Genomic DNA, 72,089 nt, shown 5'->3' with positions numbered 1-72,089 from the left:
GCTCTCCTCTTCTCCCAACAGAGGCTACAAAATGGGGAACATTTCAAAGAGACAGAAACTATTTTTGCAAGAAAAAATGGTCCTGGACAGTAAAACTGGGAAGAGGCTTTGAGATTTACATCTCAAAGGGACAGAGAAAGAACCAACAGCTACAGATTTTCAAAGAAAATCTCTAAGGAAAAAAAGGAGAGCTGTCTCTTTCTCTTTGCATTAAAGATTTTTTTTTTCTTGATTTGTGTTTGTTTTTATATTCAGGCCTTCCCTAGTGGCTCACATGGTGAAGAATCTGCCTGCAATGCAGAAGACTCAGGTTTGATCCCTGGGCTAGGAAGATCCTCTGGAGAAGGGAATGGCTACCCAAGCCAGTAATTCTTGCCTGGAGAATCCCATGGACAAAGGAGTCTGGCGGGTCACAACTGAGCGACTAAACCATACTAGCTGGTTTTCGGTATGTTTCAGGATATAAGTTTTTTCTCTCAGATGATATTAAGGAGGACCTGAAAAATATAGACTCTAACTAGTCATCTTTTCTAGTTAAATTTTCCCTGCACATTTTCTCTTCACATGACTACTCACCTTATGCCATCTCAAGCAAATCAAACTGAAAAATGGCAAGTGGCAATTTAATAGATTCTTTAAAGTCTATGGTCCTGTGAAGGGTCAGAAACAATTTCTTTAGTGTATTTTTAGTTAAAAAAATTCTGCTTAGTATTTCCCATTTTAACTACCTGTACATCTCAGAAAAGTACCAAAAAGGGCCAAATTCAGAAACTACTTACCTAAATATTTAGCATCAAACATGAAGTAGATAAATCCTTAATTCACTCTAGAACAGGAAGAAAAAAAAAAAACAAAAACCTCCAGATTCGAATTCCTTGAGAGTGAATGCCACCATATATAGACATAAGTAAGGTGGTCTCTCTGATACAAAAAATCACAAATTAAACAGTAATCTGGAAAAACTTTGGGTAGAACTCAATACACATGTGAGACTAGAATAAATTCAAGCTTTAACATTTTCTCAAATTCTGCTTTGAATTAATTCTTCTAACACATTTTCAGGTTTGTGCTACTGTCAAGAAAAGTAAACATACTTGCTGAATAATTCTCCATCATGCATATTAATTATGATGACTAATACTACTTAGGAGAAGGCAATGGCACCCCACTCCAGTACTCTTGCCTGGAAAACCCCATGGACGGCGGAGCCTGGTAGGCTGCAGTCCATGGGGTTGCTGAGAGTCGGACACGACTGATCGACTTCACTTTCACTTTTCACTTTCATGCATTGGAGAAGGAAATGGCAACCCACTCCAGTGTTCTTGCCTGGAGAATCCCAGGGACGGGGGAGCTGGGTGGGCTGCCATCTATGGGGTCGCACAGAGTTGGACACGACTGAAGCAACTTAGCAATACTATTTATTAAGTACTTCATAGTTATGAACTTTTATAAGAACGCCATGCTGTTTCAGCTTCACAATCACCATGCAAAGTGGGTACTGATTTTTACCAACCAGCAAAGAGAAAGACAAGAATGTAAACACTGCCCAGTGGTATAAGTATGATTACAAATGTATGGAGAAAAGATACACACACACACACACACACACACACACACACAGTGTGTGTATACAGAGAGAGAGTGTGCTATTCACTGCACCACCATTTGCAGTAGAAGAAAATTGTAAACCAAAATGTTTATCAATAGAGGCCAATCATACCAAGAGATTTTATGCTCTTCTAGAGAGAATGAGAGCAGTTCATGTGAAAAAAGGACGTTCTCCAAGAATAACGCATTGAGGGACCTCGCTGGCGCTCCACTGGCTAACGCTCTGTGCTCCCGTGCAGGGGGCTTGGGTCTCAGCACTGGTCAGCGAGCTAGACCCTATACGCCACAAGTAAGAATTTGCATGCCATAGCTAAGAGTACACAGCTAAAGATCCCGTGAGCCTCAATTAGGACCTGCCACAACCAAATAAATAAATATTTTAAAAAAGAATAACTAATTGAAACACTATGATTCAAAAGAGTATGATATTATTTTTTCCAATTTTAAATAGGTAATAATTATATATACATGTATATATTTTACTATATATGAGAATGTATTTCTATATAAACATATTAATTATATGAGAACACACTAAATTTTCATTAATGCTAGTAGCCTTTAGGAAAAGAATTTGGTGGATAGCAGTTGCTAGTGAGATGAATGGTTTTCATTCAATATTCAACCATACCTTTGAGGTTTGCAACCATGTGAATATATTACTAATTCAGAAAGTAAACAAAATTTTAAAATAAATGAGGCATGCAATATGTATAATGAAAATAAAAATCAAATTTTCATGTTTTTCATTCATGAGTCACCCTATGCTCTTCACCTGGCATCTTCTACATATAATATTTCAGAAATAAGTTCAAGGACATTATGAATAATCATGCAATCTAAATTTCAGGCCTTCTTTCAAGTTCCCTCCATCCCCATCAATCTCGAGTGCGTGCTCAGTTGCTTCAGTTGTGTCTGACTCTGCGACCCCATGGACTGTGGCCCGCCAGGCTCCTCTGTCCTGAGCACTAAACACACTCATGGGCTGATATACCAGGATTACCTGGAACACCTTCTGTTTTTCAGGTAGCTGATTGCAGTGACTTAGGCAATCGATCAATCTTTAGTAAATGCCTAATTAGTATTAATTCTCCAGAGAAAAACCTCTCTTTGGGTAGCACAGTTTCTTTCTAAAAACAAAAAAAGTTGTCTCTTCTGTGAGCTAACATCTGTTAGCATGGATGTTCTTATCTGATGACAATTCACAATCATATCAGGAAGATGACATCTTTAAATGCACGTCATTCCCAAAAGATATGTGTTCGTTGCTTTTCTTAATGAAATCACAGTCAAGTTTTTCTTAGCTGAGAGCATTCTGTTTCCCCTGGAGTCAATTCAGATGACAGCTAAACTGGCTGATAACAAAAACTGTGTATGTGTGTATAAGAGAAACTCCTGGCACTTAATGTTAATCGATAGAAATCCATGATATTGCATATTCAGTGGAAACAACCAGCTCATGATTCTGCATCAGAATCAGAAAAGCTCCCTCTATCCCATAATCCAGGGTTATCTGGATGCAGAAGTCAGATGGATTCTACAGGTGTTAACAATTAATTATAGCTATACTTAGGGATGGTTTTAGAAAATGCAGAGGAACCAGAGATCAAATTGCCGACATCCTCTGGATCATTGAAAAAGCAAGAGAATTCCAGAAAAACATCTATTTCTGCTTTCTTGACTATGCCAAAGCCTTTGACTGTGTGGATCACAATAAACTGTGGAACATTCTTCAAGAGATGGGAATACCAGACCACCTGACCTGCCTCTTGAGAAACCTACATGCAGGTCAGGAAGCAACAGTTAGAACTGGACATGGAACAACAGACTAGTTCCAAATTGGAAAAGGAGTACGTCAAGGCTGTATATTGTCACCCTGCTTATTTAACTTATATGCAGAGTACTTCATAAGAAACTCTGGGCTGGAAGAAGCACAAGCTGGAATCAAGATTGCCGGGAGAAATATCAATAACCTCAGATATGCAGATGACACCACCCTTATGGCAGAAAGTGAAGAGGACCTAAAAAGCCTCTTGATGAAAGTGAAAGAGTGAAAAAGTTGGCTTAAAGCTCAACATTCAGAAAACGAAGATCATGGCATCTGGTCCCATTACTTCATGGGAAACAGATGGGGAAACAGTGTCAGACTTTATTTTTGGGGGGCTCCAAAATCACTGCAAATGGTGATTGCAGCCATGAAATTAAAAGATGCTTACTTCTTGGAAGAAAAGTTATGACCAACCTACATAGCATATTGAAAAGCAGAGACATTACTTTGCCTACAAAGGTCTGTCTAGTCAAGGCTAGGTTTTTCCAGTGGTCATGTACGGATGTGAGAGTTGGACTGTGAAGAAAGCTGAGCACCAAAGAATTGATGCTTTTGAACTGTGGTGTTGGAGAAGACTCTTGAAAGTTCCTTAGACTGCAAGGAGATACAACCAGTCCATTCTGAAGGAGATCAGCCCTGGGATTTCTTTGGAAGGAATGATGCTAAAGCTGAAACTCCAGTACTTTGGCCACCTCATGCGAAGAGTTGACTCATTGGAAGACTCTGACGCTGGGAGGGATTGGGGGCAGGGAGAGAAGGGAACGACAGAGGATGAGATGGCTGGATGGCATCACTGACTCTATGGATGTGAGTTTGAGTGAACTCCAGGAGAGGGTGATGGACAGGGAGGCCTGGTGTGCTGCGATTCATGGGGTTGCAGAGTCGGACATGACTGAGCGACTGAACTGAACTGAACTGAACTGATACTTAGGGAATGGGCTTCCCTGATGGCTCAGATTAGTAAAGAATCTGCCTGAAATGTGGGAGACCTGGGTTTGATCCCTGGGTTGGGAAGATTTCCTGGAGGAGGGCATAGCAACCCACTTCAGTATTCTTGCCTGGAGTTTCCCCATGGACAGAGGAGCCTGGTGGGCTACAGTCCATTGGGTCACAAAGAGTCAGACACAATTGAGTGACTAAGCACAGCATAGCAAATACTTGTGGACTATTGAAAGACAGATTATAAAAATAGAGTTCTTATCTACATCAGATGGATGTAACATGCAATGATTAAAACATTTACCTGCTCTTAAAAAAAAAATAAAAATTTCTTACCATTTTGAGAGAGATGTGTTTAACCACCCCACTCCCACTGTTACCATGTGTGTGTTCATGCTCTAGAAAGCAAGAATTTGTAACCATCTATGATGCTTTTTATAAGGCACATAATGTAGAAAAAGAAACAACATATGTAACGCAAGAGGAAATATCAGAAATTTTGCTTGTGAGGGCAATATTTCTGTGGTTTTGCCATTTGCTAGTTAAGTGTCCTCTGAAAAGCTAACATAGTATGATCATTTGATGTTATTAAGCTAATTTTTTTTGGATTCCATTTAAAATCAGGAATACCATGGTTTCCCACCAAGTTAGTTAATACCATACACTGACTCTGTGGTTCAATTTGGAAATACTCCTAAGTTTAACTTTCAGTCACCTTAAAGAGAAATCTAAAGTCAGAGTTTGTTAAGAGGGAAAATGATCTTCTAGGTTCCAGATAACTAAGCTTAACTTTTAGTCACCTTAAAGAGAAATCTAAAGTCAGGGTTTGTTAAGAGGGAAAACGATCTTCTAGGTTCCAGATAATTTTCTCTGTATCATGTGAAAATCTCAGACATCTGAGAGTGGCTTTCAAATAAACAGTAACACAGGGGGACAAAGGGAAGCTGACTGGTGCGTAGGCAGAGATGGAAGTCCAGAGCCCTCCCGGGCAGAGGCAGAGGAGGAGAAGGGAAGTGAAGCCATGGGAACAGCAACCAAACGCAGGTGTCTTGTGAGCGAATCCAAGAAAGTTCAGGCCCAAAGTAAATTTCTCCAACACACCCAATATGGGACATGAGAGGAGTAGAGGCACTGGCCTTGCAAGGCATGACCCAGCAGCCCTGCCCACCACTCCTAGAAGCTCACGATTTACCCTCATCCCACGTGACCCTTGCCTGCACTCACATATCTGTTTAGGCAGATGAAAGAGTGAGCATTTGTCAAAAGAAACTGAGTTAACATGACAGGTGGCTTCTCAGGGTGGCTCAGTGGTAAAGAACCTGCCTGCCAATGCAGGAGACAGGTTCAATCCCTGGGCCAGGAAAATTGCCTGGAGAAAGAACTGGCTACCCACTCCAGCAGTCCATGAGGTCACAAGAGTCAGACATAACTTAGCAATGGAAAAATAACAACAACAACAACAAAAACACTTAAAACAACACAAAAATATAGTCAGATAATATTAGTTTTAAAAAGCAGAGACAAACCAATACAATATTGTAAAGTAATTAGCCTCTAATTAAAATAAATAAATTTAAATTAAAAAAAATAAAAATTAAAAAAAAAAAAAAGCAAAGATATTACTTTGTCAACAAAGGTCCGTCTAGTCAAGGCTATGGTTTTTCCAGTGGTCATGTATGGATGTGAGAGTTGGACTATAAGAAAGCTGAGTGCTGAAGAATTGATGCTTTTGAACTGTGGTGTTGGAGGAGACTCTTGCCAGTCTCTTGGACTGCAAGGAGATACAATCAGTGCATCCTAGAGGAGGTCGGTCCTGGGTGTTCATTGGAAGGACTGATGTTGAAGCTGAAACTCCAATACTTTAGCCACCTGATGCGAAGAGCTGATTCATTTGAAAAGACCCTGATGCTGGGAAAGATTGAAGGCAGGAGGAGAAGAGGACGACAGAGGATGAGATGGCTGGATGGCATCACCGACTCAATGGACATGGTTTGGGTGAACTCTGGGAGTTGGTGATGAACAGGGAGGCCTGGCATGCTGCGGTTCATGGGGTTGCAAAGAGTCAGACACAACTGAGCGACTGAACTGACTGACTGATAAAAGCAAAGTGTTAGTCACTCTCTTGTCTGATTCTTTGCAAACCCATGGACTATAGTGCACCAAGCTCCTCCATCCATGGAATTCTCCCAGCAAGGATACTGGAGTGGGTTGCCATTTCCTTCTCCAGACAAGATGAAAAGAGTCACATTCACTTTTTGCACAGTTGAGCTGTAACTACAAACCGTGTCACGCATGTTGCTGCACTGCACTGAACCTTATTTTCAGGCACAATTAGAATATTAAATATTTGCCCTGTTGTCCTTCGAAGAAGGGCTTGACTAGAGGATAAGATGCTATTGTTGAAATGCAGTACTTTGCAAATTGATGTGTTCTACTAATGGAAGTGCTTATTATCACAGGAACCCAGATACAGAAAACAAATTTCAATTGTCTGAATCCAATATTATTTTTATAAATCTCAATAAAGCAAATGAAAAGAGGGATGGAATGGGGAGGGAGGAGGGAGGAGGGTTCAGGATGGGGAACACATGTATACCTGTGGCGGATTCATTTTGATATTTGGCAAAACTAATACAGTTATGTAAAGTTTAAAAATAAAATAAAATTTAAAATTAAAAAAAAAAAGAAAGAAAATGTGACTTTATTTCCAGCTCAGATTTTTTAAAACAATATGTTAACTCTCTAAATCTCCAAGATTTAGAGAGCTTTTTGTTGTTTTTGTTTTTGTTTTTGTTTTTAATTTGAAAAGCAGTTTGCTCGCTTTGTCTAGAGTCTGGACACATAAAAAGAAAGGGAAACTTTCAGGACCTACAGACACACTTGATCCTCAGGCACACTTGGTAGGCATTTTAATTCTAATGGGAAAGTCTGAAAAATACCAGGCACCTCATTTAGTCTGAATGTGTCCTTTCTTGGTAGGCGCCCTGAGCACCCAGAACACTTCTCAGAAGAAAACTTTGTCACTTCAAGCCTCAGAAAATTTAGTACAAAACACAAATAAATAAATGGATATCAATAATCTCATGGTAGGTTCCCAGGTGGCTCAGAGGTAAAGAGTTCACCTGCCAATGCAGGAGACACTGGAGACTCGGGTTCAGTCCCTGGGTAGGGAAGATCCAAAGAAGGAGGAAATGGCAGCCATTCGAATATTCTTGTCTACAGAATCCCATGGACAGAGGAGCTTGATGGGCTACAGTCCATGGAGTCAGACATGACTGAATGACTGAGCATGCACACAAGCATAATAATCTCACAATATGCAAGATAACCCTAATAGTTTAATATATAATAAATAATTATATGCACTATTAAATTCCCTCAGAGCAGGGCATGGCAATCCACTCCAGTATTCTTGCCTGGAGAATCCCATGGATGGAGGAGCCTGGTGGGCTACAGTCCATAGACTCGCACAGAGTCAGACACGAATGAAGTGACTTTGCATGCAGGCATGCATGCTATTAAATTAAAAGTATGAAAAATAAGACTTCATTTGAAATTTATATTACTCTATATTATTGGCTTTTCTTTACATACATGTTATTATTTAAATAACAATAGCAGTAATTAATAGGAGGACTAATTTAATAATAATAAGATCCAACCAGTCCATCCTAAAGGAGATCAGTCCTGGGTGTTCACTGGAAGGACTGATGCTGAAGCTGAAACTCCAATACTTTGGCCACCTCATGCGAAGAGCTGAATCATTTGAAAAGACTCTGATGCTGGGAGGGATTGGAGGCAGGAGGCGAAGGGGATGACAGAGGATGAGATGGCTGGATAGCATCACTGACTCGATGGACATGAGTTTGGGTGAACTCCAGGAGTTGGTGATGGACAAGGGAGGCCTAACGTGCTGTGATTCATGGGGTCACAAAGAGTCAGACACGACTGAGCAACTGAACTGAACTGAATTTAATATGTGAGAAAGCACAGTAACATTCTATAATATTTCTGTCTTCTGAGGCAGAAATTTAACTCTTTAAACTCCTTAAGAAGAACAGAGGCATTGGAAAACACCCTGATGCTGGGAACGTGGGCAACTGGGTGGTGGTTTAGCTGTGTCAGACTCTTGCGACCCCAAGGGCTGTAGCCTCCTAGGTTCCTCTGTCCCTGGGATTTCCCAGGCAAGAATACTGGCACTGGAAAGAGTGAAGGCAGAAGGAGAAGGGGGCAGTAGAGGATGAGATGGTTAGATAGCATCACCAACTCAATGGACATGAATTTGAGCAAACTCCAGGAGAGAGTGGAGGACAGAGGAGCCTGGTGGGCTACAGTCCACGGGGTCACAAAAGTCAGATGGGACATAGTGACTAAACGACAACAAGTTCTATTACTGTATATTCTTGCACAAAAAAGTATATCTTTTAAAAAGGAGAATGTAAATATGATAGGACATTTATGTGTTTAATTACAAAGTACTTACTAGACTTATTTCCTTATGTCCCATCATACAAATGAAAGTTTATTTTCCCTAATATGCACACTGAGGCTCTTTCCCAAAATAAATGCCAGGGAATTGGAACAGATGTTTTGGTATAACAGATCAGAGATACCTCAGTTAGCTTTGAGAAAAGGAAGTCAAAACAAAACACGTGTATTTGTAATGTTTCACCCCGGAAACATGTTGTATGCGATTCAATTATCACATTACAATGGCCATGTCACTGAACTCTTTCATGTGACAGAAGTTTAAAGAGACACTGGCAAAGGCTTTCTAATAACAATCAATAGCCTAGAAACTTGAACACTGGCAGAAGAAACACACTGGGTGTGGCTTGTTAATTACTAAACTACTGAGTTTTTTTAAATTTTATTTTATTTTTAAACTTTACATAATTGTATTAGTTTTACCAAATATCAAAATGAATCCGCCACAGGTATACATGTGTTCCCCATCCTGAACCCTCCTCCCTCCTCCCTCCCCATACCATCCCTCTGGGTCGTCCCAGTGCACCAGCCCCAAGCATCCAGTATCGTGCATCGAACCTGGACTGGCAACTCGTTTCATACATGATATTTTACATGTTTCAATGCCATTCTCCCAAATCTTCCCACCCTCTCCCTCTCCCACAGAGTCCATAAGACTGTTCTATACATCAGTGTCTCTTTTGCTGAGTTTTTAATTTAATTTATATCTAACCCTTTAGGGTCTTCATGTATTAACCATTTACCCCGCCCATACTCCATATTAGGCGCTAAAGAACCCACTGTGCTTAAACAAACAATATAGTGCAGAACACACGATGCTAGACAATGCACAGGGTTCAAAGGGAGCAAAGAGAATTCGAACAGTAAGTTGATAATATGTTTGAAAAGAAATATTGATAATGTTTTCCACTGTTAATTTGTTTGCACTTATTACTGACCCATCCCCTGGATTAGGAAATGGCAACCCACTGCAGTATTCTTGCCTGGAAAATTCCTCAGACAGAGGAGCCTGGTGGGCTACAGTCCATGGAATTGCAGAGAGTTGGAAATTGGACTGAGTACACACACACACACACACACACACACACACCCCCACCCCTCTGACTCATACAAATATGTCACACCATCAAAGTATTTAGTATTCTTTGAATTCCCTAAGAACAAAGTATTCTGTCATTTTTCTTCAAATTTTAATTTACTGTGTATCTAATTTTCAACTGATACATGTTTTACAACACCAAGCTGTAAAATAAAAACAACATTGAGTGGTATTGAGGCAACATGTTTCTTGATCTGGGTTTTGTGGTGAAACATGATACCTGTTCACTTATACATGGATATATGGACTTATACACAGATAATTATCATGTGCATATGTGACAAAGCCAAGGGTGGGTACAGTCAGATCTGCACAACACATCAAGAGGGTTGTAGGATGACTGTCTCTGTCTCCAGGGTTTCTGTATGGATACAGAAAAAAAAAAAAAAGCTGCCAAAAATTTACATTGAGCCAATGTTAAAGTGTTTCAGTTTGAAAATCAAGAATATAGAGAACTAAAATAGAATAAAATGGTGCCATTTGCAGCAACAAGGATGGATTTAGAGATTTGCATACTGAATGAAGCAAGTCAGACAGAGAAGGAGAAATATCATATGACATTTATCATATGCATAATCTAGAAAGAAATTATATTAATAAATGAACATATTTACAAAACAAAAACGGACTCAAAGACTTAGAGAATGAACTTATAGTTGCCAAGGTGCCAGGGGCAGGGGAAGAATGTGGGGAAGGGACACTTAGGAAGTTTGGGATTTACATATACACTCTGCTATATTTAAAATGGATAACCAACAAGGATCTACTGTACAGCAGGAATTACTGTACAGGGAACTCTGCTCAATGTTACGTGGCAGCCTGGATGCGAGGAGAGTTTGAGGGAGAATGGATCCAGGCATATTAATGGCCAAGTCCCTTTGCTGTCCACCTGAAACTATCTCAATACTGTTAATTGGCTAAACTTAAATACAAATTTGTTTAAAAAATTAAAAAGTACAGTTTAAAGGGTAATTATTTTCCTAAACGTGAAATTGTCACACCATATGTGAGAGCAAGATGAGCATTACACCACACTTGCCCGCTCCTGTTCCCACACTTGGCCTGGACACTGGCCTTCCTGGCTCCCGTCATGATGCAAACCTTCCAGCAGCTTCGGCCCTGCTCTGTGGGACTCGCCCACCTCAGAGGGTCAGGGCACCATGCCCTTTACTGCTGAGGGGGCTCCTTATCAAAAAAATTTCCTTTTAAAGATGTCGTCTCTGCTGGATGCATCTGCATAGCCGCTTGGATAATTTTAATGTGATTTTTGATGCATGGGACATTTATGTTGTCAGAACAAGAGTTTTGCATGATTTGTGTGAGAGCTTTTATGGCTTTTAAAAATGATTCTGAAAGCCAAAAGAATTTTTGTAGGAGTGATGGTAAATGGGCCCAGTGTGAGAAATTGAACATCAGGGGAAAGCGTTTTCATTTGTGAATGTAATTATTTTAACTCTGGTAAGGCCTAACCTACTAGTTTTTAAGCAGAAATCTAGAACTGGACAGAGGATTATAGCTCATATGTAAGTAATATATTCCAAATGTAAAAATATACACTGGGGCCTAGTAATACATTTGTACCTGACTGATGGATTTCAAAGTACTTTTATCTGCATTACTTAATTGGATCCCCACAATTACCTTAAGATTTATTCAGAAAAGACATCTTTATTCCCATACTATCCATGAGAGGCTGAGGCTCAGGTAAGAGAGAGATTTGAGCAGAATCCTTCCACGCTTTCCTTGAGATGTTTAGGGTCACTTTTGCATGGAAGAAACTTCAATCAAACACCTACAATTCTGCGGTTGGAAGAAGTGGGAGCTTAGTCCATCCAGCAAGATGATTCTTAGAAAAAAATCACTCAGCACTCCATAATTAATAGAGACTTATATGGAGGACACAGGGGCACCAGCAATCATCAGATGAGATGAGCAAACCCAGGGTGTAGAAGCATCCTATTCTGATAGAAATCAAGAGGAAGTTCATAAACTGTAAGAGTGGGCAAGTGACACAGTGTTTGCTATGGTCTAAATGCTTGGGTCCTGCCAAAATCCATAGGCTGAAATACTAACCCCAAGGTGACAGTGTTGGAGGTGGGGCCTTTGGAAGATAATGGGTCATGAAGGCAGAGACCTCATGCATGGGGTTAGTGCCCTGATAAGAGGTCTGAGAGAGCTGCTTCATACATAATACGAACATCATGATACCATGATGGTGTTATAATAATGACTCTATGTCTCATTTATAATACACTGTTCTACGAAATTGACGTGGTTCTGTCACTATATACACAGGACAAGTACAAGCTGGAGTGTATTTCTGGAACCTTGGTTTTGCTCCACTGAATTAGCTACTGTTCCACTCTGTTTAATTTCAGTAGATTCTCATGCTCATGCTTTGATGTTTAAAGCAAATTCCCCTTCCTGACTCCTTTATATCTGTCTCAGATTATTTTGGTCATAATTTTTTTTTCTTATAGACATTGGAAGTTCTTTTCTAGTCGTTTTCCAAAATATCTCTTGTAACCCTTTTTCTTGAAACTGCATTGAAGTTAAATATTTGGTGGGGATAAAGTTCTTCATGACAAAGTCTGCGGTATAATCGTGTATTAGATCATGCCCTTAATCACCTTACATCAGTTTTTCTCCATACGGATTTATATAACTTTCTTAGAATTAATGCTATGACTACTATATTTTTTATCAATACATTACACTGGAAGTATTAATTTCTTTTTAAAAATAAATTTGGTCATTTATGGTTTATAGAAAAGTTACCAAATTTCTCTTTCTTGATATTTGTCTAAATGCCAAATAAATGTATATGCTTTAAGTTTCAAACTTTAAAATACAGAAAATCCAATTAAGAATAAAGAGGTTTTCTTTTTTTAATCTGTCATCCCAAACATCCCCAAAAAGCGTGTGTATGTGTATGATTGCTTTGGCTAGGTTCTCTTGTACAGTCTTGAGTGGGTTTTCATAGTGGTATCAAGCACCCTTGTCTTATTTTTGTCTTTAATGGAAACATTTTTAAAAATTCACTACTGTTTTCTCTATTTTTGGTGGATAAATAAATTAATTAATTAAAGTAACCATTTTATCTATATACATATAGATAAATTCCTGACTGAGGTGAAGTGAAGTGAAAGTCACTCAGTCATGTCCAACTCTTTGCAACCCCATGGACTGTAGCCCACCAGGCTCCTCTGTCCGTGGAATTCTCCAGCCCAGAGCACTGGAGTGGGTAGCCATGCCCTTCTCCAGGGAATCTTCCCAACCCAGGGATCAAACCAGGATCTCCTGCATTTTACCAAATACATTTTCTACATCTATTTCAAGAAATAATATGGTAACTGTTTAACTTCAAAATGTTAACTTTTGGATTACATTATTTAATTATAAATTATTTTAAAAACCCACTTTCCATGGTACCTTATTTCATGACACATCATTATACTCTGTTTCTATAAAGCTTACTAGTTTGGGAATCACCTGATAACTTATAATACACAAAGATTGTTTTCGAAAGCTTTAGTGAAATTTTTATATAAAACCATCTGAACCTGATGACTTTTGCTATATCTGAAAGTGGAGGAGTAAAAAGTTAATTTTAATACCATTTATATTTTATTAACTATTTAGTTTAATCAAATTATATTTGAGTCTTTCATAATTTCATTAAAAATTATCCACCTTTATTAAATTTATACTGAATGAGTTGTTGAAATCAAGTTTTATATATACATTTTTTATGTCTCTACTCTCTGGGCTCGTGTCAACCTTGCAGTCATATATATTTTTCTCTCTTTTTAAAGTTTTCCTTGATAGCAATGTTTACATACTTAATTATTTTTTGAACAAAGGAACTTGTGGTATTATTTATCTTCACTATTGTTTCTTTGTTTCCTATTTAATCACTTTATCTTGTTTATTTCCTTCCTTCGACTTTTCTTCACTCAGGTGTTCTTTTTCTAACTTTTTAACTCTTTGGTTATTAACAATCATATATTCTTTCATTTTTTTATTTAAATTTTTTAATTAACTCTTTTGTACAATATTTTAAATCCTACTTGGTTTGATACATTTTGGTAGAAATTCTGGCTTTTTAAAATTGTGGCTATTGTGAGTGAAGTTGTTACAAACACCCCAGCACACACTACTTTTCAATGGCAGTCATGCCCTTAAGTGTGTGGTAGTATTTCATTGGGTTTTCAATACTTCCTGATGCTTCATGATGGTGAGCATCTTACATGCATGCAACCATGATGGAAGTATCTCTTTGTGAATTATTTCTTCCATCAAACATTTACCTGGGTCCTTCTGATTCCTCCAGAAGACTGCCAGTTCATTTCCCAGGTCACACTGTGACTGCGGGTATGCTCAGAGGAAATGTCACCAACAATGGAAAACTCACCCCAGGCTGATTGCTCCAAGTTTGGACTAGCCCTCCCTTCATCCTGTCAAAAGAAAAGAAAAGCACCTGTTCTTCGACCCACCTTCTTGTTTGTGTTGAGTTGCTCATGGATTTTATAGATGAGCTGCTGTACTAGGGGCCACTGCTCCACACCACAAGTGGAACTCAGGCTACCACTTAATTCACTCTCTGTCTTGAGGTGTCTATAGGGGCTGAGACTATTATACATTTTTAGATCACATACACTATTCTCATTGGTCTGTGAATACTTTCCCTATAGATGAGTGAATGGGTTAACTACTACCCGTATTGCAATTCCTTATTCCTATCTTTGCCCACAGAGAGTCAAACGTGTGACATACGTATGTGATACAAATGAAATACATGGTGTTGGTAAGTGTATTGGTGTTTATGCATTGTAAATGAATGCAAATAGCATGACTTTGTAGCTCTCATTGTATTTAAAAAATTCAGCTTTATGTTTTAGCATTTAATTATACTGCAGTGTGTACCCATAATCTGTATCCTCTAAGCACTACATAGCATTTTATACATCCATCCATCACTTTCAATGTATCCACTTGCTCAGTGATGGACAAAATGATCAACTCCCCATGACATGAACAACATGTTGATAACTATCCTTGTACGTCTTGCCTTCTGAATGCATTTGAAACTATTTGCTGAGCTCTACACTCAAGAGTGGCATTTGTATGTCACAGAACATGCACATACTTGATTTGATTAAATCCGGTCAGATTGCCTTCTACAATATGTGTGGCTAGGGTTTCAAGTTACTACATGATCTTGGAATATTTATCTCTCAACTGAACTTTCCTTTTTCCCCAATCTTTCTATGATACAGTCAATTATGTCACATGTAAATAATACACAGCCAGATTTAAAATCCAAACTAAGAATAACAAGTTGTCTAAGACAGCGAACTGTTGTATCTTGTAATAATTTATAATGGAAAAGAATCTATCTATACACACATATATACAATTGAACCATACACAAAAATCCAATCTGATAATTTTTGTCATTAGACAAATTTAAATCATTTAGTTATTCTTATTATTGGTTCTTATATACCATTTAAAACTTAGATTTATCAAAAAAGCTATGTCTGTATGACATGCTTTTTCCCTTCACACTCCACCTTTTGAGTTCAATTTTTTTATGTGTGTGAATCTCTTTATCTGAATTTATAATGTCCACTGGGCTACACACCTTTCATTTCTGTTGAAGTCTATGAATCCCTTCTCAGAACAGTGTTTGGAATGCACAAAACATACATATATCATATTTACTATTTGTTAATTTTTTTTTTTACTATTTCCTTGATTGTCTTGGATTTCTGCATATTTTGGATAATTATAAAGGTCTAGTTCATCTTTTCATTGAGAATCTGTAATTGCTTGCCAAGCCTGCTTTTTGCTATCATTCAGCAAGGGTGTAACAGTTTCTGTAAACCATGTGTCAACAACTTGTCTTCTAGGTGTGGGGACCCCTATTTCCAAGGCTGGGGTCACCCATGGTGCTTTTCCATTTTTTTCCTCCCGATGACCACACTCACTGCTTTGAAAAGTGAAAGTGCAAGTTACTCAGTCATGTCTGACTCTTTGCGATACCATGGACTGTACAGTCCATGGAATTGTCCAAGCCAGAATACTGAAGTGGGTAGCCCTTCCCTTCTCCAGCAGATCTCCCCAACCCAGGAATTGAATCCAGATCTTACTCACTGCTTTATCCTTCCTCAAATATTCACTCCAAACCACACAGCCACAAAATAAAAGCAAAAAAGGAATCCTACCAGCTGATTTGACTTCAGAAACCCAACTAATTTCTTCCCCACTTTATAAGAATTAAGAAGCCCTCAAGCTATAAAAAAATGCATAGTCAGATTCTTAGAATGACCACTCTTGGATCAGCAGTTCTAAATGATTATTTTTTTCTCTGTTCAGTTATTCAACCCATAGTTTTAGTTTTGTGCTGATACTGTGGGAAAAACTATATCACTGAGGACCCAATATTGAAAATATAAACAAATAAACACATTTTTAAAACTCCTTGCTAAGAAAAGTAAAACTATTATGGAAAATTTATTTGAAAAAAAATTACCTCTCAGTTCTTAGACTGATTTTTAGAAAGATTATGAGGGTCAAGTGGGTATCTGATCTAAATCTCAAAAACATACTTAAGATCTTAATAAAGATAAATGATGGTTGAGCTTATTAATATCTAAGGGACCAACAGACTAACACTGATATTAGTCTTTCCACACAGAGACTTTAAAATAGTCTTATGCATTAGTCTAGTGCACATGCTCTCTTGTGCAAATATTTCTCTTTTTTGCAAATACTTCTAATAATAACTCATTTAGTACTACAGCTTTCAAAAGTTGGATTAATTAACATATTAATTCTCAATGTAGTATTCCAGGAATGGACATTCATTCAACAGTTTAGGTAAATTTACAGAACTAAATGGTAAGAGATTAATAGCTATTGACAACTGAGCTGTTTCTAGATCTCTGTTCAGATAACTACATTTGGATTAGACAAGACAAAGAAAAACCACTGCAGAATGAGACACCACTGGCCGCGAAGAAAAAGGTGACAGCAGCAAAAACTGTGAAGCTCTATAACCTTAGGCCACAAGTTTCAACTTGTAGCTTCCTCGACTGGTCTGAAATGTGACCTGGGCCTCTCACAGATCTGTCGCAATGTCTCCCAGAGCCAACTCTATTCGTTTCTCAGGGCTGACTCACATGGTTGATCCTGGGCATCTAGGCTCTGACAATGTTATATGTTTTCTCTGCCACACTAGTCCACGTTACCTCCTAATTAGAGTTCCTAGATTTACATTGTTCCAACAGTTACAGAAGTAGTGTACTGGACATCTGGTTTTTAAATGAACATAAAGAGATTGAAAGGAATGACATTTTGGTTTTGTCATGTTCATTAGAAGATCCAACATGAATCTTAGTGCTCTGGGCTGTAATAATACTTTACAACATTATTCATTCTTGTTTAATGCCCAGAATGAGAACCAACCTTTACAATTTCTCTTAATCTAACTGACAAAGGTCAGAAATTCGCCCTCGGAAATTTAGCTTTAAAAGTTTTCAGCTCACATCAATCTCCAGGGCAACTACTCAATAGTGTTTTTGTTTATAGTGCCTTTAAGCAATAACAAAATTTCACTTATACATAAAATACCATCATCCTATCTCCTGCAGGTCAAGTACACACACCCACAAACAAGAGATTCCAGAGTCTCATGAGACTACAATACAGTGTTAGCCGGGGCTGGAGTCTTAGCAAGGGCTCACCTGGGGAAGCCTCTGCTCACTCATGTGGTTTCTAGAGGAATTCATCTCCTTTTGGGTTTTGGACTGAGCACCTGAGCTTCCAGCGGGTGTTGGCTGGAGGCCACCTGAATTCATTGCCATGTGGTTCATGCCTCCCTGTCTCTCCAGGAAGCAACTTGCTTTATCAAAGCCGGCAAGGGAGAGGGTCAGCTAGCAAGATGGAGGTTACAGCCTATGTAACGCAAACATGAAACCATTATCTCAGATACAGGCTACTTGTTACAGACAAGCACAGATCCATTTCCTTCTCAAGGACAGGGGGTGTAAACCAGGCATAAATACAAGGAAATAAGGAACATGGTGGGTAGGGTCACTGAGCAGTCTGTTCACCACAAAAAGAAAAGCTCCATGAAAAAAAAAAAAAAACCACTTAGAAGAATGAAGACAATACATCATAAAATAATTATACATTTCAGATACAGTTTTAGATTAAATGTAAAGTTTAAAACAAGTTGGTAATAAAAATATTCCACTTAAAAAAAATAACCTTCAAGCTTCCTTGGAGGCTGAGGACATCTGCCAGTGCAGGGGACACAGGTTTGAACCCTGATCCAGGAGAGTCCGATGTACCCCAAAGCAGCTAGACCTGTGCACCACAACTATCAAGTCTTCAGGGCTCTGGAGCCCAGGAAACGAAACTAACGAGCCCACGAGGAGTCCATGAGCTTCCGCTACTGCAGCCCGGGGCCCCTAGAGCCCACGCTCTGCAATACGAGAGGCTACCACAGTGAGGAGCCCAGGCACCAGGACTAGAGAGGGGCCCCCTCGCTGTAACTGGAGAAAAACCAAGACAGCAGTGCAGACCCAGAACAGCAAAAAAAAAAAAACACATACAAAAAGTTATTTTTTAAACTTTCATAATATACAGTTAAGTTTTATCTTAAGTACTATACATACACTTCAGTTCAGTTCAGTCACTCAGTCGTGTCTCTTTGCGACCCCATGAATCACAGAACTCCAGGCCTCCCTGTCCATCACCAACTCCCAGAGTTCACTCAAACTCACATCCATCAAGTCAGTGGTGCCATTCAGCCATCTCATCCTCTGTTGTCCCCTTCTCCTCCTGCCCCCAATCCCTCCTAGCATCAGAGTCTTTTTCCAATGAGTCAAATCTTCGCATGAGGTGGCCAAAGTACTGGAGTTTCAGTGTTAGCATCATTCCTTCCAAAGAACTCCCAGGGCTGATCTCCTTCAGAATGGACTTGTTGAATCTCCTTGCAGTCCAAGGGACACTCAAGAGTCTTCTCCAACACCACAGTTCAAAGGCATCAATTCTTCGGCACTCAGCTTTCTTCACAGTCCAACTCTCACATCCATACATGACCACTGGAAACACCATAGCCTTGACTAGACAGACCTTTGTTGGCAAAGTAATGTCTCTGCTTTTCAACATGCTATCCAGGTTGGTCATAACTTTCCTTCCAAGGAGTAAGTGTCTTTTAATTTCATGGCTGCACTCACCATCTGCAGTGATTTTGGAGCCCCCCAAAATAAAGTCTGACACTGTTTCCACTGTTTCCCCATCTATTTCCCATGAGGTGATGGGACCAGATACTATGATCTTCGTTTTCTGAATGTTGAGCTTTAAGCCAACCTTTTCACTCTCCTCTTTCACTTTCATCAAGAGGCTTTTTAGGTCCTCTTCACTTTCTGCCATAAGGGTGGTGTCATCTGCATATCTGAGGTTATTGATATTTCTCCCAGCAATCTTGATTCCAGCTTGTGCTTCTTCCAGCTCAGCATTTCTCATGATGTACTCTGCAAATAAGTTAAATAAGCAGGGTGACAGTATACAGCCTTGATGTATTCCTTTTCCTATTTGGACCAGTCTGTTGCTCCATGTCCAGTTCTAACTGTTGCTTCCTGACCTGCATACAGGTTTCTCAAGAGGCAGTTCAGGTGGTCTGGTATTCCCATCTCTTTCAGAATTTTCCACAGTTTATTGTGATCCTCACAGTCAAAGGCTTTGGCATAGTGAATAAAGCAGAAATAGATGTTTTTCTGGAACTCTATTCCTTTTCTCATGATCCAGAGGATGTTGGCAGTTTGATCTCTGGTTCCTCTGCCTTTTCTAAAACCAGCTTGAACATCTGGAAGTTCACGGTTCATGTACTGCTGAAGTCTGGCTTGGAGAATTTTGAGCATTACTTTGGTAGCATGTGAGAGGTATGCAATTGTGCAGTAGTTTGAGCATTCTTTGGCATTGCCTTTCTTTGGGATTGGAATGAAAATGGACCTTTTCCAGTCCTGTGGCCACTGCTGAGTTTTCCAAATTTGCTGGCATGTTGAGTGCAGCACTTTCACAGCATCATCTTTCACAATTTGAAATAGCTCAACTGGAATTCCATCACCTCCACTAGCTTTGTTTGTAGTGATGCTTTCTAAGGCCCACTTGGCTTCACATTCCAGGATGTCTGGCTCTAGGTGAGTGATCATACCATCATGATTATCTGGGTTGTGAAGCTCTTTTTTTGTACAGTCCTTCTGTGTATTCTTGCCACCTCTTCTTAATATCTTCTGCTTCTGTTAGGTCCATACCATTTCTGTCCTTTATTGAGCCCATCTTTGCATGAATTGTTCCCTTGGTATCTCTGATTTTCTTGAAGAGATTTCTAGTCTTTCCCATTCTGTTGTTTTCCTCTATTTCTTTGCATTGATCACTGAGGAAGGCTTTCTTATCTCTTCTTGCTATTCTTTGGAACTCTGCATTCAGATGCTTATATCTTTCCTTTTCTCCTTTGCTTTTTGCTTCTCTTCTTTCTCAGCTATTTGTAAGGCCTCCCCAGACAGCCATTTTGCTTTTTTGCATTTCTTTTCCATGGGGATGGTCTTGATCCCTGTTTCCTGTACAATGTCACGAACCTCAGACCATAGTTCATCGGGAACTCTATCTATCAGATCTAGGCCCTTAAATCTATTTCTCACTTCCACTGTATAATCATAAGGGATTTGATTTAGGTCCTACTTGAATGGTCTAGTGGTTTTCCATACCTTTTTTCAATTTAAGTCTGAATTTGGCAATAAGGAGCTCATGATCTGAGCCACAGTCAGCTCCTGGTCTTGTTTTTGCTGACTGTATAGAGCTTATCCATTTTGGCTGCAAAGAATATAATCAATCTGATTTCGGTGTTGACCATCTGGTGATGTCCATGTGTAGAGTCTTCTCTTGTGTTGTTGGTAGAGGGTGTTTGCTATGATCAGTGCATTCTCCTGGCAAAAGTCTATTAGTCTTTGCCCTGCTTCATTCCGTATTCCAAGGCCATATTTGCCTGTTACTCCAGGTGTTTCTTGACTTCCTACTTTTGCATTCCAGTCCCATATAATGAAAAGGACATCTTTTTTGAGTGTTTGTTCTAAACGTTCTTGTAGGTCTTCATAGAACCATTCGACTTCAGCTTCTTCAGTGTTACTGGTTGGGGCATAGACTTGGATTACTGAGATATTGAAAGGTTTGCCTTGGAAACGAACAGAGATCATTCTGTTGTTTTTGAGATTGCTTCCAAGTACTGCATTTCGGACTCTTTTGTTGACCATGATGGCTACTCTATTCACACACTTACATTTCTGTAAACAATATTCACCATTAACTTGAACTAACACATATATACTGCATTGATAATAATTGGTTACAACTTTATCTCAAGTTCCAAAGTGATTCTTGAACTATTTAGAGAAAAATATTGATCAGTACAGTTTTAGAACTGACTCTATTTATTATTGAACAGTTATTTGAAGTTGTTCATCCATGTACAATAGCCAAAAAAGAATTAAATTGTTAAACACACAGTGGGAGTTTTTCAGTATAAGCCTTGCAGTTTACTGTAGAAAGAAAAAAAAAAAATATATATATATATATATATATATATATATATATACCATAAAAAAGAAAAGTTTGAAGTAAGGGGAAAAACTTTTATTTTTCTAATTCCTCTTTCCCAGACAACCAGCATATTTTAGCACAAAACCATGGGATAAAGAGTTGTTCACTACAATAAGAGTCCAAAATGAATGACCTTGCTTTTGTGTGTTTGTGTGTATTCTGATAGCATTTCAAAAAACAAAGCTCATTTGATCATCTTAATTGATTCAGAAGAGGCTTTTGACAAAATTCAATGCCAATTCTTGATTAAAAACTTTCAAGAAACTCAGAGCTTCTTCAACCTGAAAAAGAGTATCTACAAATAAATTATCAAATAATAGGATGATACTATAACTGATTGAGAAAAGACTGAATGCATGAGTCCTAGGATCAGGAAATAACATGACCCTAACCAAGTTATGGGAAAAATAAGGTAATAAAATAGATAAAAGACATGGAAATTAGAGCAAGAAAAATGATTTGAAGCTGACAGGACTGCAAACATAGGAAAAAATATATAAAAGCTGCAAAACAGAACTATAGCTAAGATGTGAGCTAAGAAAGGGCATGAGATTCAAGGTCAATATATACAAATTCAACTATATTGCTTGATAATAGTAACAGATAGTTGGAAATGGAAATCTAAACAAGAGAGCACCATCATTTGTATCAAATATATGAAATATTTAGGGGTCAATTTAACAAAATATGTGCAAGATATATATACTGAAAATTATATAAACTTAATGATGTAAATATAAAAAATAAGTATAAAACAAATACTAAATTTAGGAATTGGAAGACTCGATGTAAGGATATCTCTTCTCCCAAAATTTATTTACAGATTAAATGCAATAATGATCAAAGTTTCTTGTAATTTTTCAGTAGATTTCAGTAAGCTGATTCTAAAACACACATTGAAAAATACAAGGACCTAGACTGGCCAAGATAATTCTGAACAAGAAGAACCACATTGGAAGATTTACACAATCTGATGTTCAAGTTGCCACAACACTACAATAATCCAGACAATGTGATATTAGGCACATGATTTATGTACCAATGAAACAGAATCTAAATGGAAATATATAAACATATGGTTAAATGTTTGGATAAAGGTGGTTAGACATTCAGTAGAGGAAGGATAGTTTTAAAACAAATGTGTCATCTTTGTTTTTTTTATTTTTTGATAAAAAAGGAAGGAGGAGTCATTAACTTTGGTCCATAACTCAAAGTAAATTCATAAACTACATTGAAATAGATCATAGATCTAATGTAAATTTATAAAACTTCTAGGCAAAATCAGAGGAGAATGTGTGATTTATGTATGATAAATTGGTATAACTATCAAAATTAAAACTTTTAGCTTTTCAAAAGATAGTATTAAGAAAATGAAAAGACAAACTACAGACAGGGATGAAATATTTGTAAACATATAGGTAATAAAGGGCTTGATTTGATTGTATAAAGTTCTTCAACAACTCAGATTGAGAAAGCCAGTGTTTCATTTAAAAATTGGCAAAAAATTTCCATAGACACTTCATTGAAGAAGAGATACTAATAGGAAATAAACATATGAAATGATACTTGCCCCCAACATGGAAAGGCAACTTAAAATCAAGATGACCAACTGTCACACACCAATTAAAATAGAGGGGAAGTCCTAAGGATATAGCTCACTGGAAAGGTATGGAGTGATGAAAACTCTCAAATATTAATGGTAGGAGTTAAAATGGTTACAAAATAGAAAAATAACTTGGTAATTTTTTATAAAGTTAAAAATACATTTACCATAAGACCCAACAGCCCTACTCTTGGGTATCACCTAAGATAAATGAATAAACATGTCCACGAGAGACAAATGAGTGGCTACCGCAGCTTTCTCTGTAATTGCCAAAGACTGGATACTACCTACTGGCCATTCTGCGGTGAGTGGTTAAACAGATATGGTACTTTAGACAGTTCAGGGATAATAAGAAATCAGTAACTGACATGTAACAACATGGATGAATCCCCAAAGCTTTATGCTAAGTGAAAGAAGCCACATTCATAAGGACACATACTATATAAATTCAATTATATGACATTCTGGACTCTGCCAACTCACAGGGACAGAGCTCAGATCAATGGTTGTCAGGAGCTGCTGGTGGCAGGAGGTGATTTATTTCAGAGAAGGAGAATCATTTTTGGTGTGATTGAAACATTCTAAATCTTAACCAGCATGATGGCTACAGAACTGTCTACACTGGCCAAAATTCATAGCACTATGCACCTAAAAATGGAAAATGTTATTGAATTCAAATTTTACTGCAATAAAATTGACCTTAAAAAGTTCTCAGATAGCCTTATCTACTTTTCTCCCACTCCCACCACTTCCTTAACTCCTAATAAGGCTATCATGAGGCAACGTAAGGAATATAAAAAAAAAAAAAGGTCTCAGATAAATCAGATCTTGATGTGCCTTTGAATCATCACAGAAGCAAACTTAATATGTACTACTAAGTTTCATCAAATTTATGTAACTTCATTAGAAGACTTTTAATACTTTACGTGTGTTTGTTGCTCAGTCATGTCCAACTCTTTGCAACCCCATGGACTGTAGCCCGACAGGTCTCTGTCCATGGAATTCTCCAGGCAAGAATACTGGAGTGGGTGGCTATTCCCTTCTCCAGGGGATCTTCCTGACCCAGGGACTGAACCCGCGTCTCCTGCATTGCAGGCAGATTCTTTACCACCTGGGCCACCCAGGAAGTCCCAATATTTCAAAAACTTAAGCAGAAATTTCCCGTCCTCATTAACTAGAAAATACTATGCCACAACCAAGTTGGTGTTACAAGGTAAATTGAGGCATATTAAAATGCACAACAGTTCATCTCAGCAAACATCCATTCAAATCTGGCAGCATCAAGCCACATGAGGTTAGGAGCATTCCTGGAACAAGCTACAGATAAGGTTTTTACAGAAAAGACACAGAAGCAAAAACGAAGCAGAGCAACCGTTTGATGGGATGGAGCTTTGGCTGCATTTGGGAAGCACAGCTGGATATTTGTTCTTAAGCTTCACGTTCTCCTTTGGTCCGGTCTGGTTCGGTTCAGTAGCTCAGTCGTGTCCGACTCTTTGCGACCCCATGAATCACAGCATGCCAGGCTTCCCTGTCCATCACCAACTCCCGGAGTTCACTCAGATTCATGTCTATCAAGTCAGTGATGCCATCCAGCCATCTCATCCTCTGTCGTCCCCTTCTCCTCCTGCCCCCAATCCCTCCCAGCATCAGAGTCTTTTCCAATGAGTCAACTCTTCGCATGAGGTGGCCAAAGTACTGGGGTTTCAGCTTTAGCATCATTCCTTCCAAAGAATCCCAGGGCTTATCTCCTTCAGAATGGACTGATTGGATCTCCTTGCTTAGGCCAACCCTGATTCTGGCTTCAAGTCGGAAGAGACCCCAGAGCTGCTCCAGTTTGACAGCCTCATAACACTGTTGCCAGAGAAAGACCTCGTTTCCTAGCCTGGCAACTGGGCATTCGATTAGAAATCTGAATTCCTTCCATGGAGGTGGAATTTTCACTAAGTGAAAAATGTAGCCACACTGTGGCTTCTGTGTACAAACGAATGATTTATAACAAGTGTCTGCTTTCCTTCTGGGGGTCTGGAGTTTTGGCACCTGCTGGGGGGTGCCCATATGTGTCCCCAGAAGAAACCGTGAAATGCACTGGACATGCGATGTTGCAGGCAACGTAAGGAGACTTGGAAACACGCTCATAGGAGACTTGAACATACTATTTTTAGCTCAAGATTTCAACCTGACAAAAAATAACTAAGGATATAAAAGATTTACACAACCCTATCATCAGAGTAGTTCTTATAAATACATATTGAATTCTACATTCAGAGAGTACAGCAAGCACATTTAAAATTGGATCTGTAACAGAGAAAAGATAGGTAATGTTCATTAATTAGAAATATTACAAACAGCTCTCTCTGGTCACAAATGCTGTAATAGAGAGGTACTAACAAAAATAACACAAAGCTGCTCTATTTATTTTTATTACATTATTAAATATCTTCTGGATGCAGGAGGAATAACAGTAAAATTTATAGAACTTTTAAAATTTTGTCCAGGATACGGTATTTATCAGAATCTACAAGATGAATTTTAAAAAATAATCAATGGAAAATGTACTGCCTACATACTTCGTCAATAAAATGAAAGGCTAAAAGTAAAATTAAATTCTCAAGTCAAAATAATGTAAAAAAATGACAAGCTAAAGAGAGCATAAGGAAAGATAATAAAAATAAATATACAAATTAATGGGGAAGATAATATAAAACAGTGTCTTTTATTAATTAATTACTAAAACAGCAAAATATACAAAGCATTAGCTAACTTAATTAAGGGGAAAAAGTAGAAAGCACAAATATAATAAATAAGAAATGACAAGGTAGAAGTAACTATTGAAAATGAAAATATTTTAAAAATTCATGGACTATTTTGATTATTTCTGTGTAAATTAATTTGATGTGTTCCAGAGGGAATGGAGAGTTTCCTGAGAAATTACAATATTTGGAGGGTTAAACAGACTGATTTTCACAAAAGAGATAAAGAAAACTATGAAGGAACATCTCTACAATAAACACCAGTTTACAGAGTTTATCAGAGGACTTCTACCAAAACCGAGAGCAAATTTGTTCCCAGTATCCTAGAAATTATTCTAGAATATTAAAGTGGAAGAAGATGTTTGTGGTTCTTTTTACAAGGCAAATATGATGGGGATACATAACCCAGATAAAGCCGGTACAGAGAAACAAAGCTACAGACCAGTATCTTCATGAATGCCAATGCAAAAATCCTAAGCAAAATCCTAGAAAATCCCTTGTCACTGAAAAAATAATGTTCCATGATCAACTTGCATTCCAGGATTAATGTTTAGGTCAATATGAGAAATCCAGTAATATGATATACAGTATTAACAAATATAAGCAAAAAAATATATTATCATCTCCATAGATATGGAGAGACCCTTTACCAAAACTCAATACTTATTTAAGATAAAAACACAATGAAAATAAGAATTGTGGCATAATTTCTAACATGATAATATATATTATTAAATAGGTGTGTATATAGATACATATACATATGGAAATATGTGTATACATATATCCATATGTATGTATATGTATATTTATATCTTAATCCTAAAGCTAGTGTCTTATCTGATATTTTCGAGAAAAAAACACTGCTGGTGTTACAAGTGATGTTAGAAATAAGATAAGGATGCCCTCTATAACCACTAGGATTTAGCCTTATAAAGGTATTAGCTGATATCACTGGACAAAAAAAGTTAGTCAGAGACATAAGAATATGTAAGGGAACAGTGATACTGTCTCAATTGCTGATGACATGAGTGTACCTATGAAATCCCAGAGTGTCCATCACAAAACTCACACAACATTAAAAGAATTCAGTGCAGTAGCAGACAATAAAATTGACAGAAAAAAATTCCCAGCCTTTATATAAAGAGGTTTAAAATATGATGGTAGAGAAAAGTACATTTAAAGTAACAACCAAGTAGACAAAAACTTGGGAAAAACTAACAAGAATTGTACAAAGTCTAAATAGTAAAAAACTAAAAGAATTCTTGGAAGACAAGAATAGATCTGAACAAGTGGAAAGATATTCCCTGTTCTAGAAGAGGACAATTCAAAATTATAAGTTTGCCAGCTCTCTCTCAATTAACCTCAATGCAGGCCCAATAAAAATATCTACAAGCTACTTTATGGAGTTAGATCAATGGATATAAAGTTCATAAAGAATAACAAACGTAAAAGAATGGCCAAATAAGCACTGAAGGAAAAAACTCGGGGAGAACCAGCCCTGCCAGACAGTCAGACAAGAAGTTTCCATTTCTAAAATGTCATGGTGCATGAATAGAAAGAAAGACAAGTGTAGTTGAAGGGAAGGTCCTGAATTAAACCTAATCCATATGGAAGTATAGAATACAACCAAAGTGGCATCTCAAATCACAGAGGTGAATATGGACTATCTTATTAACGGTGTTGGGGGCAAATTAGGTCCTTATTTCAAATTAGCTATAAGAGTAAGTCCCAAGTGGATCCACACGTGAAAACTGCAACCGTGCAAGCACTAGAAAATAACAGGAATAAATTCCTCTTTAACATTGGTATAGGAAATTGCTTTCTAACAATAAATGAAAATATACAGCCCACAAAAGAAAAAAATGGATAAACTTAGCTACGTCAAAGAGCATTAAAATAAATGACAAAAACACCACAAGCAAAATCAGAAGATAAGTTACACTGTGGGAGGAGATACTCTCAACATATATTGTAGGCAAAATGCTAAGATCCCTAATATACAAAGAACTCTTACACTGTGGACAAAGAACTAAAAACCCAAAAGAAAATGTAATGGGAAGACTGTTCACAAAAACAGATAATAATGGCCTTAAACATATTAACAAATTCACTCATTTTCAAAGAAATTAAAATAACACTAAGATAGCATTTCTCACCTATCAGACTGATTCAAATCCTTAAAAATTATATGACAACACATTCTGTCCAGGAGGCTGTGAGAAAAGAGCTCTTCCACACATTACTGATGAGAAAGCCAATTGTCTGAACTTATCTCAATAACTAAAGAAACCTACCAACTAGGCAATAAATCAACATCAGCACTTAACTTCTGACCCAGCAATCCTACTTCTAGGAATCAACCCTGAAGATACACCACCAAGAAGATAAAAATACAAATGCACAAGGCTGTCCATGGGAACAATGTTTGCAGTCGCAAAGCATGGGAAACAACCTGAATTCCCCTATAAGGGAGGGTGTTTGAATAGCTGATGAGCTATGCTGCATTTCCATAATGGAACACTATTCAGAAGTTAAGAAAAGATCTTCATAAACTAATATGAAGTGATTTTATCAGAGCCAAATGTTCAGTGAAACAAAGCACAAAAAGAGCACTTATTGCATAGTATCTATTGCTACAAAAAAGTATTAATAGAATAAGCATACATATATCTGCTCGTGTCATTGAGAGAAATGTAGGAAGGAAAAATCAGAAAGTATAGCAATTGGTTATCTACTTCTCTGAGTGTACTTTTTCTGTATAGCTCTGACTCCTACAACCATAGGAACATACCAAATTATAGCATCTTTTACGTACTTGACTTAAATGAGTAATTAAAGACAAGCAGCCTATGAGGTGAACCAAAAATGAAACATAACCATTAACAAATGTGAGCGCCTAACTCTCACACAAGATAAATAACATCATTACAGGGAAGTTGGTGGATGGGAGTAGAAACAATATTTTGACTGGACACTGGCCAGCTAAAAGTAAAAACAGCTTCACTTGGATGACGTCGCTTAATTAACACTGTATTTCTCAAGAGATGTGAACCAACAGTCCTGAAACTTTACACGTATATTGAAATTCAACAAATGAGCAAGCACATTGTAGATAAGAACTGGGTTTGCTGCTGCTGGAGAATGAATTTACAAATAAGAACAAGGAGGGAGGGCTGAAGGAAGCTGGTGACCTTGAATTGAAATCTTCAGCAATTCTGTTCTATGGGACGTGCACACGTACACAAGGCATATCACAGACAAACGGTTCAGAAACACGGATGTGTCTATACGAAAGGTTTAGTATGTACACACGTATGGCGTTAACTGCCAAGAGGGAATGAAACAATGGCATACTGCGTTTTCTGATCCTAAAGGGTAAATAAAAAGTCAAGCCTCAACCTAACATCTCTAAATTTGCCTACTCCCTTCTGCAGTAACACCCCTAGGCAGAGCTGTCTATACTTGTCCATTTTCAATTTCTGTCTTCCCATGCAGGCTCTATTAAAGCCTCCCAATCTGGCTTTCACCTTTGACCACTTGAAAAAGAAAAAAAAAAATGCTCTGGCCAAGGTAATCATTAGCACTGTGTTCAGAAGGCCTTAGGAAGCATCACTATGAACAAAGCTAGTGGAGGTGAAGGAATTCCAGTTAGGCTATTTCAAATCCTAAAAGATGATGCTGTGAAAGTGCTGCACTCAATATGTCAGCAGATTTGGAAAACTCAGCAGTGGCCACAGGACTGGAAAAGCTCAGTTTTCATTCCAATCCCAAAGAAAGGCAATGCCAAAGAATACTCATACTACCACACAATTGCATACTTCTCACACGCTAGCAAAGTTATGCTCAAAAGTCCCCAAGTCAGGCTTCAACAGTACGTAAACCATGAACTTCCAGATGTTCAAGCTGGATTTAGACAAGGCAGAGGAACCAGAGATCAAATTGCCAACATCTGCTGGATCATCGAAAAAGCAAGAGACTTCCAGAAAAACATCTATTTCTGCTTTATTGACTATGCCAAAGCCTTTGACTATGTGGACCACAACAAACTCTGGAAAATTCTTAAAGAGATGGGAATACCAGACCACCCAACATGCCTCCTAAGAAATCTGTATGCAGGTCAGAAAGGAAAAGTTAGAACTGGGTGTGGAACAACAGACTGGTTCCAAATCAGGAAAGGAGTATGTCAAGGTTGTATATTGTCACTCTGCTTATTTAACTTCTATGCAGAGTACATCATGAGAAACTCTGGGCTGGATAAACCAAAAGCTGAAGTCAAAATTTCCAGGAGAAATATCAATAACCTCAGCTATGCAGATGACACCACCCTTATGGCAGAAAGTGAAGAACTAGAGAACCTCTTGATGAAAGTGAAAGAGGAGAGTGAAAAAGTTAGCTTAAAGCTCAACATTCAGAAAACTAAGATCATGGCCTCTAGTCCCATCACTTCATGGGAAATAGATGGGGAAACAGTGGAAACAGTGTCAGACTTATTTCGGGGGGCTCCAAAATCACTGCAGATGGTGATTGCAGCTATGAAGTTAAAAGATGCTTACTCCTTGGAAGGAAAGTTATGACCAACCTAGATAGCATATTCAAAAGCAGAGACATTACTTTGCCAACAAAGGTTCGTCTAGTCAAGGCTATGGTTTTTCCAGTAATCATGTATGGATGTGAGAGTTGGACTGTGAAGAAAGCTGAGCACCAAAGAATTAGCTTTTGAACTGTGGTGTTGGAGAAGACTCTTGAGAGTCATTTGGACTGCAAGGAGATCCAACCAGTCCATCCTAAAGGAGATCAGTCCTGGGTGTTCTTTGGAAGGAATGATGCTAAAGCTGAAACTCCAGTACTTTGGCCACCTCATGTGAAGCCATGAAATTAAAAGACACATGCTCCTTGGAAGAAAAGTTATGACCAACTTAGATAGCATATTAAAAAGCAGAGACATTACTTTGACAACAAACATCCATCTAATCAAAGCTTTGGTTATTCCAGTGGTCATGTATGGATGTGAAAGTTGGAATATAAAGAAAGCTGAATGCTGAGGAACTGATGTTTTTGAACTGTGGTGCTGGAGAACACTCTTGAGAATCTGTTGGACAGCACAGAGATCCAACCAGTCCATCCTAAAGGAGATCAGTCCTGAATATTCATTGGAAGGACTGACGCTGATGCTGAAACTCCAGTATTTTGGCCACCTGATGTGAAGAACTGACTCATGGGAAAAGACCCTGATACTGGGAAAGATTGAAGACAGGAAGAGAAGGGGACAACAGAGGATGAGATGGTTGGATGGCATCACCAATTCAATGGACATGAGTTTGAGTAAACTCTGGGATTTGGTGATGGACAGGGAGACCTAGCATGCTGCAGTCCATGGGGTTGCAAAGAGTTGGACATGCTGACTGAACTGAATTGACTGAACTAAGGTTCATGGTCAGTCTCTGAAGAACACTCTTAGAAGTTCCTTGGAGAACAAGGACACCAAACCAATCAATCCTAAAGAAAATCAACCCTGAATATTCATTGATGTTGAAGCTGAAACTCCATTACTTTGGCCACCTGATGTGAATAGCTGACTTGTTGATGCTAGGAAGGATTGAAGGCAGGAGGAGAAGGGGACAACAGAGAATGAGAATGGTTGGATGGTATCACTGGCTCAATGGACATGAGTTTGAGCAAACTCTGAGAGATAGTGAAGGACAGGGGATTCTGGCATGCTGCAGTCCATGGGGGGTTACAAAGAGCCAGAGAGGACTTAGCAACTCAACAACAGCCAACATGAAAACAGTAATCCAGGTTGTCTCCACTCATCCACATTTTGCAGTAACTCCCATCTCATATTTGTTTCCTCCCCTTGTCAGTTCAGAAGCCACATAATCTTTTGTAAAGCAAACTATGTTGAATATCACATATTTTGACTCAATGAATTTTTCAAAGTGAACAACCTCCTGTTACCATAATCCAGATGAAGCCCTGTAAACATGGGGTGTGGCACCCTTTCCACACAAGTAGTGAGTAAGCTAACTTGCCCCTAGTGGTAAGTTTTCAAGTGTAAATTCTGTATAAAGGAAATCATAAATGTCTACTCTAATATGTGGCTTACTCAGAGGAAAATTGTTCCCAAGATTTACTCATGCAAAGCTATTATAGCAGATGTTAACCCTTTCTCATTGATGAATATATCCCATTGTATGGATACCCAATATTTATTTGAAGCTTTTATCTATTTCCAGTTTGGGGACACTCTGAATTATTTTTTATGGGCACATGCATGAATATCTTATGCCTGACAAATTGTTTTCTTTGGGGTACTTTTGAGGAGCAGAGAAAGCTGTCCCAGAAAGGGGGCACAATTTCAGATTTAGCAGAAACTGTGAAACTTCTCCCAAGCGGTTGTGACAACTTCTCTCTCACATATATATGAGTTTGTGCTTCTCGGCAGCTGCTTCTCATCCTCATGAACAACTGGTATTTTCAGTATTGAAATTTAAGGCATTTTGATGGGGCTTAATCTGCCTTACTCTAACAATTAGACAAGTCAGCATTTGAACGCATCTATTGGCCATAGGTAAATCTTCTGTTGCCTATACTGTTAATAAGTGATCTACTGTTTACAGGAGTTCTTTATATATTCTCTTCCTGTGTCTTTTGTTAAATATAAGTATTACTATTATCACATCCCACTCTCTAGATAGAATTTTCATTCATTTACTGGAGTCTCTTTTATGATAAAAAGCATCAGTTTAATATAATTCATTGGTATTTTCCTTTATGGTTAGTCTTTTTTAAAAATACTGTTTAATAAAAACTTACTGAAGTTACTGGAAGAGGTATCTATGTATAATTTCACTTGTCAAAATTCTTTACAAATGAATATCCAATTAGTGTCATTTATATCCAATAGTCGGAGAAGGCAATAGCACCCCACTCCAGTACTCTTGCCTGGAAAATCCCATGGGCAGAGGAGCCTGGGAGGCTGCAGTCCATGGGGTCACGAAGAGTCAGACACGACTGAGCGACTTCACTTTCACTTTTCACTTTCATGCATTGGAGAAGGAAATGGCAACCCACTCCAGTGTTCTTGCCTGGAGAATCCCAGGGACGGGGGAGCCTGGTGGGCTGCCATCTATAGAGTCGCACAGAGTTGGACACGACTGAAGCGACTTAGCAGCAGCAGCAGCATATCCAATAGTATCATTTCTTATAAAAATATCTTTTCTGTGCTTCAGTGCAGAGACGTGATTGTCATCCATCAAATGACAATATTTAGAGGCTTTCTATTCTGTTCCACCTATTTATTTATACCTGTGCCAATACTATGTGGTCTTCATGATTCTACCTACATAATAAATCATACATGTTTCAACTTGGTTCATCTTATTTAAGGTTATCTTGGTTATTCTTGACCCTTAAATTCTGGTAAATTTTTTTAAAAAATGAGTATGCCAATTTTGGCAAATAAATAAATAAATAGAAACATACAAACTCACTTCTAGAATTTACACTGGAATTGCACCAAATGTTTAGACCAATGTATCATGGAGACCCTGAGTCTTTACATATTAAATTTCCCAAAAACTGCTGTGTCTCTTTCCATTTATTCAGTTTTGCTTTAATTCATCTCATCTGTGTCTTGTAGTTTTCTGTTTATAGGAGTGCACATCTTTGTTAGATGTATGCACAGTTATTTCATGCTTTATAATATAAGTAGTGTCAGTTTAACATTTCATTTTCTATTTATTTGCTGTTAGTGCATAGAAGCAAACTTTTATGCTGGATTCATATTGACATTCGTGCTAAAGTTATGCATTCAATTCCTATAGATTCATATTCTATTGGATTTTCTAAAAATCACATTTCATTTCTTACTTTAAAATCTGAATGCCTTTCATTCCCATTCCATGCTTTTTATGTCTCTCTCCACGACCTCTTATACAGTTCTGAACAGAAGAGGTGAGAGAAAGCATCCTTGCTTCATTTTAGATGATAGAAGAAGCATTTTTAGTAATTTACCATTAACTATGATGTATAACCGGAGAAGGCAATGGCACCCCACTCCAGTACTCTTGCCTGGAAAACCCCATGGATGGAGGAGCCTAGTGGGCTGCAGTTCGTGGGGTCGCTAAGAGTCAGACATGACTGAGCGACTTCACTTTCACTTTTCACTTTCATGCATTGGAGAAGGAAATGGCAACCCACTCCAGTGTTCTTGCCTGGAGAATCCCAGGGACAGGGGAGCCTGATGGGCTGCTGTCTCTAGGGTCGCACAGAGTCATACATGACTGAAGCGACTTAGCAGCAGCAGCAGCATGATGTATAATGGGCTTCCCAAGTGGCACAGTGGTAAAGAATCTGCCTGCCAACACAGGAGCCTCAGGAAATGCAGTTTTGATCCTGGAGTGGGGAAGGTATGCTGGAGTAGGACATGGCAACCCACTCCAGTTTTCTTGCCTGGGAAATCCCATGGACAGAGGAGCTTGGTAGGCTACAATTCATGGGGTCACAAAGAACCATGGACATGACTGAGCAGTTAAGCACGCACGCACACAACATATATTTTTTATCCTGTTGTTCAGTAATCCTTACAAGATGGAGGCAACCCTCTTTCCCTCATGGTTTGTTAATGTTATATAATTGCTAGCTTTGAATTTCACTGTGTGCATTTTTTACATGCACTGAAATGACTTTATGAATTTGCTTTTTTATTTACATAATGAAGAAAATCACAGTGGAATATCAAGTGTTTAAAAAAAAAAACTGAAAGAAATGCTTCCAGAAATAAACAATCACATGATTTCAGTTTGTTTTCCTCTTTATACCTTTCTAGGTCCCCTTTGCTAGATTTTTAAAATATGTTTTCATGTGCACAATGGGCGTCTAGCTTTCCAGAGTTGCCTTTTGGTCATGTCCTTGTCATATTGTGGCATTCAGTCATTTTGCTTCATAATCAGTGTGGAAATTTCCCTGTTTTTCTTTCATTTCTGTAACAGAACATGAGAAAGACTGCTGTTATTTCTTTTGTACGTGTTTGAGAAAGCTCACTGGTGAACTCACCTGTTTCTGCATATTTTTTTTTTTGTAAAAAAGCTTTTAGTTACAGCTTTAGTGTCCTCAATAGATAATAGAATTATCTAGATCTCTCTATTTATTATTGAGTCAGTATTTGTATTTTATGTTTTTTCTATGAGGTTTTCCACTTTACCTTAAATTTTTATGTTGTTTTGAATAATATCTGCTCATGCTTTTTCCATGTTCACAAAAATTATGGTCCAAGTTTATAATTCAGTCTTAATTGTACATATTAATTTCTGCTTTATCTATCAGCCTTGCTAGAGTTTATCAATTTTTGCTAAGGTTATCAAATTAATTAATTCTTACCTCACTGATTTTAATATTGAACATTATTTTCTGATTTTAGTCCGCTCTTTTCTTGGTTATTTCCTTCTTTCTGCTTTATCTGGGCTTAATTTGCGGTTCTTTTTGAAAATTCTTGAAAGGAGTACTTAGATAAATAATTAGGTAGGTAAGTAAGGAGAAGGGGGCTGCAGAGGATAAGACGGTTAGATAGCATCGTGACTCAATGGACATGAATTCTAGAAAACTCCAGGAGATAGTGAAGGACAGGGAAGCCTGGAGCAGTCCACAGGGTCCCAAGGAGTTGGACAAGACTGAGCGACTGAACAACAACAACACTCTTTGTTAGGTTGTGGTATTTGCTTTTAGAGGCATAAATTTCCTTTGACAACAGTTCTTGGTTTTTCCACAAAGATTTTATAATTATAGCTTCATTATTATTATTTTGCAATCATTATAATACTCATTTGATCCTTCTTTTCCTATAAAATTATTTTTAAATATTTTAGAGTTACATTATTATGTTCATAAAGATTTATTTTTCTTGTATCTTCAGGAGAATTAGCATATTAATCATTATGAAGTGTCATTCTATTTTTTTCAAATAATTCTTTCCACAGTGAGCTTTGTCTGATTCTTATCAGACTAATGGTGGGGATATTTATTTAAATTATTATTTGCATTTGATTTTCTTTTTTATATCATTTTGTTTTCCAAAATTTATTCTTAATATCTTTAACATGTGCCTCTTACAGCTTTGTTCTTTAAGTCAACTAAATATTCCCTTTTTATCACTGGTATGTTAGGATTTACATAACATTTTAATATTTATTTTCAACTTCAACTATTTTTTTCTCTTCATTCTTATTAATCAAGCATTTTTACATGTTACAATTAACTTTCAATCACAAGGTACTTTATGAATTCTTTAGTTGTATCACATGTCAACATCACATATATATCTTTGATTTATAAAGCTGTATATAATACAAATAATAATATAATATAAAGATAATGTTATATTAAAGTTTAACACAAAACATTATTCTTTTTTTTTAATTTTATTTTATTTTTAAACTTTACAATATTGTATTAGTTTTGCCAAAAATTGAAATGAATCCGCCACAGGTATACCTGTGTTCCCCATCCTGAACCCTCCTCCCTTCTCCATCCCCATACCCTCCCTCTGGGTCATCCCAGTGCACCAGCCCCAAGCATCCAGTATCGTGCATTGAACCTGGACTGGTGACTCGTTTCATACATGATATTATACATGTTTCAATGCCATTCTCCCAAATCTTATTTCATTCCACAGCACAGACACTGTAATCTAACTTATGTCTCTGCCACCTTTTATAGCATGGTGTCATAAAACAGTAAAGCAGGGGGAAAAAGTCAAAACAACTCCCATGGCTCTGGAAATCAACCAAAAGAAGACCCAAATTAAGAGACATTTATTTTTGAAAAATTAAACAAGATTTTGGGGTAAGAATGGGGGAAGTCAGAGATCCCTTCTCCCCCATGCCTAGTTCTGACAAGGACAAACGTAAAGCTGCCAACCTTAAGATCTGTGGCTTTATGTAATAAACTTTATTCGGGTTGGTCGTGTTTATGTAATCAACTTTATTTGGGTAAACCTTCAGGAGGTTGTGGTGTCCACAACGAAGTCAGTGCAGGTCCAGCCAGAAATGGGAGATTCTTGGCATAAGAGGAATGTCGGAGGGCAAAGCCAGGCTCTCACTCTTGCTGACTGGGCAACTGTACGCATGCCCTGGGGGCACCTCATAGCTCCCAGAAGAGTGAAGCAGGGGAGACGGAGGCCTCAAATGTGCCTCCAGCCAAGAGACAGGCCGACTGCAATAAGACTTACCGATGGATGATGTTTAACACAATCTCTGCCCAAATACCTGGCTGAGTTCTGCACACACTTAGATGATCCTTGTGGGTACTTAAAAGTAAATTTAAAAATATAAGTGTGAAACAGAAATGATAGTGGCTGCACATATACTGCGGAGAAGGCAATGGCACCCACTCCAGTACTCTTGCCTGGAAAATCCCATGGACAGAGGAGCCTGGGAGGCTGCAGTCCATGGGGTCGCTAAGTCAGACACGGCTGAGCAACTTCACTTTCACTTTTCACTTTCATGCATTGGAGAAGGAAATGACAACCCACTCCAGTGTTCTTGCCTGGAGAATCCCAGGGACGGGGGAGCCTGGTGGGCTGCAGTCTATGGGGTTGCACAGAGTCGGACATGACTGAAGCGACTTAGCAGCAGCAGCAGCGCATATACTGAGAAAAATCCAGAATTTAAATCCAGATAGGTTACACCAGGAAACAAGCAAAGGCCCTCAAACTATAAAACCCAGAGATATCATTGTCCACTACATTAAAATAACAAAAATCTTGCAGCATGCAGAAAATCCAAATAAAGTCATATTATAAGGAAAAAAAATCAGTCAATAGATTTTGATTCTGGGTGGGTCTAGATACTGAGCTTAGGAGAAAAGCCAGTCAAAGCTAGTATTATAAATATATTAAAAGAATTATAGTATCATATTAAAATAATTAAAGATATGACCATGAATCTATAAATATGGATTCTGGATAGAGACACACAAACTATTCAAAAGTACTAAATGGAAACCTAGAATTGAGAAAAATTAATTGATTCATGATATGGATTCAACAGCACACTGGAGTGGAGCGAATAGATCAGTAAATTTGATTATAGCTCAATACAGATTAGATCAACACATTAAATAAAATAATTTAAAGAGTAGTAAACCTGGGTGGCTGCATTTTTTTAATTTTTCTCTTATCATATATATGAAAATGGAAGTGACAGTCACTCAGTCATGTCTATTTGCGATTCCATGGAGCATACAGTCCATGCAATTCTCTAGGCCAAAATACTGGAGTGGGTAGCCTTTTCCTTCTCCAGGGGATCTTCCCAACCCAGGGATCGAACCCAGGTCTCCTGCATTGCAGGCAGATTCTTTACCAGCTGAGCCACAACAGAAGCTCAAGAACACTGGAGTGGGTAGCCTATCCCTTCTCCAGTGGATCTTTCCCACCCAGGAATTGAACCTGGGTCTCCTGCATTGCAGGCGGATTCTTTACCAGCAGAGCTATAAAATACATATATATTTATTTACACAATACATGTGTGGGTATATTTATTTTTAGGCTCACAACAAAACTGAGTGGGAAATACAGAGTTCTCATATATCCTCTGCCCCCTCATACAGGCATGGTCCCTTCCACCATGAACATCCCACATTAAAGTGGTACATTTTAGTTATAACTGAAGAACCTACTCTACACATCATTATCAACCAAGTCCACAGATGACATTAGGGTTCATCCTTAGTTTTGTACAGTCTGTGAGTTTGGACACATGTATAATGACATGTACCCGCCATTACAGTATCATACATCACTGTCCTAAACACTCCCTATGCTCTGATTATTCATCCACCCACAACCATACCGCCCATAAGCCCTGGCGTTCACTCATCTTTTTACTGTTTCCAAAGTTTTGCCTTTTCCAAATGTCATATTCCAGAATGTCATATGGTTAGAACCATACAGTATTAGCTTTTTCAGATTGTTATCGTTCACTTAGCAATGTGCATTTAAAATTCTTCCCCTTCTTTTCATGACATGATAGCTCATTTGTTCTTAGCACTGAGTAATATTCCACTGTCTGGATGTACCACTTTCATGATATTTTTAAACACTCATTATTTCTCTCACTTTTTTACTTAATTAAAATTTTCAATTTATTTTTCTTTCAACTAAGAATCAGCGGAGTGATAGAAATGGTATGAAGGAGCAGTGTGAGCTCAAACACTCAGCTGTGCCCAACTCTTTGTGACCCCAGGGACTGCAGCCCTCCAGGCTCCTCTGTCCATAGGATTCTCCTGGCAAGAATATTGGAGTGAGTTTCCATTTCCTCCTCCAGCGGATCTTCCTGACCCAGGGACTGAACACATGTCTCTTATCTCTCTTGCATTGGCAGGTGGATTCTTTACCACTACTGCTACCTGGGAAGCCCACGAAGAGGTAGTATTAATAGATTCTTCCAAACGCTTCGATGGCTTTGCACTCAGAAGTTATATTATGGCAATCAAAGTCAGATGTCTCAGGCAGCTGTAACACCTTATATCAAGTCAACCATTTTCTAAACATTCCCTTTTTCCCTCCAGACAATGCCCGTGTATGAACATACCCTCTGAGGTCACTGCACTAGAGACAGTTTGTTCACTGAAGCGGTGATGGATGAGTTGAGTCCTTGTTTTTTGTTTTCTGAAGCGAGTTGTAATATTCTCTCTTAGGTAAACCAGAGTAATAACCCCAGCAGATGCCATGCTTCCTGCATCAGTTCTAACCCATGTTTAACTTTCTCTGCCCTTACTTTGCCATCTCCCTGCACTGGGTAAGCCCTTGTAAATGAAATCAACTTGTCTCTTTCTACTAAATTAAACTCATTTTATTTCATGAGAAGTAAGCTAGACATCTATCACATATATGTATAAACTATAAATGAACATATATTATACACTTAAAAAATACAGATTATACAACCATCTAAGTTTCTCTTTCCTTTTTTTCTTTCCTCCTCTGAAAGCAGCAAATATATTTTTATTAAAGGCCTAATTTCATTTGAGCCTCTTTCACACCTTTAATTCCTTCAAAACACTGATGAGATAGTAGTAGTTCACTCGCTCAGTCGTGTCCGACTCTTTGCGACCCCATGAACCGCAGCACGCCAGGCCTCCCTGTCCATCACCAACTCCCAGAGATAGTAATTACCGACAAATTAATTAAATTAAATGCTATTATTCCTTCAAGGGGGTTTCCTGGGTGTCTCAGTGGTACAGAATTTTCCTGCCAATGCAGAAGAAGCAGGAGACATGCGTTCGATCCCTGGCTCTGCAAGATCCCCTGGAGGAGGAAATGGCAATCCACTCCAGTATTCTTGCCTGGGATATCCACGGACATAGGAGCCTGGTGGGCTAGTCCTCAGCGTCACAAAGAGCTGGACACGACGGAGCACGCATGCAAACCTTCCTTCACGGCCCCGTTCATGGCACATATACCACACCTGTCATATGCCAAACAGGTCAAATGAAGAAATGTAAAGATGATGGAGTATTAGCCTACATCTAAATCATCTAACTTGCCAAATAACATGAAAACTCATTAACTCAGGTGAATACATTTTGTTGTTACCTTTAAAAAAAGATTATAGATATCTAAAATCTTGGTCTTATTTTTTAAAACTGTACTTATAATGCAGACTTATTGTTTCCTAATAGAAAGTAGTACAAATCTATGCAGGTACAGATTTAGCACAATTATTATTATTCTTGTGACCTTGCTTTTGAAATACTTTATGTACTGAATTTCTTCTTCTTCATCAAAATGAATGAAAGCAATCTGTAGAAAACAAAGTGGATTTAAGAGAAAACATTCTTAAAAACCTGTCACAGTGATATTCTTTATAGCCCTTTGTTCCTTGGATAGCACTCTGCTGTAACATCAAAGTGAAAGAAGCTTTGTAACAGGTCCAGGGCTGGGTCACCCTGTTTGTCCTCTCAGGGGTGTCCAGCTGCCAGTCCGGGCCCAGATTAGTCATTTTTGTTCTATGTGTTGGTTCTGATTTCCATTTCAAGTCTGAACCTCGGGAGAAACGTGTCACAGGGGCATTACGTTTTTCCATGGACAAGGAATAGCAAGGCTGACCTATTTCACTGGGACAACTTAAGAATAAATCCTTGCTTAGGAGGTGAAGGTATGAACTAAGAACAGTATTTGTGAGGTTTGCCAAGGTAATCAAAGTGCTGGCAGAAACATAAAAGAAAATCAGAGGACACCAGTCATAGCCCCTCCTCATTTGTAATTAGCAAGGCAGTGGGGGTTTTGAACGCTTTCTTAAAATAACAAATGTGGAAAACCATCTAACTTAAATACAAATTCCAGCAATACTTCAACTTTGACACTAATTGTTCTACTTATAATTTATATTAGTTCCAGATCCAGAAATATAAAAACAAAAGAGGATAAAAGAGAGAACTTTTCTTTAGAAAAAGCTGATGGCAGAATTCTTTTTCCCTGTTCTTTTAAAAAAATAATTCTTAAGCCATGAATTTCTAAAATCTCAAATTTAAAATGGCTCAAGTGTTTTGCCGACAAAGGTCTGTATAGTCAAAGCTATGACTTTTCCAGTAGGCATGTATGGATATGAGAGTTGAACCATAAAGAAAGCTGAGCACCGAAGAACTGATGCTTCTGAACTGTGGTGTGGGAGAAGACACTTGAGAGTCCCTTGGACTGCAAGGAGATCCAACCAGTCCATCCTAAAGGAAATTGCTCCTGAATATTCATTGGAAGGACAGATGCTCAAGCTGAAGCGCCAATCCTTTGGCCACCTGATGCAAAGAAATGACTCATTTGAAAAGACCCTGATGCTGGGAAAGATTAAAGCCAGGAGGAGAAGGAGATGACGGAGGATCAGATGGTTGGATGGCATCACTGACTGGATGGACATGAGTTTGAGCAAACTCTGGGAGTTGGTGATGGACAGAGAAGCCTGGCGTGCTACAGTCCATGGGGTCACCAAGAGTCCAACATGACTTAGCAGCTAGACAACAAATTTTTTTTTGAAGTTGTAGTTAGTAACCTATTCTGGCAAACTAAAATAGTTGTTAAAATTACAAGCATCTTATAATTTTAGAGCAGGAATGAAATAAGAGATTATTTATTCCTACATCTTAATTTTAACTCTAAAGAAACCAAGAGCCAGAAAATGTGATGACCTAAGATCACACAGTTAATTTATTCCAGGGGTGAAAAGGACCCTTTGGATCTATTCAGGCGATCACACATTCTTCAAATGGGAAGAGAGGACACTTTCACTTTTAAAACATTAAAAGCAAATTACTATCGCAAATAGAATAAATTCATCTACACAAGGAAAAGTAGTAGGAGACTCTTCCTATTAGCCATCAGAAGAGAAACATTCAGGATCTGTTTAGTGCTTATTTTATTACCTCTGCCAGTAGACAGAACAACTAAGAAGTGTAGCCTTCTGAGGTTTAAAGACTGTCTATAAGGATGGCTAATAAAACCTTTGAAGTTGTACAGAACTTTACAGTTCTTAAAGCTTTCATGCTGCTATGATTTACCATAGCCTCCAAGGACGCATGTGAAGTGGGCTGGCAGTAACTGGGTCCCCCTGATTTGCCTGTGAGTAGAGCACTTGCCCAGATCCACAAAGTAATATCTCACGGGAGAAATCCATAGAACCCAGTGCTAGCCCAGGGCCCCAGCAGCACACCCCACCCACAAATAACACCGGGGTGGGCAGAAGGGAAGAGAATGAACGTCTGGTAGCTAAAATGAGGACAGAAAACATGCTGATCAGCAGCACAGGACATTTGGGATGAAGTATACTGGTATCTGGGTTTCCCAGGTGGCTCAGCAGTATTAGTATGCCAAGGAGGAGATGCAGGAGACATGGGTTCAATCCCTGGGTCAGGAAGATCCCCTGGAGGAGGGCATGGCAACCTACTCCAGTATTCTTGCCTGGAGAATTCCATGAACACAGGAGCTTCGTGGGTTACAGTCCATGGGGTTGCAAAGAGTTGGACATGGCTGAGTGACTGAACAACAAAAAAATATCGGTCTTTATACACATACATAAAATAAAAGAAATTGGCACCATTAACATACACACACTACTATATATAAAATATTCAGTTTAGTGGCTCAGTCGTGTCTGACTCTTTGCAACCCCATGAATCGCAGCATGCCAGGCCTCCCCATCCATCACCAACTCCCAGAGTTCACTCAAACTCATGTGCATCGAGTCGGTGATGCCATCCAGCCATCTCATCCTCTGTCATCCCCTTCTCCTCCTGCTCCCAATCCCTCCCAGCATGAGGGTCTTTTCCAATGAGTCAACTCATCTCATGAGGTGGCCAAAGTATTGGAGTTTCAGCCTCAGCATCAGTCCTTCCAATGAACACCCAGGACTGGTCTCCTTTAGGATGGACTGGTTGGATCTCCTTGTAGTCCAAGGGACTCTCAAGAGTCTTCTCCAACACCACAGTTCAAAAGCATCAATTCTTCGGCACTCAGCTTTCTTCACAGTCCAACTCTCACATCCATGCATGACCACTGGAAAAACCATAGCCTTGACTAGACGGACCTTTGTTGGCAAAGTAATATCTCTGCTTTTTAAAATGCTATCTAGGTTGGGCATAACTTTCCTTCTAAGGAGTAAGCGTCTTTTAATTTCATGGCTGCAGTCACCATCTGCAGTGATTTTGGAGCCCCCAAAAATAAAATATTAGATAACCAAAAAAGGATCCTCTATAAAGCACAGGGAACTCTACTCAATATTCTGTAATAATCTAAAGGGAAAATTATTTGAGAAAGAATATATATATATATATATTTAACTGAATCACTGCTGTACACCTGAAACTAACACAACACTATCAACTATTTTCCAATATGAAATAAAACTCAAGTAAAAAAACAAGACTGACAGAGGGTGAGACTTCTGCATGTATTCTTCCTCCTCGTGGGTGTGCTCACATCCGCAATGCTGGCACATGTGCACACACATCCTGTGTGCATACATGATTACTAAACATGGGCTTGCTTTGATGCATTGGCCCCTGAGCTTTACCACATGTCTTTTTAAGAAAGCCACGTTCCAACATCCACAGTAATGATGCCCATGTTCCTCCCTCTTCCCCTTTGTCACACCCAGGATGTGTGTCCCGTTTTTATTACAGACAGCAGACCTGGAAGCAGAGGAATGTGAAAGAAGCACACTGGCCTGCGTCTTGCATCCTATCACATGGTCATCACCCACGGGTCTCTGCAGGGCAATGGAGGCCATGGAAGAAGTGCTTTACTCCACCCCCTTCCTTCCACCACCTGCTTCCTAGGCCAAATCCAACCAAATACACTGATTAATCTACTAAACTTCCTAGATAACAGTTGCATCACAAGTCATTAGTTTCTCGTTTTTCTTGTCCTTCTTCTCTCCATTGCTCCTCCCCTCCCTCTCTTTCTCTATTTCTTTTTTTTTTTTTAATTTATTTCCTCCCTCCCTTCCTTCTGAAGGGAAGGGAAAAGTTTTCCTCAACCCTCTGAGGGTCCCTGTTTGGGTTTGAAAATTGAACTGACAAAGACAGATCAATAAGAGAAAAACATTCAGATTGTACTGAATTTTTACACATATGTGAGAGCCTTCACAAGAGAATGAAGACCGAGGTGACCAGAGCTGGAAGTTTTTCTACCTTTTAGATGAAAAAATAAATTTGTGAAGAGTTTACAAGACAATGTGGGAGACCCAGGTTCGAGCCCTGGGTTGGGAAAATCCCCTGGAGAAGGAAATGGTAATCCACTCCAGTACTATTGCCTGGAAAATCCCACGGACAGAGGAGCCTGGTAGGCTACAGTCTATGGGGTCACAAAGAGTCGGACAGGACTGAGCGACTTCACTTTCACTTCACTTTCACTTTACAAAACAAAGAGAAGTTTTCAACTATTATCTCCTCAAGCATTTTCTCATGGTCTTTCTTTTTGTCTTCTTCTTCTGGGACCCCTATGATTCGAATGTTGTAGCGTTTAATATTGTCCTGGAGGTCTCTGAGATTGTCCTCATTTCTTTTAATTCGTTTTTCTTTTATCCTCTCTGATTCATTTATTTCTACCATTCTATCTTCTAATTCACTAATCCTATCTTCTGCCTCTGTTATTCTACTATTTGTTGCCTCCAGAGTGTTTTTAATTTCACTTATTGCATTATTCATTATATATTGACTCTTTTTTATTTCTTCTAAGTCCTTGTTAAACCTTTCTTGCATCTTCTCAATCCTTGCCTCCAGGCTATTTATCTGTGATTCCATTTTAATTTCAAGATTTTGGATCAATTTCACTATCATTATTCGGAATTCTTTATCAGGTAGATTCCCTATCTCTTCCTCTTTTGTTTGGTTTGGTGGGCATTTATCCTGTTCCTTTATCTGCTGGCTATTCCTCTGTCTCTTCATCTTGTTTAAATTGCTGAGTTTGGGGTGTCCTTTCTGTATTCTGGCAGTTTGTGGAGTTCTCTTTATTGTAGCGTTTCCTCGCTGTGTGTGGGTTTGTACAGGTGGCTTGTCAAGGTTTCCTGGTTAGGGAAGCTTGTGTCGATGTTCTGGTGGGTGGAGCTGTATTTCTTCTCTCTGGAGTGTAATGAAATGTCCAGTAATGAGTTATGAGATGTCTATGGTTTTGGGGTGACTTTGGGTAGCCTGTATCTTGAAGCTCAGGGCTGTGTTCCTTTGTTGCTGGAGAATTTGCTTGTTATGTCTTTCCCTGGAACTTGTTGGCCCTTGTGTGGTGCTTGGTTTCAGTGTCGGTATGGAGGCGTTTGATGAGCTCCTGTCAATTAATGTTCCTTGGAGTCAGGAGTTCCCTGGAGTCAGGGATTGGACTTAAGCCTCCTACTTCCAGTTATCGGTCTTAATTTTACAGTAGTTTCAAAACTTCTCCTTCTATACAGCACCACTGATAAAACATCTACGTTAAAGATGAAAAGTTTCTCTACTGTGAGGGTCACTCAGAGAGGTTCACAGCGTTATATGGAGAAGAGAAGAGGGAGGAGGGAGTTAGAGGTGACCCAAATGAGATGAGGTGGAATCAATAGTGGAGAGAGTGGGCTAGCCAGTAGTCACTTCCTTATGTGCACTCCACAACTGGACCACTCAGAGATGTTCACGGAGTTATACAGGGAAGAGAAGAAGGAGGCAGGAGACAGAGGTGGCCAGAAGGATAAAAGGGGGAAATGAAAAGGAGGGAGACAGATCCAGCCAGTAATCAGTTCCTTAAGTGTTCTCCACCGTCTGGAACACACAGAAATTCACAGAGTTGGGTAGAGTAGAGAGGGATTAGGGAGGAGATACAGGTGACCTGGTGGAGAAAATGGAGAGTCCAAAGGGAGAGAGAGCAGTCAAGCCAGTAATCTCGTACACTAGTGAAAAATGGGTCCTGAAGATTGGGTTCTTAAAGGTACAAAATTGGTAACAAATACATAAAAACAAAAATTAGAAATCTAGAGTAGAGTTTGGAATTTCAAAAATGCGATGTTAATGAAAAGGAGAAGGAAAAGAAAGAGAGAAAAAACGAACAAAGAAAAACAAACAAGGTTGTGAAAGTAATAAAGAAACTACAGGTACAAAATTGATAACTAATACCAAACAGCAAAAATTAAAAATCTAGAGTAGAGTTTGGAATTTCAAAAATACAACGTTAAAAAAAAAAAAAAGAAGAAGAAGAAAAATAAAGAGAGAAAACAAACAAACCAACAAAAACAATGTCGCAAAAATTATAAAGAAAATACAGGTACAAAATTGATATCAAATACCAAAAAGCATAAATTAAAAATCTTGAGTAGAGTTTGGAATTGCAGGTATACGATGTTATATAAAAGAAGAAGAGAAAGAAACAGAGGAAAAAAAGAAAGTCACAGCAATTATGAAAAAAACTATAGGTACAAAATTGATAACATATATCAAGAGGCTAAAATTAAAAATCTAGAGTAGAGTTTGGAATTTCAAAAATGCAATGTTAAAGAAAAGAAGAAAAAGAAAAAAGAAAAAAAAAAAAAAACCACGGTCAAAAAATTATGAAATATATATATGAAGTTTGCTGAAGAAGAAAAGGAAAAAAAAAAAAATAGGGTCTTTTTTTTTTTTTTTTTTTGCAAAGTAATAGTTATAAAAGTGAAAATTAAAGGACAAAACTTCCCTAAAATGGGGAAGGAAATAATCACCCAAGTCCAAGAAACCCAGAGAGTCCCAAACAGGATAAACCCAAGGCGAAACACCCCAAGACACATAGTAATCAAATTAACAAAGATCAAACACAAAGAACAAATATTAAAAGCAGCAAGGGAAAAACAACAAATAACACACAAGGGAATTCCCATAAGAATAACAGCTGATCTTTCAATAGAAACTCTTCAAGCCAGGAGGGAATGGCAAGACATACTTAAAATGATGAAAGAAAATAACCTACAGCCCAGATTATTGTACCCAGCAAGGATCTCATTTAAGTATGAAGGAGAAATCAAAAGCTTTTCAGACAAGCAAAAGCTGAGAGAATTCTGCACCACCAAACCAGCTCTCCAACAAATACTAAAGGATATTCTCTAGACAGGAAACACAAAAATTGTGTATAAATTCGAATCCAAAACAATAAAGTAAATGGCAACGGGGTCATACTTATCAGTAATTACCTTAAACGTAAATGGGTTGAATGCCCCAACCAAAAGACAAAGACTGGCTGAATGGATACAAAAACAAGACCCCTGCATATGTTGTCTACAAGAGACCCACCTCAAAACAGGGGACGCATACAGACTGAAAGTGAAGGGCTGGAAAAAGATTTTCCATGCAAATAGGGACCAAAAGAAAGCAGGAGTAGCAATACTCATATCAGATAAAATAGACTTTAAAACAAAGACTGTGAAAAGAGACAAAGATGGTCACTACATAATGATCAAAGGATCAATCCAAGAAGAAGATATAACAATTATAAATATATATGCACCCAACACGGGAGCACCGCAGTATGTAAGACAAATGCTAACAAGTATGAAAGAAGAAATTAACAATAACACAATAATAGTGGGAGACTTTAATACCCCACTCACACCTATGGATAGATCAACTAAACAGAAAATTAACAAGGAAACACAAACTTTAAACGATACAATAGACCAGTTAGACCTAATTGATATCTATAGGACATTTCATCCCAAAACAATGAATTTCACCTTCTTCTCAAGCGCACATGGAACCTTCTCCAGGATAGATCACATCCTGGGCCATAAAGCTAGCCTTGGTAAATTCAAAAAAATAGAAATCATTCCAAGCATCTTTTCTGACCACAATGCAGTAAGATTAGATCTCAATTACAGGAGAAAAACTATTAAAAAATCCAACATATGGAGGCTGAACAACATGCTGCTGAATAACCAACAAATCACAGAAGAAATCAAAAAAGCAATCAAAATTTGCATAGAAACGAATGAAAATGAAAACACAACAACCCAAAACCTGTGGGACACGGTAAAAGCAGTCCTAAGGGGAAAGTTCATAGCAATACAGGCACACCTCAAGAAACAAGAAAAAAGTCAAATAAATAACCTAACTCTACACCTAAAGCAACTAGAAAAGGAAGAAATGAAGAACCCCAGGGTTAGTAGAAGGAAAGAAATCTTAAAAATTAGAGCAGAAATAAATGCAAAAGAAACAAAAGAGACCATAGCAAAAATCAACAAAACCAAAAGCTGGTTCTTTGAAAGGATAAATAAAATTGACAAACCATTAGCCAGACTCATCAAGAAACAAAGGGAGAAAAATCAAATCAATAAAATTAGAAATGAAAATGGAGAGATCACAACAGACAACACAGAGATACAAAGGATCATAAGAGACTACTATCAACAATTATATGCCAATAAAATGGACAACGAGGAAAAAATGGACAAATTCTTAGAAAAGTACAACTTTCCAAAACTCGATCAGGAAGAAATAGAAAATCTTAACAGACCCATCACAAGCATGGAAATTGAAACTGTAATCAAAAATCTTCCAGCAAACAAAAGCCCAGGTCCAGACGGCTTCACAGCTGAATTCTACCAAAAATTTAGAGAAGAGCTAACACCTATCCTGCTCAAACTCTTCCAGAAAATTGCAGAGGATGGTAAACTTCCAAACTCATTCTATGAGGCCACCATCACCCTAATACCAAAACCTGACAAAGATCCCACAAAAAAAGAAAACTACAGGCCAATATCACTGATGAACATAGATGCAAAAATCCTTAACAAAATTCTAGCAATCAGAATCCAACAACACATTAAAAAGATCATACACCATGACCAAGTGGGCTTTATCCCAGGGATGCAAGGATTCTTCAATATCCGCAAATCAATCAATGTAATACACCACATTAACAAATTGAAAAATAAAAACCATATGATTATCTCAATAGATGCAGAGAAAGCCTTTGACAAAATTCAACATCCATTTATGATAAAAACTCTCCAGAAAGCAGGAATAGAAGGAACATACCTCAACATAATCAAAGCTATATATGACAAACCCACAGCAAACATTATCCTCAATGGTGAAAAATTGAAAGCATTTCCTCTAAAGTCAGGAACAAGACAAGGGTGCCCACTTTCACCATTACTATTCAACATAGTTTTGGAAGTTTTGGCCACAGCAATCAGAGCAGAAAAAGAAATAAAAGGAATCCAAATTGGAAAAGAAGAAGTAAAGCTCTCACTGTTTGCAGATGACATGATCCTCTACATAGAAAACCCTAAAGACTCCACCAGAAAATTACTAGAACTAATCAATGACTATAGTAAAGTTGCAGGATATAAAATCAACACACAGAAATCCCTTGCATTCCTATACACTAATAATGAGAAAACAGAAAGAGAAATTAAGGAAACAATTCCATTCACCATTGCAATGGAAAGAATAAAATACTTAGGAATATATCTACCTAAAGAATCTAAAGACCTATATATAGAAAACTATAAAACACTGGTGAAAGAAATCAAAGAGGACACTAACAGATGGAGAAATATACCATGTTCATGGATTGGAAGAATCAATGTAGTGAAAATGAGTATACTACCCAAAGCAATCTATAGATTCAATGCAATCCCTATCAAGCTACCAACAACATTTTTCACAGAGCTAGAACAAATAATTTCACAATTTGTATGGAAAAACAAAAAACCTCGAATAGCCAAAGCGATCTTGAGAAAGAAGAATGGAACGGGAGGAATCAACCTACCTGACTTCAGGCTCTACTACAAAGCCACAGTTATCAAGACAGTATGGTACTGGCACAAAGACAGAAACATAGATCAATGGAACAAAATAGAAAGCCCAGAGATAAATCCACGCACATATGGACACCTTATCTTTGACAAAGGAGGCAAGAATATACAATGGATTAAAGACAATCTCTTTAACAAGTGGTGCTGGGAACTCTGGTCAACCACTTGTAAAAGAATGAAACTAGAACACTTTCTAACACCATACACAAAAATAAACTCAAAATGGATTAAAGATCTAAACGTAAGACCAGAAACTATAAAACTCCTAGAGGAGAACATAGGCAAAACACTCTCTGACATACATCACAGCAGGATCCTCTATGACCCACCTCCCAGAATATTGGAAATAAAAGCAAAAATAAACAAATGGGACCTAATTAAACTTAAAAGCTTCTGCACATCAAAGGAAACTATTAGCAAGGTGAAAAGACAGCCTTCAGAATGGGAGAAGATAATAGCAAATGAAGCAACTGACAAACAACTAATCTCGAGAATATACAAGCAACTCCTACAGCTCAACTCCAGAAAAATAAATGACCCAATCAAAAAATGGGCCAAAGAACTAAATAGACATTTCTCCAAAGAAGACATACAGATGGCTAACAAACACATGAAAAGATGCTCAACATCACTCATTATCAGAGAAATGCAAATCAAAACCACTATGAGGTACCATTTCACACCAGTCAGAATGGCTGCAATCCAAAAGTCTACAAGTAATAAATGCTGGAGAGGGTGTGGAGAAAAGGGAACCCTCTTACACTGTTGGTGGGAATGCAAACTAGTACAGCCACTATGGAGAACAGTATGGAGATTCCTTAAAAAACTGGAAATAGACATGCCTTATGATCCAGCAATCCCACTGCTGGGCATACACACTGAGAAAACCAGAAGGGAAAGAGACACGTGTACCCCAATGTTCATCGCAGCACTGTTTATAATAGCCAGGACATGGAAGCAACCTAGATGTCCATCAGCAGATGAATGGATAAGCAAGCTGTGGTACATATACACAATGGAGTATTATTCAGCCATTAAAAAGAATACATTTGAATCAGTTCTAATGAGGTGGATGAAACTGGAGCCTATTATACAGAGTGAAGTAAGCCAGAAAGAAAAACACCAATACAGTATACTAACGCATATATATGGAATTTAGAAAGATGGTAACAATAACCCTGTGTACGAGACAGCAAAAGAGACACTGATGTATAGAACAGTCTTATGGACTCTGTGGGAGAGGGAGAGGGTGGGAAGATTTGGGAGAATGGCATTGAAACATGTAAAATATCATGTATGAAATGAGTTGCCAGTCCAGGTTCGATGCACGATACTGGATGCTTGGGGCTGGTGCACTGGGACGACCCAGAGGGATGGAATGGGGAGGGAGGAGGGAGGAGGGTTCAGGATGGGGAACACATGTAAACCTGTGGCGGATTCATTTTGATATTTGGCAAATCTAATACAGTTATGTAAAGTTTAAAAATAAAATAAAATTTAAAAAAAAAAAATTAAAAAAAAATAAAAAAAAAAAAAAAAAAAAAAAAAACAAAACAAAGAGGTTTGGGCTGGTGGAATCAGTGGTGGAGAAGGAACTGGGAAGGGAAGGTATGTTTGCATAGATTTCCCCCCACCCTGAATCCTCTTATCTGTCTGGTGACTGTCTTCTTTCCTCCTGGTACATGGAGGGCCCCTTTCACAGGCAAGGTCTAAGGCACACTTTGGTGAAGAACTGGGGGGTGGTTATAGTGACTGTCTGGCTCCTATCATTTTCTCATGATATTTTTAAGACATTCAAAGTGCCAAAGGGCCATTTTGGCAGTAGCATGTCCTGAACCCTATCCCTTCTTTCCCTCCTTCTTTTTTAATAATTATGCAGCAATTATTTCTCTTAATTTATAATACAGATAAGCTGATCTTTGATTCTTGAACAGTCACTCACTAGTAATTAGAAATGGCCTGAAGTTTTCTTAAAAATGCACATCCATTATTTACATTTACCTGTCCGAGAGCCAGGCAGGACATACAACATATCCATCAAATATATTGTAAAATCAAGCTTCAGGAAGTTTTACTTGCAAATAGTCACCCATTCTTAGTAATGAGGGGTAGCAGAGGACATGATCCCAAAATATGCCTCTTTGGCATAAGGATATGTTTTTTCAGTTGATATTTTGAGAAACTGCAGACACAGGAGAAGCTTTGAAAACAATAGAAGTTACGCATTTGCAAGGGACCTTGACATTTATAAATGTAATTTATAAAGGGAATCTCCACTTCAAAAGTTATCTGCCTCCTTATCTCAGGAAGAGAAGGATGACTGACTCAGAAGAGGGTCTGACCTTGGCAAAGGCACTGATTTAGATCTGCATAAGAAACCTGCCCTGGTTGACAGAGATTTTCCTGGTCACCTCCCATAACTGGCCTCCCACTCACATATTTTTCTATCTTTCCCTTTAGCTGAAGATAGCAGTCAAGGTGGTGGCTTGGGTCATCTCAGGGAGTTAGTTGTTCAGCCCCCTACCCAATGAACCCTGTGCCTGACTTCATTATTCCCTAAAATGCTACCAAAATATTCAACCAACTATTTTTAAAAGTATGGATTTTTCTGTGGGCTCTTCTTTGGTAATCCACACTTAAGTCTTGTTCTAAAGTGGTTCTAACATGATCATGGTAGAATATTAACACCTTGCTTATTTTAACAGAACAAGATGGTCTGGTGTTTCTTCCTTTTCATTCATGTCTTAAGAGAAGAGGGTACAGTTCTTTATCTCATTGTCTACTTTACAAATTGAGATTATTCCTTCCCTACTTTTAAGAAAATATGAATCAGTTTTTGCTTCTTTATTCTAAGCTTGCACATGTTAGTCAGTCAGTTGTGTCTGACTCTTTGTGACCCCATGGACTGTAGCCCACCAGGCACCTCTACCCATGGAATTCCCCAGGTAAGAATACTGCAGTGGGTAGCCTTTCCTTTCTCCAGGGGATCTTCCCAGCACAGCGATCAAACCTGGGTCTCCTGCATTACAGGTAGATTCTTACCACCTGAGCCACCAGGGAAGCCCTTATTCTAAGCTTGCTGCTGCTGCTGCTAAGCCGCTTCAGTCGTGTCCAACTCTGTGCAGCCCCACAGACGGCAGCCCACCAGGCTCCACTGTCCCTGGGATTCTCCAGGCAAGAACACTGGAGTGGGTTGCCATTTCCTTCTCCAATGCATGAAAATGAAAAATGAAAGTGAAGTCGTTCAGTCGTGTCCAACTCTTAGCGACCCCCTGGACTGCACCCCACCAGGCTCCTCTGTCCATGGGATTTTCCAGGCAAGAGTACTGGAGTGGGTTGCCATTGCCTTGGATCATAAATAGGATGACCTGGACTGTTCTGTTTAAGCTTTATATCTAGTATGATTATTAACAGTGCACTCTTTCTTTTTTCAAAGCTGTGTTGGCTGAGTCTTTATGTGCTTACCCTGTCCATAAGGTCTTTTATAAAGGAGAGAGAGGAGAAGGTTTATTTGTCGGGTGTGATGAGAGAGGAACAAGAACCTGAAACATGTCCTTTTGTGGGCTCCATGTGGCTTATGGGCTACATCAGCCTCTATGCTATTTATCAGTCTGATTTTCTGAGAAGCTTTGTATTTGGTGTTCCCTTAAACAGAAATAGTCTTTCTCCTTAAACCTATGTGCGTTTTATTTCAGTTCTTGCTGCCAGCTGAGCTTGTTAGAGCCTATGGGGGCCAGCCTCTATCAGGCATGCCCTCATCTCCACCAATCTCCACTCATGCTGCTTACTTTTCTTCATAAAATGTATTTCTACAAGGCATACTATGCGCTTACACTCTTAATGTCTGTATATCTGCTGTACGTCTGCGTTAGGATTGAAACTTATGAGAGAAGGGACGTTTGGCCTGTTACACTAACTCCTATGGAGTCTGGCACTTTGTGTTTTGCTCCATAAACATCTTTTGAAAGAAGAAACTCATTCATCTTGCATAATACACGTCAGGTACCTCTTCCAACTGCACACATTGCACATCAAACATCTTCTGCTCAAAGGTTTGTTTTTTTTTTTTAATCAGTTCTCCACTCATGCTGAATTAAGTCAAATGAATCTCAGCCTGACATTTCAAATATTACGGGTAAGTGGTAGGGAAAGGAAATTAAAAGTACTTGCAAATACCATGGTATGTATTTTATATATAAGGAACTACTTTATGTGTGAAGATGATCAAGAGGGATTATACAACTTGAAAATATAATGAATAGACGCACCTGGGACCAAACCCAGAAAAACCTCATAGATAATGATAACTCTTGCAACAGAAAACAATGGAAATCTGTTTCATATCAAGCGAAGGTCTTAACAGACCAGTGCCATTGGAGAGCTGACTTGTGTGACACTCTGCTTGATCTGAGGCACCTTATGAATACTATCTACAAAAATGGAGACAATTTCAACAGAACACTGGGAATCAATTACAGCTGGAGCAGTGGCTAAACTAGGTCTGTTTCTCTTCCCTAGAGAAGAGTCGGGAATATAGAAAAGGAATATGTGATGAATCAGCATATATTAGATGAACAGACATGGTCTGCACAACCCCAGAGAACATAATAGTATCAAACAACAAAGACACATTTTCAATTAAAATGAGAAAAATCTGAGTACTAGAGGTGCAAATATGAGATGGAAGTTTTTCATGCATTTGCACATTTCAAAACACCCTTCACAGGAATATCAGGACAGAATGAAGAATGTGATGAGACAATTTAACTGGATTACAAATGTATGAAATAATCTAACTGAAAGAGGTGGGACCTGACCTAAGTTACCTTGTAAATGAGGCAAATTTGTAAGACGAATGGCAGCTCTGATTTCACAACTCTTATTGTACTTATCCCATTACATTTTGCATTATAGCTGTACATATACTTTATTTCAACTGCTAGACAATGACAAAGAGACAGAATATCCCCATGTTTCACCTGCATTCCTTTCATAGCACTCGGCAAACTTTGGCTCCATGATAGACACTCAGTAGACAGATCCGAGTTCATGAAAGCAGTTAGGCTCCACAGTACTTTGGTTTCCTGTGGTCAACATTCCAGCAAAACTCATTTGGATATTTGTGAATTCTTGAGCTGACAGACACTTAAAATGCAATCACTGTCAAGCTGGCTTTAAACTTCATTGCTGCAAGATCAAGACTCACCAGCAGCGTATGCTTACCAATGATTAGCTGTCAAGTTCAAGCAAAAATTACAGCCGAGAGAGAGCAAGACAAGCCATCTGGAAAACATAATTTTGGCTTCGTAGCTTTTTTGTTTATTGTGTCTTGTTGGGTCATTGTCAATCGGTGCCAACTTGGAGGCAGCCCCTACAGGAATCTACTAAGCAGAAAATCTATATATTTTAATATGTTTCTCCTGGTCCTGATGTGGAAGTCATTTAGCTGCAACAAGACTGATGTAAAAACCAAGTGTCGGTGGTTTCACTTGCCTCTTCTCAGTGCTCTTTGGAGTCACATTCCTTTGTAAATTGAGTCAGAGTGGATGACCAACCTCACTGAAAGTTTTCAGATTTTTTTTTGTTACAGTGGATATGGCATAATGACACTAGTTTCTGACCCCTCACATTTTGGAAAATAAAATCCTTAAAAGCATTCTCACCATCACTTGAACTCATAGAATGTCTTCCCTGTATAAAATTTATGATTACTGAAACATTATCACCAAGGGTGCAGCTAAAAGTGTGTCATAAATAAAGCAGAAAAACTACCTAATATAGATACTTTTACTGTCATTAACAGATGACCTGAACTGTCTTTAATTTGTGACACTGACCAACCAAGTGAACTTTCTAAAATGAGAAACTGTTTCAAAGAAAAAATCCATAGGATCTAACATACATCAAATGGATTAAAGTATCTTAAATGCCCCATTAGAAATATTCTAGAAAAAATCTCAGAGATGTACTAGTCAACATTTAGCTAATGTATGTGACACAACTTTTCAAACTAAAGTTGCATATATATATACATTTTATCTATAGTTATATACATACAAAATCTATATATTTGCTTGAAAATACAATAAATTATATAGTATTTTAAGAATTTTTTGTAGGATCATATTTATTCTAAATGCAATTAATGTGATTCAGCATATTTACAATAGAGACAAGATATCATATAATACACAGCTCCATGAATAGTGTTCTTATTTTCATACTCAGGTCTTTAATTCATTTTTAACTTCACATTTAAGTTTTCATTGTGGTAGTTCCTAAAATCATCTTCAAACTCATATTCACATGCAGAGCCACAATTTAGCTATAGTTACAGACATTCCACATACACTGGAATCTGGGGATCATTCCATCAAATCTATTCATCTTAGTGAGGAGCAAACAGACCCTTAAAAACACACGGACCCGTCCAAGGTCAATGTATGCTACTGACTCATGCTGTGACCGCTCTGACCATTTTAACACGAAGTTGGTAAAAGTAGAAAAAGTCTGTGTCAAAACAAACATGAGGGTTAAAACAGCCCCATACTGACATCTGTACCTTTGTCCTGTATCACTTCTGAGGTAACTTCAGAATCGACTTTAATGGAATTTTAAGCATTTGGATCCTTAGGTTTCTGAGTCTGTAGGAGACTGAATGCAGCGATTTAGAATTTTGGAGCATGGGACGTATGCAAGGCAGAGACAATGGAGGGAAACACGAGATGAAGTAAGACAGCACGGGGATCATGGAGCATAAAGACACAAAGATAGTTTTTAAAATCCACTCTTCTGGACTCATGCAATGAAGAAGCAAACCATCCCAGGCACACTAATAGCTCCTGAGGAGACCTGCCCAGGTGCCTAGGGTGCTAATGGAGGGCTTAGGGGTCACGGATGCGGAGAGGAGGGAGCATTGTGCACACAGGTGTCTGCAGGGTAAAGGGCAGTGCGGGATGATGTCAGCAGGGGTTCTGTCCACAGCGAGTGACATAAGATAAACTTCCTCAGAAAGGATAAGCTTCAACTTGCCAGAAAATGCACTTAGATGGACTTCTTCATTTTCTGAATATCCTGGTCAAATAACATAACCATCTACCATGTGACAAGTTTAGAAGGTTAAAAACATGAGCAACAAGAAAGAAAAAGCAAAACCTGATATTGCATGTGATTACACATGATTACATATGATTGTATGAGGAAACATTGGCTATCTTTACTCAACATGTGTGTGCGTGAGAGAGACAGAGAGAAAGACTGGGAACGTGTAAGAACTGTAACTCATGGTTTATTTCACTCCCAGAATGTATGGACTAGTTTAGTCACAGAAAAAGACCACCTTAATCTGACTCAAGTGTGCGAGTGGGACAGGGATGGTTTAGCTGGACAAACATATTCCATCATTGGATTAATCCACCCACATCTACTTCCCTTATCCAACTTTCACTTTCCTTGAGAACTTCACAGGATCCTGTCAGATCGTCCAGGAAGTTATCCCTTTGCTGCTGCTGCTGCTGCTGCTAAGTCGCTTCAGCCGTGTCCGACTCTGTGCGACCCCATAGACGGCAGCCCACCAGGCTCCCCCGTCCCTGGGATTCTCCAGGCAAGAACGCTGGAGTGGGTTGCCATTTCCTTCTCCAATGCATGAAAGTGGAAAGTGAAAGTAGGAAGTCACTTAGTCATGTCTGACTCTCACCGACCCCTTGGACTGCAGCCCACGAGGCTCCCCCGTCCCTGGGATTCTCCAGGCAAGAATACTGGAGTGGGTTGCCATTTCCTTCTCCAAGTTATCCCTTTAGTTCATATCAAATCCATCAACAGATAGGGAAGATTGATGGCAGAACAAATCATTATCTCCTTTGTTCACCATCCAAAAACACGAGAGAACCACATCATAAGGGGAGAGAGGAGGGGGATGAGAAATAGAAACGTGGACAAATTCCGATCTGTTTTGAGATTAGTTGAAAAGCCCTAACAAACAGCAGTATGGAAGGCGGGGTGGGGATGGACACCAGAGAAACGTTGCTGTTGTTCAGTCACCCAGCTGTGTCTGACTCTTTGTTGACCCCATGGGTTGAAGCACGCCAGGCCTCCCTGTCCCTCACTATCTCCTGAAGTTTGCCCAAGTTCGTGTCCATTGCATCACTGATGCCATGGGCTTCCCAGATGGCGCTAGTGGTAAAGAACCTGACTGCCAATGCTGGAGACACAAGAGGCAGGGTTCCATCCCTCAGTAGGGAAGATCCCCTGGAGGCGGAAATGGCAACCCACTCCAGTACTCTTGCCTGGAGATTCCCATGGACAGAGGAGCTTGGCAGACTACAGTCCATTGGGTCACAAAGGGTTGGACACGACTGAAGCAACTTTGCACGCATGCAGAGAAGCTGAGCGTGTTTTTATATACCTGCTGGTGATGTGTAGGTCTTCTTTGGAGAAAAGCATATTCAAGTTCTTTGTCCATTTATCAATCAGGGAAAGACAAGGAGGCGTCAAAAAAATCAGGATTTGCTGGGACTCAGAGCAGCTCACTTTAAAAAGCAAGGAGTACCATACTGTCTTGATAACTGTGGCTTTGTAGTAGAGCCTGAAGTCAGGTAGGTTGATTCCTCCCGTTCCATTCTTCTTTCTCAAGATCGCTTTGGCTATTCGAGGTTTTTTGTTTTTCCATACAAATTGTGAAATTATTTGTTCTAGCTCTGTGAAGAATGCTGTTGGTAGCTTGATAGGGATTGCATTGAATCTATAGATTGCTTTGGGTAGTATACTCATTTTCACTACATTGATTCTTCCAATCCATGAACATGGTATATTTCTCCATCTGTTAGTGTCCTCTTTGATTTCTTTCACCAGTGTTTTATAGTTTTCTATATATAGGTCTTTAGATTCTTTAGGTAGATATATTCCTAAGTATTTTATTCTTTCCGTTGCAATGGTGAATGGAATTGTTTCCTTAATTTCTCTTTCTGTTTTCTCATTATTAGTGTATAGGAATGCAAGGGATTTCTGTGTGTTGATTTTATATCCTGCAACTTTACTATAGTCATTGATTAGTTCTAGTAATTTTCTGGTGGAGTCTTTAGGGTTTTCTATGTAGAGGATCATGTCATCTGCAAACAGTGAGAGCTTTACTTCTTCTTTTCCAATTTGGATTCCTTTTATTTCTTTTTCTGCTCTGATTGCTGTGGCCAAAACTTCCAAAACTATGTTGAATAGTAATGGTGAAAGTGGGCACCCTTGTCTTGTTCCTGACTTTAGAGGAAATGCTTTCAATTTTTCACCATTGAGGATAATGTTTGCTGTGGGTTTGTCATATATAGCTTTGATTATGTTGAGGTATGTTCCTTCTATTCCTGCTTTCTGGAGAGTTTTTATCATAAATGGATGTTGAATTTTGTCAAAGGCTTTCTCTGCATCTATTGAGATAATCATATGGTTTTTATTTTTCAATTTGTTAATGTGGTGTATTACATTGATTGATTTGCGGATATTGAAGAATCCTTGCATCCCTGGGATAAAGCCCACTTGGTCATGGTGTATGATCTTTTTAATGTGTTGTTGGATTCTGATTGCTAGAATTTTGTTAAGGATTTTTGCATCTATGTTCATCAGTGATATTGGCCTGTAGTTTTCTTTTTTTGTGGGATCTTTGTCAGGTTTTGGTATTAGGGTGATGGTGGCCTCATAGAATGAGTTTGGAAGTTTACCATCCTCTGCAATTTTCTGGAAGAGTTTGAGCAGGATAGGTGTTAGCTCTTCTCTAAATTTTTGGTAGAATTCAGCTGTGAAGCCGTCTGGACCTGAGCTTTTGTTTGCTGGAAGATTTTTGATTACAGTTTCAATTTCCGTGCTTGTGATGGGTCTGTTAAGATTTTCTATTTCTTCCTGATCGAGTTTTGGAAAGTTGTACTTTTCTAAGAATTTGTCCATTTCTTCCTCGTTGTCCATTTTATTGGCATATAATTGTTGATAGTAGTCTCTTATGATCCTTTGTATTTCTGTGTTGTCTGTTGTGATCTCTCCATTTTCATTTCTAATTTTATTGATTTGATTTTTCTCCCTTTGTTTCTTGATGAGTCTGGCTAATGGTTTGTCAATTTTATTTATCCTTTCAAAGAACCAGCTTTTGGCTTTGTTGATTTTTGCTATGGTCTCTTTTGTTTCTTTTGCATTTATTTCTGCTCTAATTTTTAAGATTTCTTTCCTTCTACTAACCCTGGGGTTCTTCATTTCTTCCTTTTCTAGTTGCTTTAGGTGTAGAGTTAGGTTATTTATTTGACTTTTTTCTTGTTTCTTGAGGTGTGCCTGTATTGCTATGAACTTTCCCCTTAGGACTGCTTTTACCGTGTCCCACAGGTTTTGGGTTGTTGTGTTTTCATTGTCATTCGTTTCTATGCAAATTTTGATTTCTTTTTTGATTTCTTCTGTGATTTGTTGGTTATTCAGCAGCGTGTTGTTCAGCCTCCATATGTTGGATTTTTTAATAGTTTTTCTCCTGTAATTGAGATCTAATCTTACTGCATTGTGGTCAGAAAAGATGCTTGGAATGATTTCTATTTTTTTGAATTTACCAAGGCTAGCTTTATGGCCCAGGATGTGATCTATCCTGGAGAAGGTTCCATGTGCGCTTGAGAAGAAGGTGAAATTCATTGTTTTGGGATGAAATGTCCTATAGATATCAATTAGGTCTAACTGGTCTATTGTATCGTTTAAAGTTTGTGTTTCCTTGTTAATTTTCTGTTTAGTTGATCTATCCATAGGTGTGAGTGGGGTATTAAAGTCTCCCACTATTATTGTGTTATTGTTAATTTCTCCTTTCATACTTGTTAGCATTTGTCTTACATACTGCGGTGCTCCCGTGTTGGGTGCATATATATTTATAATTGTTATATCTTCTTCTTGGATTGATCCTTTGATCATTATGTAGTGACCATCTTTGTCTCTTTTCACAGTCTTTGTTTTAAAGTCTATTTTATCTGATATGAGTATTGCTACTCCTGCTTTCTTTTGGTCCCTATTCGCATGGAAAATCTTTTTCCAGCCCTTCACTTTCAGTCTGTATGTGTCCCCTGTTTTGAGGTGGGTCTCTTGTAGACAACATATGCAGGGGTCTTGTTTTTGTATCCATTCAGCCAGTCTTTGTCTTTTGGTTGGGGCATTCAACCCATTTACATTTAAGGTAATTACTGATAAGTATGACCCCGTTGCCATTTACTTTATTGTTTTGGGTTCGAATTTATACACCATTTTTGTGTTTCCTGTCTAGAGAATATCCTTTAGTATTTGTTGGAGAGCTGGTTTGGTGGTGCAGAATTCTCTCAGCTTTTGCTTGTCTGAAAAGCTTTTGATTTCTCCTTCATACTTGAATGAGATCCTTGCTGGGTACAATAATCTGGGCTGTAGGTTATTTTCTTTCATCATTTTAAGTATGTCTTGCCATTCCCTCCTGGCACAAAGACAGAAATATAGATCAATGGAACAAAATAGAAAGCCCAGAGATAAATCCACGCACATATGGACACCTTATCTTCGACAAAGGAGGCAAGAATATACAATGGATTAAAGACAATCTCTTTAACAAGTGGTGCTGGGAACTCTGGTCAACCACTTGTAAAAGAATGAAACTAGAACACTTTCTAACACCATACACAAAAATAAACTCAAAATGGATTAAAGATCTAAACGTAAGACCAGAAACTATAAAACTCCTAGAGGAGAACATAGGCAAAACACTCTCTGACATACATCACAGCAGGATCCTCTATGACCCACCTCCCAGAATATTGGAAATAAAAGCAAAAATAAACAAATGGGACCTAATTAACCTTAAAAGCTTCTGCACATCAAAGGAAACTATTAGCAAGGTGAAAAGACAGCCTTCAGAATGGGAGAAGATAATAGCAAATGAAGCAACTGACAAACAACTAATCTCGAGAATATACAAGCAACTCCTACAGCTCAACTCCAGAAAAATAAATGACCCAATCAAAAAATGGGCCAAAGAACTAAATAGACATTTCTCCAAAGAAGACATACAGATGGCTAACAAACACATGAAAAGATGCTCAGCATCACTCATTATCAGAGAAATGCAAATCAAAACCACTATGAGGTACCATTTCACGCCAGTCAGAATGGCTGCGATCCAAAAGTCTACAAGTAATAAATGCTGGAGAGGGTGTGGAGAAAAGGGAACCCTCTTACACTGTTGGTGGGAATGCAAACTAGTACAGCCACTATGGAGAACAGTGTGGAGATTCCTTAAAAAACTGGAAATAGACATGCCTTATGACCCAGCAATCCCACTGCTGGGCATACACACTGAAAAAACCAGAAGGGAAAGAGACACGAGTACCCCAATGTTCATCGCAGCACTGTTTATAATAGCCAGGACATGGAAGCAACCTAGATGTCCATCAGCAGATGAATGGATAAGAAAGCTGTGGTACATATACACAATGGAGTATTATTCAGCCATTAAAAAGAATACATTTGAATTAGTTCTAATGAGGTGGATGAAACTGGAGCCTATTATACAGAGTGAAGTAAGCCAGAAAGAAAAACACCAATACAGTATACTAACGCATATATATGGAATTTAGAAAGATGGTAACAATAACCCTGTGTACGAGACAGCAAAAGAGACACTGATGTATAGAACAGTCTTATGGACTCTGTGGGAGAGGGAGAGGGTGGGAAGATTTGGGAGAATGGCATTGAAACATGTAAAATATCATGTATGAAATGAGTTGCCAGTCCAGGTTCGATGCACGATACTGGATGCTTGGGGCTGGTGCACTGGGACGACCCAGAGGGATGGAATGGGGAGGGAGGAGGGAGGAGGGTTCAGGATGGGGAACACATGTAAACCTGTGGCGGATTCATTTTGATATTTGGCAAATCTAATACAGTTATGTAAAGTTTAAAAATAAAATAAAATTAAAAAAAAAAATAAAAAAAAAAAATAAAAAAAAAAAAAAAAATAAAAAAAATAAAAAGCAAGGAGTAGCAATTTATGTCAGACACATAAATGCATCCACCTATTTCTGAAATAGTCTTTGCATTTTATCTTTTGCTATTGGTTTTAGTCACTAAGTTCTGTCTGACTCTTTTGGGACCCCATGGACTATAGCCTGCCAGGCTCTTCTGTCCATTGGATTCTCCAGGCAAGAATACTGGAGTGAGGTTGCCATTCCCTTCTCTAGGGGATCTTCCTGACACAAAGACTGAACCTGCATCTCCTGCTTTGGCAGGTGGATTCTTTACCACTGAGCCACAAGGGAGGCCTGCATTTTATCTACTTATTTATTTTCATGCATATAATGATAAATTGTAAAATTTAAGGTAAAGTCTTTAAAAACTGATAGAGAAAAATTTGTACTTCTTTGAAACTTTCAAGAACCTGGCATTTGCTTTCATCCTGGCTGAATTATATTGCAAGACTTAAGTATCCAAATCACTAAAGTATCTGGAAATACCTGAGTCATAAAGATAAATCATTATGAAGACTGAAGTTGTACATGTAAATGACATCATTGATAATTTCATTGACTTGTATTTTAACTGTGTTAAACTTTGCTTTTACTGGGTAATTTAATTGGGTATAGACTTTGTTTGTCGTTTCCTTGTTCAAGAAAAATTAAATTAAAAATCAAACATTTAAAGCTGTTTAATGCTAGAGATATTCATTTATCTATTCTCCCTTAACTTTATATATGGTTTTGGGTGTGTCCCCAGTCTGCCTGGGGCCAGAGGAAATTAACAAAAATCTATGTAACTAGATTATATATATATTCTGGTGTAGTTTACCAGCAGTGTCTGAATACAGATAAAAATCCAGAAACGGAGCCCTGGAAACTCTGACTCCTGGAGTCTGCAAACTCTAGAGGCAGGCAGACTCTCAAAAGTAACTGGGATGAATTTGCTTGACAATCCTCACCTTCTAGAAATGCCTCATTTCTCTGTTTTTCTAACTCAGTTTTCCCTGTCTTAAGCTCTAATTATTCAGGACACCAGGGCAGTTTAATCTCAGTCCCATCATTTGGATTTTTTCATCATCCCTCAGTTAGATCCTAAGAGAAGCCCAGAGTGCAGGCAGTCCAGCATAAACAAGAAAGGAGCTGCTATATATATATATTTTTTTAATTTATTTATTTTATTTGGAGGCTAATTACTTTACAATATTGTATTGGTTTTGCCATACATCAACATGAATCCACCACAGGTGTACATTCTTGATGTCGTTCTGCTCTGCTCTTTAGGTCAAGATCAAGTCTTGGTGCCTCATTTTATATCAGAGTCACTGTTTGAGGCACAGTATGGGATGCCTCTCACACGGAGGATTGGTCACAGCCGACCCCAGCGATGTCCTATGATACGTGGAGCTGGGCAGACCATCTTTGAGGACCTACTACTTCCTGTCCTGCCAGAAGTCCTAACACGCCCAGACCCACGGCCCACTTTGTGGGGTGCAGCCTGAGCAATCTAGAAGGTCCTATGCTCTAAAGGACCCCACACTTAGAGTTAATGCTCTGTGATGAAGTCCTAAAAGTCTGAATATTTTTATCTTTGCATTTGTGTTTTGTTAAGTGAAATCAAATGGGACACTGGAGCACACACTCAGGGGCTTGGAGCCCTAGATCCCAAGAGATCTCACCTCCCACCCACAAACCCCTCTTCTTTTCCTGGACAAGCTCTCATTTGCCTGTTTAATGTATTATTCTGATTTCAATTTTGGGGGATATATCCCCAGAAATGGTATTACTGGATTGATTTGTAGTTCTGCTTTTAATTTTTTGAGGAGACTCCCTTACTTTGTTCCACAGTGGTTTTACCTACCAACAGTGCAGGAATGCTCCCATTTCTCTGCATCCCCATTCTCTTCTTATTTATTTTTGAAAGTATCCCTCCGAATACGTGTGAAGTGATACTTCATCGTGCTTTTGATTTGCATTTCCCTAGTGACTAGTGTCACTTCGGCTTCCCAGGTGCTGCTGGAGGTAAAGAACCTGCCCGCCAATGCAAGAGACATAAGAGGCGGGGTTTCCATCCATGGGTGGGGAAGATACCCTGGAGGAGGAAATGGCAGCCCACTCCAGTATTGCTGCCTGGAGAATGTCATGGACGGAGGAGGCCGGTAGACTAGAGTCCATTGGGTCACAAAGGGTTGGACACGACTAAAGTAACTTAGCACGCGTGCAGAGAAGCTGAGCATGTTTTCATATACCTTGTGGTGATGTGTAGGTCTTCTTTGGAGAAATGTATTCAAGTCATTGGCCATTTATCAATCAGGCTATTTCTTTGGTATTTGTTTTGGTTTGGTTTTGCTACTGAGTTTTAGGAGTTCCTGGATATGGACCCAACAGATAATTTGAAAATGCGTTATCTCATCCTGAAGGCAGGCTTTTCACTCTGTTGATGGTTTCCTTTCCTGTGCAGAAGCTTTTCAGTGTGATGTGGTCCCGTTTGTATGTACTTTTATTTCCTAATTTTTGGTGTGGTATCTCAAAAACTTAAGAGGATAGATATCATGATTATTCACACCACCACAACAAGAAAAATGTTTTCCACATTAACATGTAATAGATTTATTATTATTTAAAATAAAAACATATATAAAAATGAACATAAAAAGTTAACTATATGTTTAAAATATTAAACCAATTAATATTATATTGCATCATTGTATGTTATATAATTATATTTTATATATTATATACTACATATTATATAGCACCATTTTATGTTATAACACAGGTGAAATAACACAAGAATACAATGTACATAATTCAGTTAGGTTCAGTCACCCAGTAGTGTCAAACTCTAAGACCCCATGGACTGCAGGACGCCAGGCTTCCCTGTCCATCACAAACTCCCAGACCTTGCTCAAACTCATGTCCCTCAAGTCGGTGATGCCATCCAACCATCTCATCCTCTGACATCCCCTTCGTCTCCTGCCCTCAATCGTTCCCAGCATCAGGGTCTTTTCAAATGAGTCAGTTCTTCGCATGAGGTGGCCAAGGTACTGGACTTTCAGCTTTAGCATCAGTCCTTCCGATGAATATTCAGGACTGATTTCTTTTAGGATGGATTGGTTGGGTCTCTTTGCAGTCCAAGGGACTCTCAAGAGTCTTCTCCAACACCACAGTAAAATGTTGTCTAAGTTGGTCATAGCTTTTCTTCCAAGGAGCAAGCATCATTTAATTTCATGGCTGCAGTCACTATCTGCAGTGATTTTGGAGCCCCCCCCCAAAAATAAAATCTGTCACTGTTTCCATTGTTTCCCCATAGTTACCATGAAGTGATGGGACCAGATGCCATGATCTTAGTTTTTTTGGATGTTGAGTTTTAAGCCAGCCTTTCAATTTCATCAAGAGGCTCTTTAGTTCTTTTTCACTTTCTGCCATAAGGGTGGTGTCATCTGCATATCTGAGATTATTGGTGCTTCTCTAGGCAATCTTGATTCCAGCTTGTGTTTCATTCAGCCCAAGCATTTCTCATGATGTACTCTACATATAAGTTAAATAAGCAGGGTGACAATGTACAGCCTTGACTTAACTCCGTTCCCTATTTGGAACCAGTCCGTTGTTCCATGTCCAGTTCTAACTGTTGCTTCTTGACCTGCATACAGATTTCTGAGAAGGCAAGTAAGGTGGTCTGGTATTCCCATCTCTTGAAGAATTTTCCACAGTTTGTTGTGGTCTACACAGTCAAGGCCTTTGGTGTAATCAATAAAGCAGAAGTATATGTTTTTCTAGAATTTCCTTGCTTTGTCTATGACCCTACAAATGTTGACAATTTGAACTCAAGTTCATCTGCCTTTTCTAAAACCAGCTTGAACATCTGGAAGTTCACAGTTCACATACTATGGATGCCTGGCTTGGAGAATTCTGAGAATTACTCTGCTAGCGTGTGAGGCAAATGCAACTGTGGGGTAGTTTGAACCTGCTCCGGCATTGTCCTTTTTGGGATTGGAATGAAAACTGACCTTTCTAGTCCTGTGGCCACTGATGAGACTTCCAAATTTGCTGGCATATTGAGTGCGGCACTTTCACAGCATCATCTTTCAGGATTTGAAATAGCTCAACTGGAATTCCATCACCTCCACTAGCTTTGTTTGTAGTGATGCTTCCTAAGGCCCACCTGACTTCACATTCCAGGATGTCTTGCTCTAGGTGAGTGATCACACCATTGTGGTTTTCTGGGTCATGAAGACCTTTTTTGCATTGTTCTTCTGTGTATTCTTGCCACATTTTCTTAATATCTTCTGCTTCTGTTAGGTCCAAACCACTTCTGTCCTTTATTGAGCCTATCTTTTCATGAAATGCTCTCTTGGTATCTTTAATTTTCTTGAAGAGATCTCTAGTCTTTCCCATTCTATTGTTTTCCTCTATTTCTTTGCATTGATCACAGGGGAAGGTTTTCCTATCTCTCCTTGCTATTCTTTCGAACTCTGAATTCAAATGAATACCTTTCCCTTTCTCCTTTGCCTTTAGCTTCTCCTTTCTCAGCTATTTGTAAGGCCTCTTCAAGCAACCATTTTGGCTTTTTTCATTTCTTTTTCTTGGGGATGGTCTTGACCACTGTCTTCTGTACAATGTCACAAATTTCCATCCATAGTTCTTCAGGCACTCTATCTATCAGATCTAATCCCTTGAAACTATTTGCCACTTCCACTGTATAATTTTAAGGGATTTGATTTAGGTCTTACCTGAATGAAGTTGGCTTAAAGCTCAACATTCAGAAAACGAAGATCATGGCATCCGGTCCCACCACTTCATGGGAAATAGATGGGGAAACAGTGGAAACAGTGTCAGACTTTATTTTTCTGGGCTCCAAAATCACTACAGATGGTGACTGCAGCCATGAAATTAAAAGACGCTTACTCCTTGGAAGGAAAGTTATGACCAACCTAGATAGCATATTCAAAACAGAGACATTACTTTGCCAACAAAAGTCCGTCTAGTCAAGGCTATGGTTTTTCCAGTAGTCATGTATGGTTGCGAGAGTTGGACTGTGAAGAAAGCTGAGCGCTGAAGAATTGATGCTTTTGAACTGTGGTGTTGGAGAAGACTCTTGAGAGTCCCTTGGACTGCAAGGAGATCCAACCAGTCCATTCTAAAGGAGATCAGCCCTGGGATTTCTTTGGAAGGAATGATGCTACAGCTGAAACTCCAGTACTTTGGCCACCTCATGCGAAGAGTTGACTCATTGGAAAAGACTCTGATGCTGGGAGGGATTGGGGGCAGGAGGAGAAGGGGACGACAGAGGATGAGATAGCTGGATGGCATCGCTGACTCAATGGACGTGAGTCTCAGTGAACTCCAGGAGTTGGTGATGGACAGGGAGGCCTGGCATTCTGCGATTCATGGGGTCGCAAAGAGTCGGACACGACTGAGTAACTGATCTGATCTGAATGGCCTATGGTTTTCCCTACTTTCTTCAATTTAAGTCTGAATTCATCAATAAGAAGTTTATGATCTAAGCCACAGACAGCTCCAAGTCTTGTTTTTGCTGACTATACAGAGCTTCTCCATCTTTGGCTGCAAAGAATATAAACAATCTGATTCTGATATGACCATCTGATGATGTCCATGTGTAGAGCCTTCTCTTGTGTTGTTGGAGGAGGGTGTCTGCTATGATCAGTGTGTTCTCTTGACAAAACTCTATTAGCCTTTGCCCTGCTTCATTCTGTACTCCAAGGCCAAATTTGCCTGTTACTCCAGGTGTTTCTTGATTTCCTACTTTTGCATTCCAGTCCCCTATGATGAAAAGGACATCTTTTGGGGGTGTTAGTTCTAGAAGGTCTTGTAGGTCTTCATAGCACCACTCAACTTCAGCTTCTTAAGCATTACTGGTCGGGGCATAGACTTGTATTACTGTGATATTGAATGGCTTGCCTTGGAAATGAACAAAGATCATTCTGTTATTTTTGAAAATGTACCCAAGTTCTGCATTTTGGACTCTTTTGTTGACTGTGAGAGCTACCCCATTTCTTCTAAGGGATTCTTGCTCACAGTAGTAGGTATAATGGTCATCTGAATTAAAATTCGCCTATTTCAGTCCATTTTAGTTCGCTGATTCCTAAAACGTTGATGTTTGCTCTTGCCATCTCCTGCTTGACCACTTCCAATTTACCTTGATTCATGGACCTAACATTCCAGGTTCCTATGCAATATTGTTCTTTACAGCATCAGCTTTTACTTCCATCACCAGTCACGTCCACAACTGAGTGCTGTTTTCACTTTGGCTCCATCTCTTAATTTTTTCTGGAGTTATTTCTCCACTCTTCTCCAGTATTGAGCATACTGGGCACCTACCAACCTGGGAAGTTCATCTTCCAGTGTCATATCTTTTTGCCTTTTCATATTGTTCATGGGGTTCTCAAGGCAAGAATACTGAAGTGGTTTGCCAGTCCCTTTACCAGTGGATCATGTTTTGTCATAATGTCAAAATGACAAATTTATGGAGCTCTATATTAAAAATGAGAATACAATCTTCTTTACTGTATATTTTATACTTCAAAAGAGAAGCTAAAGAGAAAATATAAATAAATCACTGGGAAAAATGGAAAGAAGAGAGCTTCACCCTCAATTTCCTAACAAGGATTAATTCAGGTTTGCTCCAAATGAAACAAATAGTAATAACATCAGCAGGTTTGAAAGTATAAGAGCTGCTGAGAAACTCAGTAAAGGAAAGTCACAATACTATTCCAGAGTGTGGAAGAACCCATCTTTCATCGTTCATCAGATTGTACTGTGTTGGAAATAAAGAACATGGTAAATGCACAGCGATCACCAAAGTGGTTTTATCGTTTTCAGTCAGCCTTCTATTTTTTTTACCTCTGTGCTGCAGACAAGGGTCAAAGGTTGCAGCTTTAGACGTCAGTGGTTTTTCTTTGTGATTCTGTCTTTGCTGAGTTTGATAATTGATTTACCTTGGTCAGAAAAGTTAAGGTTCTGGTGTATATCTTTGAGGGTAAAAAAATTATGGAAACACTACCAGTAACAAGTAAAATGAATCATAGTCTGGATATGAGCCAATTATAGGATTGTTAAAATCTCAAAACTTGTGTTTTTTGTGCTAAGGTAATTCTATCACTTGGTTGGCTCTGCCAATTTCCTTAACCTGATTTTCAGAGTTCTTTTGTCATCATCTTCAAACTCAAAGTCCTGCATTCTGAAATACACAGGAGTCCATAGAGACAAGGAGCTGTTTCATAAAATTCTGTAGCTATTTCTAAATATCATTTTTTTGATTTCTTGATAGTACTTTTATTTCTATAGTTGCTGCTTGTGTTTCCTCAGCATGAGTGTTAGTACAAAAAAATTGGCTAAGTTATGTTTACTAAGATCCATTATGAAATATAGTACTTTTATAAATCTTGTACACTTTAAACTAACTTCCTTTTCAGGAAAAATAATATCAATTCAACTTTAAATTGCATATAAAAGTATACATTAATAAAAGGCATCACATTTAAACATTGTGGAATTGTACACAATAAACTCTTATAGCAGACTCTGTGATAAAGACAGCCTACCTCACTCAAAATTCTCAAAAAAGAAAATTGAATTGCATAAGAAAGGAGGGAAGAATATTAACATCATAGGAATTTGAAGCTGAAAGGGGCTTTCAAGAATCGGTAGAATATAATTTACCTTTAAAGGCAATATTTTTATGTGTAAATACATTTAACTATAAGCCAATATGGTAAAGTTTCCCTGTTTCTGGATAAATTTAGGGCAAGCTTCATAACATTTTTGGTAAAAAATAAAAACAGTTCTCTGATTAGTTGCATTTAAAAAACAGAGTTTCTGTTTATAATAAAATGATAGATACACTTAGACTATGGTTACAATTAAAATGTATAATAAAATAATAAATACCTCCAGTCTATGGTCATTAGAATTATGGTAATCAAACTTGAAAGCAAATTTTCAACCTCTTTATTTTATAGGCTCTGGGCTGAGTAAGCCAATCATTTTGATCCTGAGCTGGCTTATCTTCTTTTCTCTTCTCCAGAATTCCACCAGCTTGATAATTATGGTCACTACCCCTCAGAGGTCACAGCAGGGCATGGTGGTGAGCCAGCCATGCATTCTCTGGAGCTAGTACATCCATGTACTTGACCATTCCTCATGGAGAGTTTTCATCAGTTCTTCAGAGCACCTCTCCATTCTCCTAACACTGGAAAAGTAGCTCACTTGAAGCTACAGAAAAGCTCTCCCCAGCTAGAATTCTATAGCTCCACCTCTAGGAATCTGGTGGCCACTTCTTCTGCAGCTCAAGGCTGCCCTTCTAGACAGGATTTCACATTCTACTCAAAATACTTCTACACTCTTTACCCAAACAAACACTAAGCATTCAATCTCAATGGATGAGCAGGCCCTTCTCACTCTAAACTCAGGGAATCTAACCACACAATCATTCCCTCAGCACACCATGACTCTAAACCTACAGTGTGTGCATGCTAAGTCACTTCAGTTGTGTCCAGCTCTTTGTGACCCTATGGGCCATAGCCCATCAGGCTCCTCTGTCCATGGGATTCCCCAGGCAAGAATACTGGAGTGGGTTGCCATGCCCTCCTCCAAGGGATCTTCCCAACCCTTGGATCAAACCCGCATCCCCTCCATCTCCTGCATTAGCAGGCGGGTTCTTTACCAGTAGCATCATCTGAGAAGCCTACAGAGGAGACATTTAGTGCTCCAAGGATCTCACTTGACTTAAGGGAGAAATAAATACCCATCATCTATCCCTTCCTACTGGATGAAGAGGAGAAGGAAATAGCATACTGACTCCTGACTCCCAAGACCTC

Source organism: Bubalus bubalis, chromosome 1, assembly GCF_019923935.1.
Source record: "Bubalus bubalis isolate 160015118507 breed Murrah chromosome 1, NDDB_SH_1, whole genome shotgun sequence".
NCBI classification, from domain to species: domain Eukaryota; kingdom Metazoa; phylum Chordata; class Mammalia; order Artiodactyla; family Bovidae; genus Bubalus; species Bubalus bubalis.
Note: the sequence above shows the minus strand (reverse complement) of the source record.